Source organism: Rhinatrema bivittatum, chromosome 19 (genome assembly GCF_901001135.1).
Source record: "Rhinatrema bivittatum chromosome 19, aRhiBiv1.1, whole genome shotgun sequence".
In the NCBI taxonomy this organism is placed as follows: Eukaryota; Metazoa; Chordata; class Amphibia; order Gymnophiona; family Rhinatrematidae; genus Rhinatrema; species Rhinatrema bivittatum.
The window spans coordinates 20,469,771-20,530,428 of NC_042633.1; the positions used below are offsets into that span (position 1 = coordinate 20,469,771).

Genomic DNA, 60,658 nt, shown 5'->3' on the forward strand with positions numbered 1-60,658 from the left:
GGAAGAGCCTTGCTACCTACCAGGAACAGCCTACGAGCAGTCCAAGTGTTAAGAATCGACAGCACAAAAGGAACGCCAACCCCCAGGGCCAGAGTTAAGATTTTGGTACCCATAGGCAGAGGGCCACAGCAACACCCCTTTGGAAAGGATGTCAGCACGCGGCTCTAAAGCAAGCTCCTCTTTGGCCTGGATGTTTGGCACCACACCCTAGGCCGTTTCCGGGCCTGCTACCACCACAACGGCCCACGGCAGTTTCTCGGCCGTCCGGGGTATTCATTTCAAGGGCCCACGGCCCCCACAGCGAGTTGCTCCAACTCTCCCCACTGCCGGATTTGCTTTCCGCTCTCCACCCCTGTGCGCAGGACCCTGCAGCTGAGCCGCGGCACAGTAGTTTGTAACCTTTGGAGCCGCCAGGCCGCTGCTGACACAACCGCCCCCGCGCGAGCCTCGGCAGTTGACGTTTCTAACGCCGCAACGGAATAGTCTCCGCCCGCACCCGTTTAAGAAGCTTATCAGGGTATCAACACAGGAAGAGGTTGAAAAAGATAATGCAGCTTGGGCCGCAAAGGCCACCTTGAATGCCACAACGCGAGCCATGCAAGATAAGCTGCGGCGAGACCCAAACTTCAAGGTCCCAAAACAAGCTCCCAAGAGTTGGCGTGTAGGTTAAACCACGAAGACGCTGCCACTTTGCTCCGGTTTGGACACCTACATATTTTAAACCATCAGCCACCCAATGGAAGAGGAATGCGGCCTTCCAACGGACCGCCACGGGCAAAGGCAGGTTCTCATCGAGCAGCTCCGAGTTTCCCATATTAACTTTCAAAAACCTCTTCCATTCTCCTGCAACGCCCTCTCGAGAAGGGGGAATCTGTACAAAGGTGCTGCCCTCCATTACTATTGGAAACGCCCCCCCCTCCCCAAAACCAGCATTGGCTTGCTGGATGCTCGGTCCTGTAGGGAGGCCAGACCTAGCGCCAACGGGCAAGGTAACATCGGGGGTGAGGGAGAGGGAGAGCAGCCCAAGGAAGGGGCGAAGGGGAGGTGGCAGAGAGAAGTCAATGGAGAGAGGAAGTTACAGCAGCAGGGTAGAGAGAGGAAGAGAGCAGAGGGGAAGTGAAAAGGCCAAACTGGCCCAGTTGTATTGCTTCCAAGTTGGGGAGGGAGGGGGAGCAAGAGAGAGAGGAGAAGAGAATTTACATTGGAGGCAGCAAGAGGTGAAGTTACAATACAGAGAGGTGGGGGAGAAAAGGAAAGTTACAGTGGGAGTGGGGTAGGACAGAATCACTCTCACAGCCCTCCTCTTCCTCCGCTCACGAGTGCCCTCCACCTCCTGCCCAGGCACCAACTGGCTGCTCTCCTCCCCTCCTCTGGCAGCAGGGCAAGCTCCCTCTTTTCTCTCCTCCCCCCCCCCCCCCACAATCCAGATATATTGTTATCTTTAGCAAAGTACACTAGGTCCTTGGCCAAATTTACTCAGAGAGGAGGGAGCATCAAAGGCGGCCCTGACCTCGAGCGACGGGTGCCGCTCACTATCCCCTGTGAACCCCTGGCCAACTGGCATCAAATATCCACAGCACCTGAACGGGATGCGCTTCCCAGTGCCTGAAAGAGCGGACTCTAAATCATCAGCTAAATAAATAAATACAATCAAGCGAAGTGCCCACGTTAAAAAGGGGGAGATTCAGATAATTCAATTTATTGGTTACATTTTTTTTTTTTTTTTTAGCCTAGCTGCCAAGCTGGAATTATAAATATTCAAACACAAAACGACAGTATGTTAAAAGAGAGACCGCACGTGAATCAACATACACAGCAAAGTGGTCAGAGGGCAGGCCTGGATTGCTCGATAGGCACACTAGGCCTGTGCCCAGGGCGGCAACATTGTATGGGGGGGTGACGACAGCAGGCCGGCTGAAGATTGGCTGCCTCCCAGGTCTCCCAGTACAGAGAACAGGAAGGAATGAGAGAGACTGGAAGGGACAGGGCCCCTCCCCTCCGGGCCGGAGCAGAGACAAGTCACTCTGCACCTAATCCAGCCCCTCTCCTTCTGTCATTCAGGGACCTAAGGGGAAGTGGTGAACCTGCAGCAGATAAACAGAACAAAGAAGGCTGTGCCTTAGCTGCTCTGCTCTGTCCTCTCTCGTCTGGGGAGAAGGGGTTGGGGGGGGGGGGGGGGAACAGCACCAGCAGTGCTTAGGGGTGGCAAAATCCTAAATCCACTGGTAGAGGTCAAGGAGAACTCCCTAACTGGGAGGATATGGAGTAGACTGTCTGGCACTAGAAAATGTTAGATGCACATCTGGGATGTGCATCTAGGTTCAGCAGATTCTGCCTGAAGGCAGGGGAAGAACAAGATCACCAGCCCCATCTTTCTTTGATTCTCGATGGCCTCGCAAGGTCTCTTCTAGCTCCATCTTTCTTTTATTCGCAATGACCTCTTTGAGGTCTTCCAGCTCCATCTTTCTTTGATGCTCTACGGCCTCCTGAGGTCCTTTTCCAGCTCCATCTTTCTTGGATTCTCGATGGCCTCTCGAGGTCCTTCCCAGCCCCATCTTTTTCTGATTCTCAATAACTTCTTTAGGTCTCTTTCGGCTCCATCTTTCTTTGAAGTTTGATGGCTTTTTCAGCTCCATCTTTCTTTGATGCTCTACGGCCTCCTGAGGTCCTTTTCCAGCTCCATCTTTCTTGGATTCTCAATGGCCTCTCGAGGTCCCTCCCAGCCCCATCTTTTTCTGATTCTCAATAACTTCTTTAGATCTCTTTCGGCTCCATCTTTCTTTGATGCTTGATGGCCTCCTGAGGTCCCTTCCAGCTCCATCTTTCTTTGATTCTTGATGGCCTTTTGAGGTCCCTTCCAGCTCCATCTTTCTTTGATTCTTGATGGCCTTTTGATGTCCCTTCCAGCTCCATTTATATTTGATTGTCAATGGCCTCTTGAGGTCACTCCCAGCCCGATCTTTCTCTTATTCTAGATGTCCTCCTGATGTGCCTTCTCACCACGTCTATCTGCCAGTGTAAGATTTCAAGTTAGGGAATTGGTTGACGCAGCCTCGTAGGCAAACCCACTAGGCCCTTGCTGACAGCTGGTGGACTTGCTCTTACTGGGACTGGAGCTTCACCTATACCAGCCCCATTCCCCGCAGGTTGCGACCTTGAGATCCAGGGGATGGCAGGGTTTAGGTGAAAGCCCTGTAAGGAGCATTTAGATGGAGTCAAGATCGGGGCAGTGGTCAGGGCTGACAGCGAGTACACGATATCCGGGTCCAGGCCAAGGGTCAGGGCAGGCAGCATTCAGAAACAAGGTCAGAATCCAAGCAGAGGTCAGAACAAACAAGACAGACAAAACAAGACAAGGCAGGGCAAACTGGGCAAGACACCAAGAGACCAGGCAAGGCAGGAGTATGGCGAGGAGGCAAGGCACTGGAACAGCGACACAAGGCACAGGGGGTAGCAACGTGCACCTCAAGGCAGGAGGACCTGTTGCCGAGGCGTCTGCTTGGCGCGCAGCTGGGACTTAAGTACTCAGCTGCGTGACATCCTCAGTGTGTGCCGGCAGAGTGATTTCCCGCTATAGGAAGTGTGCGCGTGCGGGGGGAGGCTCGGTGCGACGGCATCGTCGCTGTAAGGGGAGTCTGGCGTTGTCCTGCGGGGTTCGGAGGGGAAGTGCGGCCGGCCGAAATGTTCCTGGGAGTTCTGAACCTGTTATTTACAAAAAACGTCATCTTTTCCCTTGAACTCTTCGGCATGAATTGGAGGAAAAAAGGGAGGGAGGATGAAGGGGGAGGGGAGGGAATAAGAATAACAGAGATAAAAAAAAGGCTTCAGAAGAAGGGGGGAGAGGGAGACAGTCCCCAGGGCCGAGCCAGAGAATACCCGTGAGTCACCCATGCAGCCCAAGCTAGGAAAAACGGGTTTTCTCTTGGGGAATGGCATTTAGCATGCTGGAAGCCTTCAGGAAATCTGGATCCTAAAACCACACCAGTACTACAAAATAACTGAGGAAAGGGACGGGAAGAGAAAGGCATCAAGGAGAGAGGGGCTAGAGAGACCCCGCCTGCCCTCAGGGCTTAGTCCAGGGAAACGCATCTTCCAGGCCTTTCAGCTTCTCCCGATACACCTGATCGAAGCGGTCGCTCTGAGCCTGGGAGAAATGGTTCTTCCAGTCCCCGGAGATCCCTGGAAGGCACAGAGGAAACTGCATTACTCACCATTCTCTTCGTGACCCGCGCCCTCCCAACTCTGACCCCTCATCCCACACCGTATATGCAACGCCATCCTTACCTCCCTCCCCTCCCGCCTCATGCAGGGCTCTCGGGGGCTTTCGACAGCTCATGCTCCTCCTGCCTTGCGGGTCCCGCTTCAAACATCCACCAAGAAGCAGGAGGGTCATTGGCCTGGCTCCAGAATGTCATGCCTGGCACTTTAAGGAACTCCTGCTCCTAAAGCATGCTGGGATATGGAGTCCTCATCTTCCTCGCAAGGCCTTACAAGACTACAAGATCCCAGAATGCAGCAGAGGACAGGGACAAATATCCCTCCCCCCCCCGTGTACGCCTTCCCTTCAGGGAGACCCTTTCGGAAACCCCCACCACACCACAGTCCACCCCTCCTCTGCTTTTGCCCCAACCTTTCCTGTAGAAGTTGCCCATCTTGGGATCCATGATCTCGCTAGGCACCAGGCTATAGTTGGTCATCTTGTTGTCCTTCATGGCTTTGAAGGTCGCGTTCTCCGCCACCGAGTCGAGGGCCGCCTCGTCCAGCTGCCTCCCCAGGAAGTCACAGATCCTCACCACGCTGCCCCGCAGGTCCTGGGGAGAGGATGGAGCTGGCGTCATGGACAGGGTTGGCACCACGGTTCCCCCGTGCACCAAGCCCAGAGACTTCAGTGGGAGGTTAAACGTCTTTGGGGTTAATGATTTCCAATTCCTGCCGAATAGCGTGGAGGAGTAGCCCAGTGGTTAGAGCAGTGGGCTACGAACTAGGGAATCTCAGGCTTCAAATCCCACCGCTGCTCCTCGTGACCTTGGGCAAATCACTTTACCCTCCATTGTCTCCGGTACAAACTTACAGACCAATACAGTACAGTTAACCTGCGGTTGGACGCGCGTTTTCAACGCGCTAGCTTTACCCCTTATTCAGTGAGGAGTAATAGCGCGTCGAAAATGCACGTCCAACCTCCCCGAAACAAATAGCGCCCGCAACATGCAAATGCATGCTGATGGCCCTATTGGGTATTCCCGCGCGATACAGAAAGCAAAATGTGCAGCCAAGCTGCACATTTTACTTTCAGAAATTAGCGCCTACCCAAAGGTAAGCGTTAATTTCTCTCTGCACTGGGAAAGTACACAGAGTGCACCCTCCGACTTAATATCATGGCGATATTAAGTCAGAGGTCCCAAAAGTAAAAAATAATTAAAAATAAAAAAAATTTAAAATTAGCTCGCGGGTTGAAAACCGGACGCTCAATTTTGCCGGCATCCGGTTTACGAACCCGTGGCTGTCAGTGGGCTCGAGAACCGACGCCGGCAAAATTGAGCGTCGGCTGTCAAACCCGCTGACAGCCGCCGCTGTCAAAAAGGAGGCGCTAGGGACGCGTTAGTGTCCCTAGCGCCTCCTTTCACCGCGGACCCTAATTAGCATATTTTTAATTTACTGGATCGCGTGCACCGGACACTGGCCTGGGTGCTCGCCCGCGTTTCTTTCTGTATCGGCCTGTGTGATTGTGAGCCCTCTGGAGACAGGGAAACACCTACAGCACCTGAATGTAATCCGCTCTGAAGGGCCTGAAAGAGAGGACTAGAAATCTATAAAATACATAAGAATCAGTGCCTACCTGTAGCAGCTCCTCGTATGTCAGGAAAAGGATGTTCACCTGGTCCCTGAACCCCAGCCAGGCCCGGACGTGATCAAACCAGGAGCCCATGAGAACTTAGGGAGAAAAAAAGACAGAGGGAGCAGTTATTCACCAGCAGAGCCCGGCCTGCGCTCACGGCGTGGGCTGCTCAGACCCATCCTCGCCCTTCTGACGGATGCTTTACCGTTGCCTTCTAGAAATGCAGAGAGAAACTCCTCAAAGTCCTCGTGGTCCTGTAGGAAGCAGGCCAAACGGTAATAGTGGTAGAGGGAGACGCAAACATCTTTGGGGTGGCGAGCTGTGTAGATCACCTGGGGGAGGAGTGGAGGGGGTCAGGGTAAGTGAGAAAGAGAGGGAGAGAGAGAGAGGACGGGTCAGGCAAGAGAAATACGCTGACAGAAATCTCCCCCCCCCCAATGGGACAGACTAATGGGGGGCACCCCAGGCCAGGCCCCTGACTCGGGAGCCGATGCCATAATGCGCAGCCAGGGCCTGGCGCACAGGTTTCCACGCGGTTGGATGTCCCGTTTTGGAGGCGTGAGTCTAGCATCCGAGGCAATAAAGGAGATCAGCGCGTTCAAAAAGCGCGCCCCAAACGAACACGCCGGCGCCCATCGCGTGCCAACTGGACGTAGATGAAGGCTTTTTAGCTCTTACCCCCTCGGTGCAGGAAGCCGCTGGGGCCGCCCCCCCCCAAGGCGCACTTTCTAACGCGGCAAAATTAACTCCGGCCCCCGGAGGTGGCGTTAAGTCAATCCGCGCGTCCAGGGCTCGTGAGAAGTTTAAAAAATGCGGTCCTCCGTGGTTCCTCCTCCTTAGGACCAACGCGACATTTACATTAACCGTTTGCGGTGTGGAAAAAAAAACAAAAAAAAGGTAACATTGGCTTGATTTCAAAAAGAAAGCTAAGTTCTTGGGGACGCATGGTTTAGACGCTCATAGCGCAGCAACCTCGGCCACAAAAACGGGATCGAGGGGGACGCCCGATGCATTTGAGCGCTAGGGATGCACAATTCTCCCCCAGCGCGGCCTTTTTTAAACGCAGCCCCTCATTTACATACTGCAGCGGCTGCGCAGGGGATGTGGCTGCGGGTGTGAGTTAGGAGAACAGACGCTCAACACGAGGGCCCATTTCCAACCCGAGTCTTATTGTCTGGGCCCCTCTAAGAGCAACCAATCCCGTGGAAATACTTCAGTAGAGAATTAATGGGGGGGGGGGAATGCCGTCCCTGTTGCCCCTCTACAGTGCAGCTGCCAGAAGCAGCCATTAAGCAATGAGTCCTACGTCGAGAGATCTCAGGAGATGAGCGTGGGTGGATCAGTTCTGGGGTAGGAGAAACCTCTGGAAAAGCACAGGAGCTGCAGGGAAGGGTTGGATACAGTAAACGGCACTCCCCCCCCCCCCCTCTGAGCCAGCACTGACCCAGCCTGGTGTTAGGGGTCACTCTCCCCTCTGAGCCAGCACTGACCCAGTGTCCCAGCCTGGTGTTAGGGGACGCTCTCCCCTCTGAGCCAGCACTGACCCAGTGTCCCAGCCTGGTGTTAGGGGTCGCTCTCCCCTCTGACCCAGCACTGACCCAGTGTCCCAGCATGGTGTTAGGGGACGCTCTCCCCTCTGAGCCAGCACTGACCCAGTGTCCCAGCCTGGTGTTAGGGGACGCTCTCCCCTCTGAGCCAGCACTGACCCAGTGTCCCAGCCTGGTGTTAGGGGACGCTCTCCCCTCTGAGCCAGCACTGACCCAGTGTCCCAGCCTGGTGTTAGGGGTCACTCTCCCCTCTGAGCCAGCACTGACCCAGTGTCCCAGCCTGGTGTTAGGGGTCACTCTCCCCTCTGAGCCAGCACTCACCCAGTGTCCCAGCCTGGTGTTAGGGGACACTCTCCCCTCTGACCCAGCACTCACCCAGTGTCCCAGCCTGGTGTTAGGGGACACTCTCCCCTCTGACCTAGCACTGACCCAGTGTCCCAGCCTGGTGTTAGGGGACACTCTCCCCTCTGACCTAGCACTGACCCAGTGTCCCAGCCTGGTGTTAGGGGTCACTGTCCTCCCCTCTGAGCCAGCACTCACCCAGTGTCCCAGCCTGGTGTTAGGGGACACTCTCCCCTCTGACCTAGCACTGACCCAGTGTCCCAGCCTGGTATTAGGGGACGCTCTCCCCTCTGAGCCAGCACTGACCCAGTGTCCCAGCCTGGTGTTAGGGGTCACTCTCCCCTCTGACCTAGCACTGACCCAGTGTCCCAGCCTGGTGTTAGGGGACACTCTCCCCTCTGACCTAGCACTGACCCAGTGTCCCAGCCTGGTGTTAGGGGACACTCTCCCCTCTAACCTAGCACTGACCCAGTGTCCCAGCCTGGTGTTAGGGGTCACTGTCCTCCCCTCTGAGCCAGCACTCACCCAGTGTCCCAGCCTGGTGTTAAGGGACACTCTCCCCTCTGACCTAGCACTCACCCAGTGTCCCAGCCTGGTGTTAGGGGACACTCCTCCCCTCTGAGCCAGCACTCACCCAGTGTCCCAGCCTGGTGTTAGGGGACACTCTCCCTCTGTACCTTAACTGACCCAATATCTTGGGCTGCTGTTAAATCCATGAGGAAGACTTACTTTTGCTTTTGATTGGAAGAAGGATTTTGGGAAGAGATGCACTGGCAGGTGGGACGTGAAGAGGCGAGGGGAGGAAAGTTTCTCCAGGTAAGCTGGTGCTGAGGTCTGCTCGATCCAGGGCACCCGCTCCCAGTTCGGCACAGAGTGGGAGAAGGTGGTGTCCCCATCACTGTAGATCAGCGTCAGGATCTCCTGCATCCAGGTGGTGCCTGCAGTCCAAAGAAGGATGCCAGCAAGTGAGTACTGGATTAATGCAGCCAGCTCAATGAAGAAAGCAGAAGGGAGGGATGAGGAAAAAAAAACGTCGGCGGAAATAGGAAGAGAGGATGTGGCAAAATGAAAACCAAGGAGCAGGCCACCTGCAAAGAACAAGTGAGCAAAGAGGAAGACGACGAAAGGCCGGGACAAAGAGAATTAGGGAAGGAAAAAAAAAGGTTTATCCAGGCCAGAGGGAGGACGAGGCGATGAGGACCCCGTACCGGATTTCGGGTAAGTGACGTTAAAGACGTCATCCTCCAGGACTTGGAACTCGTTTGTGGTGTACTTCAGGCGTTCCTCGCTGTGCACAATGGAGGGGAACTGAACCCCCCCATGCAGGAGATACTCCTGGGATGGCTTCGCCATCAGACAGTTGCAGCGAGAGCTGCGAGGATAAGCGTTTCTGCACTATTGCACCTGCAAAACGCAAACATAAACGTGATACACATGAGCAAAGATCCACTGTAGCATGAAAATCCCAGAGCCTTCCCACAGGAATACCCCGCTATAGTGCGCCAGACCCAGAGCCTTCCCACAGGAATACCTCACTATAGTGTGCCAGACCCAGAGCCTTCCCACAGGAATACCCCGCTATAGTGTGCCAGACCCAGAGCCTTCCCACAGGAATACCCCGCTATAGTGTGCCAGACCCAGAGCCTTCCCACAGGAATACCCCGCTATAGTGTGCCAGACCCAGAGCCTTCCCACAGGAATACCCCGCTATAGTGTGCCAGACCCAGAGCCTTCCCACAGGAATACCCCGCTATAGTGTGCCAGACCCAGAGCCTTCCCACAGGAATACCCCGCTATAGTGTGCCAGACCCAGAGCCTTCCCACAGGAATACCCCGCTATAGTGTGCCAGACCCAGAGCCTTCCCACAGGAATACCCCGCTATAGTGTGCCAGACCCAGAGCCTTCCCACAGGAATACCCCGCTATAGTGTGCCAGACCCAGAGCCTTCCCACAGGAATACCCCGCTATAGTGTGCCAGACCCAGAGCCTTCCCACAGGAATACCCCGCTATAGTGTGCCAGACCCAGAGCCTTCCCACAGGAATACCCCTCTATAGTGCGCCAGACCCAGAGCCTTCCCACAGAATACCCCTCTATAGTGCGCCAGACCCAGAGCCTTCCCACAGAATACCCCGCTATAGTGCGCCAGACCCAGAGCCTTCCCACAGGAATACCCCGCTATAGTGCGCCAGACCCAGAGCCTTCCCACAGGAATACCCCGCTATAGTGCGCCAGACCCAGAGCCTTCCCACAGGAATACCCCGCTATAGTGCGCCAGACCCAGAGCCTTCCCACAGGAATACCCCGCTATAGTGCGCCAGACCCAGAGCCTTCCCACAGGAATACCCCGCTATAGTGCGCCAGACCCAGAGCCTTCCCACAGGAATACCCCGCTATAGTGCGCCAGACCCAGAGCCTTCCCACAGGAATACCCCGCTATAGTGCGCCAGACCCAGAGCCTTCCCACAGGAATACCCCGCTATAGTGCGCCAGACCCAGAGCCTTCCCACAGGAATACCCCGCTATAGTGCGCCAGACCCAGAGCCTTCCCACAGGAATACCCCGCTATAGTGCGCCAGACCCAGAGCCTTCCCACAGGAATACCCCGCTATAGTGCGCCAGACCCAGAGCCTTCCCACAGGAATACCCCGCTATAGTGCGCCAGACCCAGAGCCTTCCCACAGGAATACCCCGCTATAGTGCGCCAGACCCAGAGCCTTCCCACAGGAATACCCCGCTATAGTGCGCCAGACCCAGAGCCTTCCCACAGGAATACCCCGCTATAGTGCGCCAGACCCAGAGCCTTCCCACAGGAATACCCCGCTATAGTGCGCCAGACCCAGAGCCTTCCCACAGGAATACCCCGCTATAGTGCGCCAGACCCAGAGCCTTCCCACAGGAATACCCCGCTATAGTGCGCCAGACCCAGAGCCTTCCCACAGGAATACCCCGCTATAGTGCGCCAGACCCAGAGCCTTCCCACAGGAATACCCCGCTATAGTGCGCCAGACCCAGAGCCTTCCCACAGGAATACCCCGCTATAGTGTGCCAGACCCAGAGCCTTCCCACAGGAATACCCCGCTATAGTGTGCCAGACCCAGAGCCTTCCCACAGGAATACCCCGCTATAGTGTGCCAGACCCAGAGCCTTCCCACAGGAATACCCCGCTATAGTGTGCCCGTGTGCCTGTCTCAGAATGAGCATTCCTTGTAATTTTCAGAGGAGTCTGTCCTGGTTTCTCTGGTAATATCTCTTTAAGACCCTGTAGTCTGCAGGCTGGTATTTCCTGTTTAAGAGGATGTAGGGAGAATGAAAGGATCGCCTTATTTGTCAGATCACATTGTGGAAGGTACAATACTCCTTGGCAGCTCCACAATGCGATACTTTGTTCAGTGTCCTATTACTGTGGCCGGGGAGACACTAGTAGCGCTCTGGAATATGCTTTACGAATGGGCAGCACAGCCAAGGGAGGGAGAGAACTCTCCTGGAGCTCCTGTTTAATCCTGTACAAGTTTATAATATTAAATTAACTAGACAAAACTTACTATCTCCTAGCCCCCACTAGAGCCCTATGTCTCCCTCTCTATATATTGTATGCCTGTCTCCTGCAGTGTGGCAATGGAGCAGGAGGCACAGGCTGTGTTCTGAAGCCAAGAGAAGGGGGGGGGGGGGAATGAAGTTACTGAGAGAGTGGTAAGATGCCATTAAGTCCTGGCGTCACCTGGAAAGGGTGTACCCTCTCCCCAATCCTGTTTTAATGATTTCCTTGTACCGCTTGGTTCTTTAGTGAATAAATTCAGAGTTGGATCTTACTGCGTTTATAAGGATAAGTCCCCCTTTCTCGTAGCTCCGAAGGATGTTCCTCCCTTCCCTCCTGAAACCCCTGCAGCAGTGTCTGACTTTTCAAGAAGGCTCATCACTCAGTAAAAATGTTGCTAGCAGTAAATATTTTATAAGTTATCAAAAAGCTTGGGGATAACTGCACAGAGCGGCAGTTACCGCCCTTACCAGAAACATGGGGGTAACCTGCACAGAGCGGCAGTTACCACCCTTAAGAGAAACATGGGGGTAACCTGCATGGAGCGGCAGTTACCACCCTTAAGAGAAACATGGGGGTAACCTGCATGGAGCGGCAGTTACCGCCTTTACCAGAAACATGGGGGTAACCTGCACGGAGCGGCAGTTACCACCCTTAAGAGAAACATGGGGGTAACCTGCACGGAGCGGCAGTTACCGCCCTTACCAGAAACATGGGGGTAACCTGCACGGAGCGGCAGTTACCGCCCTTACCAGAAACATGGGGGTAACCTGCACGGAGCGGCAGTTACTGCCCTTAACAGACACATGGGGGTAACCTGCACGGAGCAGCAGTTATTACCCTTACCAGAAACATGGGGGTAACCTGCACGGAGCGGCAGTTACTACCCTTAACAGAAACATGGGGGTAACCTGCACGGAGCGGCAGTTATTACCCTTACCAGAAACATGGGGGTAACCTGCACGGAGCGGCAGTTACTACCCTTAACAGAAACATGGGGGTAACCTGCACGGAGCGGCAGTTACTACCCTTAAGAGAAACATGGGGGTAACCTGCACGGAGCGGCAGTTACTACCCTTAACAGAAACATGGGGGTAACCTGCACGGAGCGGCAGTTACTACCCTTAACAGAAACATGGGGGTAACCTGCACGGAGCGGCAGTTACTACCCTTACCAGAAACATGGGGGTAACCTGCACGGAGCGGCAGTTATTACCCTTACCAGAAACATGGGGGTAACCTGCACGGAGCGGCAGTTACTACCCTTAACAGAAACATGGGGGTAACCTGCACGGAGCGGCAGTTACTACCCTTAACAGAAACATGGGGTAACCTGCACGGAGCGGCAGTTATTACCCTTACCAGAAACATGGGGGTAACCTGCACGGAGCGGCAGTTACTACCCTTAACAGAAACATGGGGGTAACCTGCACGGAGCGGCAGTTACTACCCTTAACAGAAACATGGGGGTAACCTGCACGGAGCGGCAGTTACTACCCTTAACAGAAACATGGGGGTAACCTGCACGGAGCGGCAGTTACTACCCTTACCAGAAACATGGGGGTAACCTGCACGGAGCGGCAGTTATTACCCTTACCAGAAACATGGGGGGTAACCTGCACGGAGCGGCAGATGCTATCATAAGAAACTCGCAGGGTTGACTGGGTGGACCATTTGGTCCATCGACTGCCTTTACTATGTTCCTGTGGTTATAATGGCATTCCCCTCCCCATGGCCCCTTTTTATAATAACAAGCCCCCTCCCCAGAGTCCCCTGTTATAAGGACATTCCCCCGCCTACGCTCCTAAGAATGTTCCCTTCCCCACCCCTCCTGAAACCCCTTGTTATAATGACGCTGCCCCCTCCCTGATGTTTTACCGTCAGAAGTCCTTTTGACCACCTGGCTCCAAAACATTAAAACCAACCACAGCCGAGATCCATTTCTGGACTGAACATCCACTGTTCATGAGCCGTCCAGTGTAAAATATTTTACACTGCCCAAACTGGCCAGTGGTGAAGCTGGAAGCCATAGCCTTCCTCTCCACCCAGGCTCTCTTGGACAGCCAGCCCTGGGACACTGAGACCAGCTCAGAGACCCCGTGGCCAGCCCTGGGACACTGAGACCAGCTCAGAGACCCCGTGGCCAGCCCTGGGACACAGAGACCAGCTCAGAGACCCCGTGGCCAGCCCTGGGACACTGAGACCAGCTCAGAGACCCCGTGGCCAGCCCTGGGACACTGAGACCAGCTCAGAGACCCCGTGGCCAGCCCTGGGACACTGAGACCAGCTCAGAGACCCCGTGGCCAGCCCTGGGACACTGAGACCAGCTCAGAGACCCCGTGGCCAGCCCTGGGACACTGAGACCAGCTCAGAGACCCCGTGGCCAGCCCTGGGACACTGAGACCAGCTCAGAGACCCCGTGGCCAGCCCTGGGACACTGAGACCAGCTCAGAGACCCCGTGGCCAGCCCTGGGACACTGAGACCAGCTCAGAGACCCCGTGGCCAGCCCTGGGACACTGAGACCAGCTCAGAGACCCCGTGGCCAGCCCTGGGACACTGAGACCAGCTCAGAGACCCCGTGGCCAGCCCTGGGACACTGAGACCAGCTCAGAGACCCCGTGGCCAGCCCTGGGACACTGAGACCAGCTCAGAGACCCCGTGGCCAGCCCTGGGACACAGAGATCAGCTCAGAGACCCCGTGGCTAGTCCTGGGACACTGAGAGCAGCTCAGAGACCCCGTGGCCAGCCCTGGGACACTGAGACCAGCTCAGAGACCCCGTGGCTAGTCCTGGGACACTGAGACCAGCTCAGAGACCCCGTGGCCAGCCCTGGGACACTGAGACCAGCTCAGAGACCCCGTGGCCAGCCCTGGGACACTGAGACCAGCTCAGAGACCCCGTGGCTAGTCCTGGGACACTGAGACCAGCTCAGAGACCCCGTGGCCAGCCCTGGGACACTGAGACCAGCTCAGAGACCCCGTGGCCAGCCCTGGGACACTGAGACCAGCTCAGAGACCCCGTGGCCAGCCCTGGGACACTGAGACCAGCTCAGAGACCCCGTGGCTAGTCCTGGGACACTGAGACCAGCTCAGAGACCCCGTGACTAGTCCTGGGACACTGAGACCAGCTCAGAGACCCCGTGGCCAGCCCTGGGACACTGAGACCAGCTCAGAGACCCCGTGGCTAGTCCTGGGACACTGAGACCAGCTCAGAGACCCCGTGGCCAGTCCTGGGGCACTGAGACCAGCTCAGAGACCCCGTGGCCAGTCCTGGGACACTGAGACCAGCTCAGAGACCCCGTGGCCAGCCCTGGGACACTGAGACCAGCTCAGAGACCCCGTGGCCAGCCCTGGGACACTGAGACCAGCTCAGAGACCCCGTGGCCAGCCCTGGGACACTGAGACCAGCTCAGAGACCCCGTGGCCAGCCCTGGGACACTGAGACCAGCTCAGAGACCCCGTGGCCAGCCCTGGGACACTGAGACCAGCTCAGAGACCCCGTGGCCAGCCCTGGGACACTGAGACCAGCTCAGAGACCCCGTGGCCAGCCCTGGGACACTGAGACCAGCTCAGAGACCCCGTGGCCAGCCCTGGGACACTGAGACCAGCTCAGAGACCCCGTGGCCAGCCCTGGGACACTGAGACCAGCTCAGAGACCCCGTGGCTAGTCCTGGGACACCCCAGCCAGCTCCCAGACCCTGCGGCCAACAATGGAACAACAAAACCAGCTCACGGATACAGCAGCCAGCCCTGGGACACTGAGAGCAGCTCCTGGACACTGCAGCCAGCCCTGGGACACTGAGAGCAGCTCCTGGACACTGCAGCCAGCCCTGGGACACTGAGAGCAGCTCCTGGACACTGGAGCCAGCCCTGGGACACTGAGAGCAGCTCCTGGACACTGGAGCCAGCCCTGGGACACTGAGAGCAGCTCCGGGACACTGGAGCCAGCCCTGGGACACTGAGAGCAGCTCCTGGACACTGGAGCCAGCCCTGGGACACTGAGAGCAGCTCCTGGACACTGGAGCCAGCCCTGGGACACTGAGAGCAGCTCCTGGACACTGGAGCCAGCCCTGGGACACTGAGAGCAGCTCCTGGACACTGGAGCCAGCCCTGGGACACTGAGAGCAGCTCCGGGACACTGGAGCCAGCCCTGGGACACTGAGAGCAGCTCCTGGACACTGCAGCCAGCCCTGGGACACTGAGAGCAGCTCCTGGACACTGGAGCCAGCCCTGGGACACTGAGAGCAGCTCCTGGACACTGCAGCCAGCCCTGGGACACTGAGAGCAGCTCCTGGACACTGGAGCCAGCCCTGGGACACTGAGAGCAGCTCCTGGACACTGCAGCCAGCCCTGGGACACTGAGAGCAGCTCCTGGACACTGCAGCCAGCCCTGGGACACTGAGAGCAGCTCCCGGACACTGGAGCCAGCCCTGGGACACTGAGAGCAGCTCCCCGTACCCTGTCGCAAGTCCTGGGACCTCACAGGCAGCTCCCAGACCCTGCGGCCAGCTCTGGGACACCTCTCGTTTCTGGCAGCGTTTATCACTTAAGGCACAGGCCCTGTCTCCTCTGTATCTGTGCAGAGCGCTGCGTGCATGGACAAATTAATAACAAGAACCACCCCATCAGTTCCATTCTTTTTTGCCTCTCTCTCTCTCCCTCTTGTTCTGCTGTGGAACATCTGGGGAGGGGGGGGGGGTGCATCTCTTGTGGTCCCGAGCCTTGCTCCCACCCTTCCCAGGACCCGCTGCAGGCCAGGGACCACCGGCCAAATGCCTGGCTCCCCGCAGCCGATGCTTGCAGCCCCTTTTGGACTTGAAGATGGCGGGAGGTTATGGGGAGGGGGCAGAATTTCCTGGAGAGCGGAATGGGTCACCAGGTAATTGCTGGAAAGTGGGAAGGGGCTGTTTCCTCTCCTGAGGGACAGTCTGGGCCAGGCTGCTGCCGCTTCCTCTTCCTCTGAGTCTAGCACTAGGCAGGACTGTTATTCGTTGCTATCCTCGTCCATTCCGGTGCCTTTCCTTGTAAATCAGTAATGAAAACCCTATTCTATATACGGACAGTCCAGGAACAGAAACAGGATGCTCTCTTTTCCTGAGGAGTCCCCCTCCCCAGAGCCCCTGTTAGAAGGCCCCCCCTCCCTCCCCCGCCATAAGCCTCGGGATGGCGCACCCACGGCGCGAGGTCCTTCAGGCCCCTGGGGGGGCCCCGAGGGGCCCGGACGCTTACCAGGCTGCCAAGACGGCTGCAAAGAGTCCTTCCCCGGGGCCGGCAGAGGCTGCAGAGAGGTTCCCGGGGGGGGGGGGGCTCTGGAGTAGAAGTAGGAGGGACCCCCCCCCCCTAGAGAAGGAGTCTGCAAAAAAAAAAAAAAGCCCAAGACACAAAAGGGTAGCCAGGAGCCTGCTGGGCCCAAGCCAAGCACCTCCCTGGCAAGCCTGGAGTCCGGAGAGGAGAGGAGAGCCACCGGCTCCAGCCCTGCCTCTCCCCCGCATCCCTCACACCTGCAGCGCGCCCCTCCTCCTCCTCTTTCTGTCCAGGTCTCTCCCCTGCCCCGACACTTCACCCCTCACTGGGCTGCTCTCCTTTCTACACCTGCCACCCCTTCTCACTAGTCCCCCTCTCTCAGTCTCGCTCCCCTAACCACCCTCACTTTCACCCCAGACATCAGCTCCCACGCTGTCCCTCCCCACCAATGGCCTTCTCTGTCTGTTTCACTCACACACCCACCCACCCTCATCATCCTCTCTTTCCCTCAGATCTCAGCCCTCCTCTGCCCTATCACCACTTCTGGCTCGCCCCCTGCCCACCTTCACCACTTCTTGCTATCTCTCCCACACGCCCTCCCTCACCACATCTGGCTTTCTTTCCAACGCCCCTCCCCCCCTCTCTCATGTCCCCTGGCTCTCTCCCACCCGCTTCCCGGCTCTTGTGTCCCTCAACTCTAACCTTTCACACATAATCCCTCCTCCTCCTCCTCCTCCAGGGTTTCCAGGTATCCCCTACCCTGGCTCTCTCTCACCTCCCCCAGTCCCCCTCATACCTGTTGCAGTACACGTGGCAGCTTGGCCCTCCGGGTGGAAACAGCATTCACCCTCTCCTCGGTCTGCCCCGGCATTCAACCACCTCTCACAGTGACTCTCCCCCCGCCCCAATACCCGGGCATTCACCTCCTCCCCCTCCCAGAGCCGGGGCTGTTTCTCCTCCGGGTTTTACCTTCCTCCCGTCCCTGCTGGCAGCAGAGCAGAGACTCCTCCTGCTCAGTCTCCTCCCCCTCCCATTGAGTTCTTTAACCCTCCGGGGTGGGGGGCTCCCCTACAACAGCTGGGCCTCACCTGTTCCTGAATGACATAACCCGGGCCCCCCCCCCCCAAACCCAATATAATGCCACTTTTATCGGAACCAACCCACGGTGGAAAACCAAGGGCACAGCTTTTCAGTAAACTCTAACCCAATAAATAAAGGACGGCCTAAGAATGTCTGCTGGTGCCCATTCCCCCTTCTCCACCGCCCCGCCCCCATTTGTTATGTCTTACTCCACCACTCGCTCCCCAGGCCCAGCCGGAGCCGGCCTGGGGGTCTTTTCATTCTGCTTTCCTGCTCCCCACCTACTCAACCATACCCCCCCCCCCCCCTCAGCAGCCTGTAATACGATGGGTTAAAAAAAGTGCTCTCAGAACAAACATTCTGCTGTCCTGTCACTTTTTAAGCTGGGGACTTGTTTTTTTGAAGCAAAAAGCTGTATCAGCAGGGCTTACACAAGTGGTGGGTGGGGGAGAGTCGCTTGTCTGTGCCTGGGACCTGATTCAACAGGAGGAGGAATGCCTGGCCAGCAGCCCTACGGAAAGGTTCCCAGACCCAGTGCTGGCTCATCTACGCACACACGGGCCGATACAGTAAAGTCCGCGGGAGAGCGGGCAATGTGCGCACGATTCTCTATTTAAATGAGTCCCGGCGGGAGAAACAGGCAAAAGGAGCGGCGGCTGTCAGCGGGTTGGACAGCAGACGCTCAATTTTGCCGGCATCGGTTCTCGAGCCCCACTGACAGCCACGGGCCGACTTCAAATTTCTTTTTTCTTTTACTTTTTTTACCCTTCGGGACATCCGACTTAATATCGCCATTTTATTAAGTCGGAGGGTGCACAGAAAAGCAGTTTTTACTGCTTTTCTCTGCACTTTCCCGGTGCCCGAAGAAATTAGCGCCTACCTTTGGGTAGGCGCTAATTTCTGAAAGTAAAATGTGCGGCTTGGCTGCACATTTTGCTTTCTGAATCTCGCGGTAATACCTAATAGAGCCATCAACAGGCATTTGCATGTTGCGGGCACTATTAGGTTCGGGGGATTGGACGCGCGTTTTTGGCCCCTTACTGAATAAGGGGTAACGCTAGCGCATCGAAAACGTACGTCCAATAGCGGGCGATACAAATACTGTACTGTATTGGCCCCACACACTTGTTTACAAAGCCCTATAAAAGTTCAGGATCCTCCAGTGGGAACTTGGAGCCTCACCTGTGCCCTGACGAGTGGCGCAGGATCGTTCCCGTTGAAGCTGCGTGCTCCTGTTTTTCGGTCGCACCGGGGTTCCCCGACCTGATGAGTGGCAGGATGCTGATTAGCTGCCTGCTCCTGTTTTTCGGTCGCACTGGGGTTCCCCGACCTGATGAGTGGCAGGATGCTGATTTGGTATGTATTATAGTCAACGGGAAATGAAGTATGTGTGCTGTAAATAAAGCTAGATTTTCATGACTGTATATCTCGTATCTTGTATCGTAGTGTGTGTGTGTGTTTAGTATTGTGCAGGTCTGCCTACCTCCCATTCGGGCATCTTGTTACATTTGGCGTCACTTGCAGGACGTCCTTGTTCAAAAGAGAACAAAAAGAAAGGCAGTAAAGAATCTGAAAGGGAGGAGGTGACAGCCCGAGCAGAAATTCCCGGCTGGGAAGATGTAACCTACTCACTGCTGGCCAATGAGAAGGGGTGTAATATGGGGTTATGTGAAAATTGGGATAGGAAACTCAGTGGGCATAGAACCCCACGAGATGGTGGATATTTTACAACGAGTTCCTATAGTCGCAGGGAAAGAGATGGCATGCATTGCCCGGCGTGAGTGGATACTTCTTACTGGGTATAGGAAAGCTCACTTAAGGGTTAATGAGTTGCAGTAGCAAATAGCAGCAGCCCAAGAAGAATTAGAGAGGTTAAAGCAGCATAGAGTGGTGTTGCAATGTCAGTTGCAGCTTTGTAAAGATAAAGCGGATGGACATATCTCAAGTGGTGGCAGAGGGGGCAGCCGTACGGGCGATACAAATACAGCGTGGTGCAGTGAGCCGGGCTACACAGAACGTGAAAGGAAATTAGTGTAGCGTAACATGTAAATAAGCAATATAAAATGTATATATCTTGTAAAAAAAACAAAAAAAAAGTGAAGCTGGATATCCTGGGATAGGAGAATAAACCATATAAAATGCTCTATGAAAACTGGGAATCTAAGGTGAACGTTTTATATGAGCCTTTAATTTGTGTCTGTGTATCCCTTGATCTTGTAGCGTGAAAGGCTGATTTGTTTATGTTGGGGCCGTCTAGCTTGCGTTAAGAATTTTTTCTTGTAATCTGCAGAAAGCAGGACAGTGCATAAGAAAACCTACTGAGTGCAGAATATTCTGTGTGTGTATTTAACTTTAGCATTACGTGGCAACAGAAGGTGTCATTTGTTAAGAATCACAGGGACACTAAACTAGAATTAAAAGCCGAAACAAAGAGAAAGCACCTTTTGGAGACTGCAGCAGCTTGTGGGAAGAACCCGTGGCATTCTAACGTCTTTTGATGCTGTCGAAAATAAGATTTCTGAGTATGTCCATGCCACAGTGCCCAAAAAATAAGAGGAAGCAGAGCACAGCCTTCATATGGCTACTGTTAAAAATTAGGAGTGCTTAGTCACAACGCCTTAAGATGTTGACAGATAAGTTGAGACAAGAAAACTGTAATTGGCTAAAACGGGAGAATTTCTTTTCTGCCCAGCTGGCAGAAGACAGACAAGGCTATGAGCAGTGTGGGACTGATTTAATTGAGAAGCTAAAAATTGCTAGTACTCAGAATGAAGCTTTAAAGTCTGAAATTACCTGTCTAAATAGTTACTTGAAGAAGAAGAATAGATTTTGTTTTGGGTTTGTTTTTTTTTTGAACAGATCTGATTTAAAAATTCCTGTTTTTGCTTAATTCTGGATCCAAAGATTTTTTGTTTTACTTTTAAAAGGCCTACTTTTTGAGTTCTAATGTTCGATAATTCGACACAGTGAACCATGATATTCTCTTAGATCGTCTAGCTGAGATTGGCATCAAAAACACCGCCCTCAGCTGGTTCTCATCCTTCCTCCAGAACAGGTTCTACAAAGTCAAGGTTAACAGCAAAGAGTCTCCTCCTTTCAGATCCACACTTGTTGTCCCGCAAGGATCCTCTTTATCTCCAACATTATTCAACATTTATCTTCTCCCCCTGTGTCAGCTCCTTTCCAAACTTAATCTAACACATTACATATATGCTGACGACGTCCAAATCCTCATACCAATTAAAGACTCATTGCAAAAAACCATGCTATTTTGGAATTCTTGTCTTCTATCCATCAACAACCTTCTAGCAAATCTCAACTTGATACTCAACTGCAACAAGACTGAGTTCCTTCTCATCACTCCAGACGGCAACTTCTCGTTATCTAACTCAAACACCGTAGCTCTTCCAGCCTTATCCCCACAGGTCAGAAATCTTGGGGGTCATCATGGATAATCGACTGAACTACAGAAGTTTCATCAATAACACCGTTAAAGAATGCTTCTTTAAACTCCAAGTCTTAAAGAGGCTAAGACCCCTCCTACACTTCCAGGATTTCAGATCTGTTTTACAAGTAATCATTTTCTCGAAAATAGATTACTGCAACTCATTGCTGCTTGGGCTACCAGCTAACACTTTGAAACCGTTACAAATGTTACAGAACGCCACAGCAAGGATTCTAACAAAATCCAACAAAAGGGACCACATAACACCCATTTTAAAGAACCTTCACTGGCTCCCAATCAAATATAGAATCCTTTACAAGGCCCTCTCAATCATCCACAACACCACCCCAATTGATCTCACGATCCCATTGCAGCCTCACACCACCTCCCGACCGATGAGACTAGGCCAGAGAGGCACTCTACAGGCCCATCCTGTCAAAACAACACTAAGTAGAAGAGCTCTTTCCACCGCTGGCCCTATACATTGGAATTCACTCCCACCAGACCTCAGGCTCGAACAATCGACACCCACCTTCAAAAAAAGACTTAAGACCTGGTTGTTCAACCAAGCATTCTCCTAACCCAATTATCCTAGTACAGATCCCTACGGAAGACCCTTCCCCTTGACATATCCACAATTTTCTTCCAACACTAATAAACCATTCATTTTAGCTCACTCTCCCAGTGAACGTCATGACAGTTGGCTTTAGGCCTTGCCAAGGCAGTCCCAGCGATTTTACACATTGTTCCTCCAAGTTCTTTGTATATAAATTGTATCCTCCCTGTTCATTGTAATTTATTATCCAAGTTGCACTCACCCTGTTCTATGTAAGACATTATACTTTATACTGTCATTGTAATTGTTGAAATGTGAACCGAAGTGATTAGTAACTCTGTTACCTGAACCGCGGTATATAAAACTGTTAAATAAATAAATAAATAAATAAATAAATAAATAAATAATTGCTTACTGTCTGTGGTTCTCTGACATTCTGTGTTCTGTTTGTCTGTCATTATGTGTTGTACATGTTACATTGTGTATAGTTTACTGGCTATAGAAAAGTGCAGTGAATAAACAACAGCTTCTGACCTCATTTGGCACCACCAGGGGGTGGGGGGGGGGGGAGTCTGTACTACACCTGAATTTAACTGTTCCAGATACCCAAAAGATAAGGAGATTAGCAGGCTGTATGCTGCCAGTGGGAGAGGCCGTTGAGCAAAGACCTAAGACAATACTTCATCGAGGGGTGGAGAGGCACCCAAATAACTGCACATGTGGACGCAGGCTATGCTGAGCGCAGTAAGCCTGATACTGGATAATCAGTGAACGTTGGCCTATATATATCCTGATGAGCTGGGGGTCCCCCAGAAGTCAGAGAGGCCAACCGCACACAACAAGCAGAATGGAGATCTCAATGTATGACAGAAGATACTGAGACCAATTGCTGTGGACGCTCCTGGTAGCCTGGAGATACACCTTGCTAAGATTTTAAAATTGGCCAGACCTCTGGATCAATTAAACTCCAGGTGCCATGAAGCTTAGATGGGGCTCAGGTATTCTTGATAAGGGTATTCTGAGCAATTGCACACAGGGAGCAATGAGTTAATGGATTTAGCTTTTCTTGCAAATATGGCAGTAGCCCTGGTCTTTTATATTTGTTAGTCCTAAGGGGACCAGTGTTTCATGCATGTATATATCCAACAAGTAATACACATTCTTGTGATTAACGCTGACCCAATAGAAATATAGATTAGGAAACGTTTCATCCAGCAGGTGTCTGTGTGAAAACTCTGAATCCAGGGGTGGAGTATGTTGGAGAGGCCGAATGGATTCAGAGTTTTCAGCCAGACACAAACTAGTTTGAAGGCCGCACAGCTGTTTCTGAAAACTGATAAGAACTTAGAGGGAGGGAAGCTGTTGTTTTCACAATCATTTGCAGTGTATTTTATTATTTATTTATTTAGCGAGTTTTATATACTGTCGTTCAGTTTCGCCATCACAACGGTTTACAAAGTTTCGATGTTTAGCAGAGTTTCCAAAAGGTTCCTGTGATTGTTAACATATATATATTGTAGGCTTTATAAATGTAGTTCGGATGTCAAACTATACAGTTTAGGCTATGTGTTATATTACGTGCTTGCATAGGCTCCACGTGTTTGCATAGGGTCAGTAGGAGGGACGTGATGTTTTAGAGTCATTGGGTGAGTTGGTAGGCTCTGGTAAACATCCGGGTTTTTAGTTCTTTTTTGAAGGTTTTTAAGTTTTGTATAGGTGACACAGCCAGAAAGAAGAGAGAGAGAGAGAGAGCAATAGACTGTGATTTTCTTCTTTAATTAAGGACTTTGTACATTGCAACATCATGTTAGCTTGATTAATGAGTCCACGTTGGCAACAAAGCTCAAGCCATTATTACTCGGGATAAGTTATCAAATTAGCAGCTAAAACTGAATCAGCCACTGCCCATAGTTGGTGGGATATTTTTACTGGCGCTTCACCAAAAGCTACTAAATTTTTGAATTGGGTAATGCACCCCATTTTAATAGTTTTAGTACTAATAAGTACTCTTTGTATGTATATGTTAACATGTATTCTGCTTTAGTAACACAAGCGTGGATTAGAAAGGTGCATTATGAAGAGACCATATGTAATTTGTCCTGAGAGCAATGGGTGGAATGTAATACGATGGGTTAAAAAAAGTGCTCTCAGAACAAACATTCTGCTGTCCTGTCACTTTTTAAGCTGGGGACTTGTTTTTTGAAGCAAAAAGCTGTATCAGCAGGGCTTACACAAGTGGTGGGTGGGGGAGAGTCGCTTGTCTGTGCCTGGGACCTGATTCAACAGGAGGAAGGGATGCCTGGCCAGCAGCCCCACAGAAAGGTTCCCAGACCCAGTGCTGGCTCATCTAACGCACACACACTTATTTACAAAGCCCTATAAAAGTTCAGGGTCCTCCGGTGGGAACTTGGAGCCTCACCTGTGCACTGACGAGTGGCGCAGGATCTTTCCCGTTGAAGCTGTGTGCTCCTGTTTTTCGGTCGCACCGGGGTTCCCCGACCTGATGAGTGGCAGGACGCTGATTTGGTATGTATTATAGTCAACGGGAAATGAAGTATGTGTGCTGTAAATAAAGCTAGATTTTCATGACTGTATATCTCGTATCTTGTATCGTAGTGTGTGTGTGTGTTTAGTATTGTGCAGGTCTGCCTACCTCCCATTCGGGCATCTTGTTACACCCTCCACTATCAATTGTCTGTGAAACAGATATTGAACAAAGAGGGCAGGGGAGCGCCCCACCAGTTTATGCCCCCCTCCCCCCCCCCCCCAAGCCAAGGGGTGGCGGCTGCATTCTGTACCCCTGACCACCAAGGGGGGGGGGGGGGCGTCTGTGGTCACTGAAGGGGAGGGGATGTCCCCAGCTCTCTCTCTGGGCTCCAGCCTCAACCCTGCCCCATCTTGTTCCTTAGCCTGCCTGACTAAAACGAAGGGGAAGCAGAGAGGAAGTGCTAGCGACAGGAGAACCTGAGCTGACACTTTGGGGGCCAGGAAACCTTTACTTATTCAAGTTCCGAGCCGTCTCGGCACACCTAAGTGCTGACTTCAGAGATGCCTCAGAGGGAAGGGCAAAGGAGGTACGATCTAACACCCACAGCCACAGGACGGCAATCATTAAGTGTGTAGTTTTTTTTATAATAGAGAGCGCATCAACAAAGGTTAAGTTACAAGTTTAAAGATAGTTTTATACTCAAAACTGAGAGAGACCTGGACGTGATTCATCACACGTAACAATTAACATGGATAACAAACTATGTTACCCAGCATTCTGGCACCTGTGCAAACGGACAGAGTTTAGAATCATTAGTTTTATGTGCCTTAATGTAAAACGACGGTATAGAAAAGATTTAAAAGAAAAAAAAATAATAAAGAAAACATACTACAAAGAAAAGAGCTCAAAATGCAGGACTAGGAGACGATTCATCGACTTTTCTCAATACAACTTATTGCACCTGCCTCGGAGGAGAGGACTGGAAGAGGACAGCACTGTACACACCTGAGAGGCAGGGAGCTTCTCCCTCACGCACCCACCATTCCCAGTATCAGAGCCCAGTGCAGCGTCTGCACACCTCAGAGGCAGGGAGCTTCTCCCTCACGCACCCACCATTCCCAGTATCAGAGCTCAGTGCAGCGTCTGCACACCTCAGAGGCAGGGAGCTTCTCTCTCACTCACACACCATTCCCAGTATCAGAGCTCAGTGCAGCATCTGCACACCTCAGAGGCAGGGAGCTTCTCCCTCACTCACACACCATTCCCAGTATCAGAGCCCAGGACACAGCATCTGCAGACCTCAGAGGCAGGGAGCTTCTCTCTCACTCACACACCATTCCCAGTATCAGAGCCCAGGACACAGCATCTGCAGACCTCAGAGGCAGGGAGCTTCTCTCTCACTCACACACCATTGACTCTGGGACTCGTGACTTCCTTTGTTCCCGGGCGCTCGCCCACCTGCAGTGCATAATGACCACTCAAAACGTATCTTTGGGTAAAACTGGCCGCAGCTTTTATTTAACCATAACAGCACACAATATAATCATAACAACCCACCACCCCGGGCCAATACATATAATTATCTATTTATTGCCACACGTTCTGCCGGGACCACGCCCACCCCACGTCGCCTGCCGCGCTCCAAGCAAGGCGACTTCCGTTCACCGGCCCCCCGCCGCGTAGTAAGCAGGGGGGCCCTGCCTCCGGGCGTGGTCCCCCTTTCCTTCCGGCAATCTGCTTGTCAGCCCGCGGCTGATCCCTTTACCCTAAGTCCTATTGGCCCGGGTACCTGCCCCCAGCTGCGACATTGCGTTACTCCCTTCTATCTCCGTCTCCCATCTCCATTACACCTTCCAACACATTACAGGGTGGGAGGGTGGGGAAACGGCTCTCCAGGGGAAAAAGGGCCGGCTGCCTCGAGGCACCGGCCCTTTAAACCCCGGCCGACGTCATCAGGCCGAGCCGGCCCCTTCTGATGACGCCGGCCGCAGGAACGCCCCCAAAGGGGCGGGATCCGGGCTTCGGCGTCATCGGGGCCGATGACGCCGGCCGCCGGAACGCCCCCACTGGGGCTGGCTCATGCCCCGACGTCATCAGGACGCGACGCGCTTCGCGGCGCGCCCCGATGACGTCACGCGATGCGCCCGGCAGTCCGGCCCTCCCCCAGGTAACCCATGGGCTCCGATTAAATATCGGGCCCACCTATTGACTCTGGGACTCGTGACTTCCTTTGTTCCCGGGCGCTCGCCCACCTGCAGTGCATAATGACCACTCAAAACGTATCTTTGGGTAAAACTGGCCGCAGCTTTTATTTAACCATAACAGCACACAATATAATCATAACAACCCACCACCCCGGGCCAATACATATAATTATCTATTTATTGCCACACGTTCTGCCGGGACCACGCCCACCCCACGTCGCCTGCCGCGCTCCAAGCAAGGCGACTTCCGTTCACCGGCCCCCCCGCCGCGTAGTAAGCAGGGGGGCCCTGCCTCCGGGCGTGGTCCCCCTTTCCTTCCGGCAATCTGCTTGTCAGCCCGCGGCTGATCCCTTTACCCTAAGTCCTATTGGCCCGGGTACCTGCCACCGGCGCCGAGCAGTGTCTACACTTGCTCGGGGCCCCCCCCAACAAGTAACATGGTTTTTTAGCTGCGGCCCCGGTGCTTCCCTACCTGCGCCTCAATTGCTTCAGTTATGTCGTTAATAAACAAGTCGTACCCAATGTCCGAAAGGTGTATCTTATCCGCCCGATAGAAGCCCTCACACTGCTCGTCTGCCCACTGATGACGCATCTGGCAGCCTCCCAGGCGCTCCAACCAGGCCCCCAACTGCCTGTTGAGCTTCTTGCGGCACCTTCCCCATAGCTTGGTCTTAGCGAATTTTATCCGGGGAATAATGTCTGACCAACATAATACTGCACCTGGGAACCATGTCTGCAACTCGCGCAAGTCCCTTCTTGCCTCTTGCAACAGCTGCCTGCAGGTCCATGTGCCCAAATCGTTGCCTCCCAGGTGCACTATTAACATGTCTGGGGCTGCCCGCTCTTCCCTCCTGACTCGAATCATAGGCAGTAGTTGCCGCCACCGCATCCCTCGCTTTCCCATCCATGTAACCTGCACTCCCCGCGGGGCCAAACCGAGGTGTACGCCGTGCTTGCGCTGTTGCGCCCTCTGCGCTGCCCAATGAACGAAGGAATGCCCCACGATCCAAACCGTTTGCGGCTTAGCGGACGAGTCTGTAAATGAGAACAATGCCAGTTAGATATCTACACCATGGGAGCCGACTCTGTCCAGTCTCACGTAAGCATTAACCGCTAGGGAGCGCCACCTCCCTATTTGCTGGATGGTCTCCGTACCCAAACCTGCCTGGGCTGCGCTCGTCGCTGCCCCTATCCGAAAGGAGTGGGTACCAAACTTCGCTGCGTCCCGCCCCACCTTGGATAGCGCGCACTTAAATACCGCCGAGAATTGATACCTTGTTAAGGGGACACCGTTGTTATGTACTAACAGGTGGTTCCCCTTATTGGGACGGACTGCCAAAAACGCTTCCAAATTAGCCAGCGGGCAGGTGACTTGGTTGTCTAACCTGGTCAATGTCACCGCAGCCCCTTTTCCCGATTGATCTGTCTTGGACCAAGGTATCAATATCCTGAGTGTGTTCCCCAATAGCTGTACATTCCGCAGTAACATCCCCGTATCGCCTGTATCCTCCTTACATGCTGCCACTAGTTCGCCTATGCGCAGCGCCCCAAAAAATGCCAGCGAAAATGCGAGCTGAAATAACCGTGTTTCCAATTGTGAGTCGCAAATCTCCTGAAGAGCATACCATAACTGAGCTAATAACTCGTGGGTAACTGGATGTCTCCCATCCTTCTTGTGCCCTAACTGCCGTCCCCAACCCTTCATTAATCTTTTAACCAGAAATCCTTTGGTGGGATCGCCCCATCCTTGCGCATTTGCAAAGAAGGCCAGCCCTGCCAGCTGCTTTATTACAATGCCTCTCGACAGTCCACACTCTTTGGCCCATGCGATGTAGTCCACTACTAAGGCCTCCGGCACTGGACCGTTCTCCCAACCGTGCTGGTTAAGGAAGGCTCGCACTTTTCTGTACCCTCTGGAATACGCGCCCCATGTAGCGGGCGCTACCGATCTCCGTAGTAAGTCTAGGGTGGTTGTAGTCCAATTGCCCATAAGTGTTCCGGCACCGGAGTCCCCTCCTTCTCTGCGTTGGGTACCTGTTTGCGAAAGAGAGACCATTTGGCACGTGATAACGCGTCCGCAATACCATTGCTAATTCCAGGTACATGCCGCGCCCGAATAGTAGTGTTTAAGCGCAGGCTGCTCAGTATTATTTGTCTCAATAGGTTCGCAACCCTTGGGCATTTCGCTGTCTGCCTGTTGATGACGTATACCACAGCTTGATTGTCAGACCAGAAAATTATGTGTTTGTTTTGCAGTCTGGGTCCCCATATGACCAGTGCAACCCAAATTGGGAATAGTTCCAGGAAAGTTATATTGCGTGTTGTACCTTCTTGTATCCATGCTATCGGCCATTGGGCAGCCGCCCACGCCCCTTGGCAATACACTCCAAATCCCCACCCCCCCGAGGCATCCGATTGTATGTCCAGGTCACGACTCGACATCGGGGGCTCTTGCCATATGGATATTCCATTGAAGTCCTGCAAGAAGCTTTTCCATATCGCTAAGTCGTCTTTGATTGCCTTTGTTATCCTTATGTAGTGATGTGGTTTCCGTACGGATGTAGTTGCGGCTGCTAGTCTCCTCAAGAAGACTCTGCCCATTGGGATCACCTTACAAGCAAAGTTAAAAGCGCCCATTATGGATTGTACCTCCCGCAGTGTTAATTTTTTTGCCAGCATTGCGGTTTCAATGAGGTTCCGCAAATTCTGTATCTTGTCCTCTGGAAGCCTGGATACCATTCTTTCTGAATCGAGTTCGATGCCCAAAAAACACAAGTTTGTCCCCGGCCCTTCGGTCTTGTCCATCGCCAAAGGGACACCAAAATCCTTCGCCACTCCTTGGAAAGTCCCCAGTAAGCGAGCCGCTGCGCCTGTCCCTTCCGGGCCGACGAACAAAAAGTCGTCGAGGTAATGTATGATGTTGTCCAAGCCAGCTTTCTCCGCCGTTACCCAGTGGAGAAATGTGCTGAGCAGCTCAAAGTAGGCACATGAAACTGAACACCCCATGGGCATGCACTTGTCGAAGTAGAATTGACCTTGGAACTTGAAACCCAGTAGCGGGAAGCTGTCTGGATGTACGGGCAAGAGGCGAAACGCCGATTCTATATCCGTTTTTGCCATTGCTGCTGACCTCCCACACCTCCGTAACAATGATATAGCACTGTCAAATGATGCATACTGCACCGTGCATGCCTCTCGAGGAATGTGGTCGTTCACGGATGCTCCTAGTGGGAAGGACAGGTTTTGGATGAGTCTGTATTTTCCCGGTTCCTTCTTTGGTACGACCGCTAGTGGGGAAATCATCATCTCCTGGAATGGGGGCATCTGGAAAGGGCCGGCAATTCTGCCCAGCTCAATCTCCTTGTCGAGTTTGTTTCGGATGATGTCAGGGTGGCGTGTTGTGGATGGCGCATTGCCTGCTGTGTGTATGTCGATGTTGCCTTGATAGGGGATCCTGAACCCTTCCTGGAAACCTGCTGAAATCTGCTTTGCTTCCTCTCTCCTCGGGTATTTGTCGAGCCAATGCATCATTCGGTCTAATCTTATTGGTGAGGCGGCTTTTTGGTAATGCTGGGCTTCATTTTTCCTTTTTAGGAGAACTCCCACTCCCCCCTTTTTTTGTGCACTTCGTCGCCGGGTGCGGTGCGGAACAAATCAGGCATATGTGCTTGAATTTACATTCTTTGAAATTGCATGAAGCCTTGTTGTATCTCCAACACGCGCTGTTAGATGCACCTCCGGTTCCTGGGTAGCCGAGTCCGGACGCTGATGACCTTGCAGCTGAACGAGTCCGTCCCCCGGCATCACTGGCTCTGTTGGTCATTTGCTGGAGCCAGAGGTCCACATCCGACCTTCCCCAGGATAGCTGCGTATTCTCTTCCATTCGATCGCGGAAACGCTCATCGTAATTCAACCAGGCCCATCCCTCGTACGCCCGGTATGCTCCAAGTATAGTGTCCCCGTAAGTTAGCATAGGTCCACATTGCAATGGATCGTCCTTTGTGATAACGCTCATCATGCGGAGATATGCGCGTGTCCAGTTCATGATGTTGCGCGCAATTTTTTCATTGCTGTCTGGGAGTGGGTCGCCAGTCTTCGCTCTCTTCCTGTCACGCTGGCCTCTCCTCCCTTCCATGAGTCGGAAGATGTCTATGTATTTCTTCTGCTTTATGCGCTTTCTTAACTTTCTGGGCACGCTTTCCCATAGTGGGATGCCCTGCGCCGCGGCCGCTGTTGCCTCCACTCCTGGCGGATTCTGTGTATTGTCATCCGCGCTGTCCGTATCCGTGGAGGAGCTGCTTTCGCTGGAGCTGGAGCTGTACCTCCTCCTACGCTTAGCTTTACCTTTCTTTTTACTCGCTTGCGCAGTTAAGGGTCCCTGTATAGGCTGTGCAGGGGACTCACCTCTACTTGTGTCCTGCGTTGCGTTTGGCCCCGTGTCGTCTTGGGAATGGTCTTCCCGCGCTGACGTCACTGTTGACCCGTTCTTGGGATGGGTGCCCAGGTCGCCGTTCGGTGGTGGTTCCTGGGTATTCTGCTGTGGAGCTGCCGCCTGGGTCGTCCGTAGGCTCGTAGTGCTGGTCAGAACATCCCGTGGGGGGATGGGTGTGGGAGTCTCTGCCGGGGTCGGTTGGACCGCTAGAGCTGGGGTGGGAGGGATCCCTGGTTGGCCGGGCCAGAGCCCCCACGGGTAGAACTGGTACGGGTAGGCTGGCGAGGTCCATTGTGGTTGGGCGTGTTGCCCGGTGGGCTGGCCTGGAGGGATCATGCCTGGGATGGGGTTAGAGGCTGGCATCCACGGGGGGATGCCCCATGGGAAGGGGAACCCCGGGAAGGTAGGGGTCACACTTGTTGGCTGGCCGGGCGTCGGGATTGCCGAGGTGTGAAGGTTGTAGGCTTGAGGAGTGCCCATGGGGGGGCCTTGTGGAGCCAGGGGGCTCAAGGCGGGGGGCTGGGGGGCCCAGTTCCCTCCTTCCATCTGTGGAGGTCCACTGCCGTTGGGCGAGGGGTTGGCAGCAGCAGCTGCGTCGACGACCGGAGGGTGGTGAGCATCTGGGACTATAGGGGGGGGGCTAAGAGGGCCCGCAGTCGTCGGAGTGGGGGGGGGCCGGCACCAGGAAGGGGGATACCCCCGTCCCCCCCGTTGGCTTGAAGGTGGTTCCCCTTGATCTTTGTTTCGTTCGTCCCCCGGGTCGTGGGTTTGCTCCCTTTCCCATCGTGAGTCGGGCTGGGTTACTCACGGTTTCTCGTTCCGGCAGCAGGGTGTCCTGGGAACCCGGGGGCTGGCCCAGGGGGGGTCCTCCTGGAATGTGGGGCCCGAGGCCTGTGCAGGAGCCAGAAGGTCCTGGGGTGGGCCCAGGAGGGGTCCTCTGCTGGGTTCGGCTCATTCCGGTTCCGCTGCTTGTAGCGCTGGTCCTGGTCCTGGTCCTGGGGCAGCACAGCTGCCTGAATGGTGCTGAGCCCTGGTCCTGGGGCTGAGGTGAAGCTGGGGTTTTGTTTTTTTTTTTGTTTTTTTTTTTTTGCAGCAAAGCCCACCGCTCGGTTTTTGCTTTTTTTTTTTTTTTTTTTAATTATTATGTCTGCCGGCTATCGTGGCGGCAGGCCGCGTGGTCCAGGTGGTTTCCGATCGGGGGCCGCGTGGTCCGGGCGAGACTGGCCGCAGCCGAAACGGCTCTCCGAAACGGCTCTCCAGGGGAAAAAGGGCCGGCTGCCTCGAGGCACCGGCCCTTTAAACCCCGGCCGACGTCATCAGGCCGAGCCGGCCCCTTCTGATGACGCCGGCCGCAGGAACGCCCCCAAAGGGGCGGGATCCGGGCTTCGGCGTCATCGGGGCCGATGACGCCGGCCGCCGGAACGCCCCCACTGGGGCTGGCTCATGCCCCGACGTCATCAGGACGCGACGCGCTTCGCGGCGCGCCCCGATGACGTCACGCGATGCGCCCGGCAGTCCGGCCCTCCCCCAGGTAACCCGTGGGCTCCGATTAAATATCGGGCCCACCTATTCCCAGTATCAGAGCCCAGTGCAGCGTCTGCACACCTCAGAGGCAGGGAGCTTCTCTCTCACTCACACACCATTCCCAGTATCAGAGCCCAGTGCAGCGTCTGCACACCTCAGAGGCAGGGAGCTTCTCTCTCACTCACACACCATTCCCTGTATCAGAGCCCAGTGCAGCGTCTGCATACCTCAGAGGCAGGGAGCTTCTCTCTCACTCACACACCATTCCCAGTATCAGAGCTCAGGACACAGCATCTGCACACCTCAGAGGCAGGGACCTTCTCCTTCACTCACACACCATTCCCAGTATCAGAGACCAGGACACAGTGTCTGCACACCTCAGAGGCAGGGAGCTTCTCCCTCACTCACACACCATTCCCAGTATCAGAGACCAGTGCAGCGTCTGCACACCTCAGAGGCAGGGAGCTTCTCTCTCACTCACACACCATTCCCAGTATCAGAGCTCAGTGCAGCATCTGCACACCTCAGAGGCAGGGAGCTTCTCCCTCACTCACACACCATTCCCAGTATCAGAGCCCAGGACACAGCATCTGCAGACCTCAGAGGCAGGGAGCTTCTCTCTCACTCACACACCATTCCCAGTATCAGAGCCCAGTGCAGCGTCTGCACACCTCAGAGGCAGGGAGCTTCTCTCTCACTCACACACCATTCCCAGCATCAGAGCCCAGTGCAGCGTCTGCACACCTCAGAGGCAGGGAGCTTCTCTCTCACTCACACACCATTCCCAGTATCAGAGCTCAGTGCAGCATCTGCACACCTCAGAGACAGGGAGCTTCTCTCTCACTCACACACCATTCCCTGTATCAGAGCCCAGTGCAGCGTCTGCATACCTCAGAGGCAGGGAGCTTCTCTCTCACTCACACACCATTCCCAGTATCAGAGCTCAGTGCAGCGTCTGCACACCTCAGAGGCAGGGAGCTTCTCCCTCACTCACACACCATTCCCAGTATCAGAGCTCAGTGCAGCGTCTGCACACCTCAGAGGCAGGGAGCTTCTCTCTCACTCACACACCATTCCCAGCATCAGAGCCCAGTGCAGCGTCTGCACACCTCAGAGGCAGGGAGCTTCTCTCTCACTCACACACCATTCCCAGTATCAGAGCTCAGTGCAGCATCTGCACACCTCAGAGACAGGGAGCTTCTCTCTCACTCACACACCATTCCCTGTATCAGAGCCCAGTGCAGCGTCTGCATACCTCAGAGGCAGGGAGCTTCTCTCTCACTCACACACCATTCCCAGTATCAGAGCTCAGTGCAGCGTCTGCACACCTCAGAGGCAGGGAGCTTCTCCCTCACTCACACACCATTCCCAGTATCAGAGCTCAGTGCAGCATCTGCACACCTCAGAGGCAGGGAGCTTCTCCCTCACTCACACACCATTCCCTGTATCAGAGACCAGTGCAGCGTCTGCACACCTCAGAGGCAGGGAGCTTCTCCCTCACGCACACCCCATTCCCAGTATCAGAGCTCAGTGCAGCGTCTGCACACCTCAGAGGCAGGGAGCTTCTCCCTCACGCACACCCCATTCCCAGTATCAGAGCTCAGTGCAGCGTCTGCACACCTCAGAGGCAGGGAGCTTCTCTCTCACTCACACACCATTCCCTGTATCAGAGCCCAGTGCAGCGTCTGCACACCTCAGAGGCAGGGAGCTTCTCCCTCACGCACACCCCATTCCCAGTATCAGAGCTCAGTGCAGCGTCTGCACACCTCAGAGGCAGGGAGCTTCTCCCTCACGCACACCCCATTCCCAGTATCAGAGCTCAGTGCAGCGTCTGCACACCTCAGAGGCAGGGAGCTTCTCTCTCACTCACACACCATTCCCAGTATCAGAGCTCAGTGCAGCGTCTGCACACCTCAGAGGCAGGGAGCTTCTCTCTCACTCACACACCATTCCCAGTATCAGAGCTCAGTGCAGCGTCTGCACACCTCAGAGGCAGGGAGCTTCTCCCTCACGCACACCCCATTCCCAGTATCAGAGCTCAGTGCAGCGTCTGCACACCTCAGAGGCAGGGAGCTTCTCTCTCACTCACACACCATTCCCAGTATCAGAGCTCAGTGCAGCGTCTGCACACCTCAGAGGCAGGGAGCTTCTCTCTCACTCACACACCATTCCCTGTATCAGAGCTCAGTGCAGCGTCTGCACACCTCAGAGGCAGGGAGCTTCTCTCTCACTCACACACCATTCCCTGTATCAGAGCCCAGTGCAGCGTCTGCACACCTCAGAGGCAGGGAGCTTCTCCCTCACGCACACCCCATTCCCAGTATCAGAGCTCAGTGCAGCGTCTGCACACCTCAGAGGCAGGGAGCTTCTCCCTCACGCACACCCCATTCCCAGTATCAGAGCTCAGTGCAGCGTCTGCACACCTCAGAGGCAGGGAGCTTCTCTCTCACTCACACCCCATTCCCAGTATCAGAGCTCAGTGCAGCATCTGCACACCTCAGAGGCAGGGAGCTTCTCTCTCACTCACACACCATTCCCTGTATCAGAGCCCAGTGCAGCGTCTGCACACCTCAGAGGCAGGGAGCTTCTCCCTCACGCACACCCCATTCCCAGTATCAGAGCTCAGTGCAGCGTCTGCACACCTCAGAGGCAGGGAGCTTCTCCCTCACGCACACCCCATTCCCAGTATCAGAGCTCAGTGCAGCGTCTGCACACCTCAGAGGCAGGGAGCTTCTCTCTCACTCACACACCATTCCCTGTATCAGAGCCCAGTGCAGCGTCTGCACACCTCAGAGGCAGGGAGCTTCTCTCTCACTCACACACCATTCCCAGTATCAGAGCTCAGTGCAGCGTCTGCACACCTCAGAGGCAGGGAGCTTCTCCCTCACGCACACCCCATTCCCAGTATCAGAGCTCAGTGCAGCGTCTGCACACCTCAGAGGCAGGGAGCTTCTCTCTCACTCACACACCATTCCCAGTATCAGAGCTCAGTGCAGCGTCTGCACACCTCAGAGGCAGGGAGCTTCTCTCTCACTCACACACCATTCCCAGTATCAGAGCTCAGTGCAGCGTCTGCACACCTCAGAGGCAGGGAGCTTCTCTCTCACTCACACACCATTCCCAGTATCAGAGCTCAGTGCAGCGTCTGCACACCTCAGAGGCAGGGAGCTTCTCTCTCACTCACACACCACTCCCTGTATCAGAGCCCAGTGCAGCGTCTGCACACCTCAGAGGCAGGGAGCTTCTCCCTCACTCACACACCATTCCCAGTATCAGAGCTCAGTGCAGCATCTGCACACCTCAGAGGCAGGGAGCTTCTCCCTCATGCACACCCCATTCCCAGTATCAGAGCTCAGTGCAGCGTCTGCACACCTCAGAGGCAGGGAGCTTCTCTCTCACTCACACACCATTCCCAGTATCAGAGCTCAGTGCAGCGTCTGCACACCTCAGAGGCAGGGAGCTTCTCTCTCACTCACACCCCATTCCCAGTATCAGAGCCCAGTGCAGCGTCTGCACACCTCAGAGGCAGGGAGTTTCTCCCTCACGCACACCCCATTCCCAGTATCAGAGCTCAGTGCAGCGTCTGCACACCTCAGAGGCAGGGAGCTTCTCCCTCACGCACACCCCATTCCCAGTATCAGAGCTCAGTGCAGCGTCTGCACACCTCAGAGGCAGGGAGCTTCTCTGTCACTCACACACCATTCCCTGTATTAGAGCTCAGTGCAGCGTCTGCACACCTCAGAGGCAGGGAGCTTCTCCCTCACTCACACACCATACCCAGTATCAGAGCCCAGTGCAGCATCTGCACACCTCAGAGGCAGGGAGCTTCTCCCTCACTCACACACCATTCCCAGTATCAGAGCCCAGTGCAGCATCTGCACACCTCAGAGGCAGGGAGCTTCTCTCTCACTCACACACCATTCCCAGGATCAGAGCCCAGGACACAGCATCTGCAGACCTCAGAGGCAGGGAGCTTCTCTCTCACTCACACACCATTCCCAGTATCAGAGCCCAGTGCAGCGTCTGCACACCTCAGAGGCAGGGAGCTTCTCCCTCACGCACACACCATTCCCAGGATCAGAGCCCAGGACACAGCATCTGCAGACCTCAGAGGCAGGGAGCTTCTCTCTCACTCACACACCATTCCCAGTATCAGAGCCCAGTGCAGCGTCTGCACACCTCAGAGGCAGGGAGCTTCTCTCTCACTCACACACCATTCCCAGTATCAGAGCTCAGTGCAGCGTCTGCACACCTCAGAGGCAGGGAGCTTCTCTCTCACTCACACACCATTCCCAGTATCAGAGACCAGGACACAGTGTCTGCACACCTCAGAGGCAGGGAGCTTCTCTCTCACTCACACACCATTCCCAGTATCAGAGCCCAGTGCAGCGTCTGCACACCTCAGAGGCAGGGAGCTTCTCTCTCACTCACACACCATTCCCAGTATCAGAGCTCAGGACACAGCATCTGCACACCTCAAAGGCAGGGAGCTTCTCTCTCACTCACACACCATTCCCAGTATCAGAGCTCAGGACACAGCATCTGCACACCTCAGAGGCAGGGAGCTTCTCTCTCACTCACACACCATTCCCAGTATCAGAGACCAGGACACAGCGTCTGCACACCTCAGAGGCAGGGAGCTTCTCCCTCACGCACACACCATTCCCAGGATCAGAGCCCAGGACACAGCATCTGCAGACCTCAGAGGCAGGGAGCTTCTCTCTCACTCACACACCATTCCCAGTATCAGAGCCCAGTGCAGCGTCTGCACACCTCAGAGGCAGGGAGCTTCTCCCTCACGCACACACCATTCCCAGGATCAGAGCCCAGGACACAGCATCTGCAGACCTCAGAGGCAGGGAGCTTCTCTCTCACTCACACACCATTCCCAGTATCAGAGCCCAGTGCAGCGTCTGCACACCTCAGAGGCAGGGAGCTTCTCCCTCACGCACACACCATTCCCAGGATCAGAGCCCAGGACACAGCATCTGCAGACCTCAGAGGCAGGGAGCTTCTCTCTCACTCACACACCATTCCCAGTATCAGAGCCCAGTGCAGCGTCTGCACACCTCAGAGGCAGGGAGCTTCTCTCTCACTCACACACCATTCCCAGTATCAGAGCTCAGTGCAGTGTCTGCACACCTCAGAGGCAGGGAGCTTCTCTCTCACTCACACACCATTCCCAGTATCAGAGCTCAGGACACAGCATCTGCACACCTCAGAGGCAGGGAGCTTCTCTCTCACTCACACACCATTCCCAGTATCAGAGCTCAGGACACAGCATCTGCACACCTCAGAGGCAGGGAGCTTCTCTCTCACTCACACACCATTCCCAGTATCAGAGACCAGGACACAGTGTCTGCACACCTCAGAGGCAGGGAGCTTCTCCCTCACTCACACACCATTCCCAGTATCAGAGCCCAGTGCAGCGTCTGCACACCTCAGGGGCAGGGAGCTTCTCCCTCACTCACACAGCATTCCCAGTATAGGAGGCAGGGAGCTTCTCCCTCACTCACACAGCATTCCCAGTATCAGAGACTGGGAGAGTTTCTGCACACCTCAGAGGTAGGGAGCTTCTCTGTCACTCACACACCATTCCCAGTATAGGAGCCCAGTGCAGCGTCTGCACACCTCAGGGGCAGGGAGCTTCTCCCTCACTCATACACCATTCCCAGTATCAGAGGCAGGCAGCTTCTCCCTCACTCGCACAGCATTCCCAGTATAGGAGGCAGGGAGCTTCTCCCTCACTCACACACCATTCCCAGTATAAGAGCCCAGGACACAGCGTCTGCACACCTCAGAGGCAGGGAGCTTCTCTCTCACTCACACACCATTCCCAGTATAGGAGCCCAGTGCAGCATCTGCACACCTCAGGGGCAGGGAGCTTCTCTCTCACTCACACACCATTCCCAGTATCAGAGCCCAGGTCACAGCGTCTGCACACCTCAGAGGAAGGGAGCTTCTCTCTCACTCACACACCATTCCCAGTATAAGAGCCCAGTGCAGCGTCTGCACACCTCAGAGGCAGGGAGCTTCTCCCTCACTCACACACCATTCCCAGTATCAGAGCCCAGGTCACAGCGTCTGCACACCTCAGAGGCAGGGAGCTTCTCTCTCACTCACACACCATTCCCAGTATAAGAGCCCAGTGCAGCGTCTGCACACCTCAGAGGAAGGGGGAGCTTCTCCCTCACTCACACACCATTCCCAGTATCAGAGCCCAGGTCACAGCGTCTGCATACCTCAGAGGCAGGGAGCTTCTCTCTCACTCACACACCATTCCCAGTATAAGAGCCCAGTGCAGCATCTGCACACCTCAGAGGCAGGGAGCTTCTCTCTCACTCACACACCATTCCCAGTATAGGAGCCCACTGCAGTGTCCCTCCACTACTCAAAGGCAGAGAGCTTCTCCCTCTCTCACACACCATTCCCAGTATCAGAGCCCAGGACACAGTGTCTGCACACATCAGAGGCAGGGAGCTTCTCTCTCACTCACACACCATTCCCAGTATCAGAGCCCAGGACACAGTGTCTGCACACATCAGAGGCAGGGAGCTTCTCTCTCACTCACACACCATTCCCAGTATTAGTGCAGCATCTGCACACCTCAGAGGCAGGGAGGGTTTCCCTAGTGTTAGATCAAAGAAACCCCTACTGAGTCAGGAAGTTCAGGTTGGAGACAATTTTACTCCTGAAAAATTCAGAGCCTTTCAGTCACCCTTTCCAGATCTCCTTCCTCCTCACCCCCCACCCCCCCTGTTGTGGAAGTCACGGCTGGCACTGTCAGACCAGGAACAGAGGGAAGAACACAGTCAGCGCTTCAGAAGACAGCTTCCCTGTGCAGTGCACTGAGGCGATAAGTACTGGACCAAGTGACAGAGCTTGTGCGGGGGACGCTTCAGTGAAAGTTTCACTAACGCTGAGTGATTCCGTCCTCTTGGCACGAGTCCCACATAAACTTCACTTTTATGTCTTTCATTGCTTCTTTATAAGCTGCCTCGAAGGATTCCCTCATGGAGGGGGTGAAATGATTTTTCCAATCCCCAGAAATACCTGGAAAAGATCACAAAAACCAAATGAGCTGAAATCAGAGAGGGAGATCCTAAAGAGCGCAAGACCCCTCCCTAGATAACACTCCTGGCATTATTGCCCGACTGCAAGAGCTGTGACTCCCCCACACCCAGCGCTCCTGCACCATTCCCTACAGCACCTCCTGCTGAGAGAGGCTGGAACTGCAGGAGCTGTGACTCCCCCCACACCCAGCGCTCCTGCACCATTCCCTACAGCACCTCCTGCAGGGAGAGGCTGGGACTGCAGAAGCTGTGACTCCCCCACACCCAGCGCTCCTGAACCATTCCCTACAGCACCTCCTGCTGGGAGAGGCTGGAACTGCAGGAGCTGTGACTCCCCCACACCCAGCGCTCCTGCACCATTCCCTACAGCACCTCCTGCTGGGAGAGGCTGGGACTGCAGGAGCTGTGACTCCCCCACACCCAGCGCTCCTGCACCATTCCCTACAGCACCTCCTGCTGGGAGAGGCTGGAACTGCAGGAGCTGTGACTCCCCCACACCCAGCGCTCCTGCACCATTCCCTACAGCACCTCCTGCTGGGAGAGGCTGGGACTGCAGGAGCTGTGACTTCCCACCCACACCCAGTGCTCCTGCACCATTCCCTACAGCGCCTCCTGCTGGTTTCTTACCACCTCTTTTCTTACCTTTTCTGAGGAATGCACTTTTCTGTACATCCATGAACTCCTTGGGCACCAGGCTGTAGTTGGCCATCTTGTTGTCCTTCATGGTTTTGAAGGTCGCGTTCTCCACCACCGAGTCAATGGCCGCCTCATCCAGCTGCCTCCCCAGGAAGTCGCAGATCCTCACCACGCTGCCCCGCAGGTCCTGAAGAGGATGGAGCCAGAGTCACAGAAACCACTGGCACCAAGGCGCCCCCACCCCTTCTCTGCTCCAGGCTGTGGAGTTCCCCTCTTCAAATATCCATGGGGAGATGGAAGCTCCGGGGCCCACTGATTGCCAAGGACTCTCACTTACCTGCAGCAGTTCCTCGTAGGAAAGGAGAAGGAGGTTGAGGTGATCCTTCACTTCCAGCCACCCTTTGATGTGATCAAACCAGGATCCGTAAATTACTGCCAGGAGACAAGCAAGGAAGAGGCGGTGAGAGGCGGAAAGCAGGGTGTGTGGTCACTTTTGGGGGCTTTGGACAGGAGGATTGAGGGGGCTGGAGGTGGGGGGGGGAGGGGGTTCAGTTCACCCTTTCCTCGCAGGAACTTGGACAGCAGCTGATCCAGATCCTCATCTTTGTCCAGGAAGCCCGTCATGCCGGAGAAGAAGTGGAGAGACACTAGGATGTCGCGGGGGTTCCGGACGGTGTAAATTGCCTGTAAGAGAAGGGCAGTGTGAATACAGCACAGACAGATGAAGAGCAGGTTTTCATCAGAGTCCCACGTAGGCGACCCGCTGACACACGTAAAGCATGAATACAGCACAGACAGCTGAAGAGCAGATCTTCATCAGTGCCCCATGCAGGAGTCACACTGATACACATAAAGCATGAATACAGCACAGACAGATGAAGAGCGGATCTTCATCAGAGCCTCATGCAGGAGTCACACTGATACACATAAAGCATGAATACAGCACAGACAGATGAAGAGCGGATCTTCATCAGAGCCTCATGCAGGAGTCACACTGATACACATAAAGCATGAATACAGCACAGACAGCTGAAGAGCAGATCTTCATCAGAGCCCCATGCAGGAGTCACACTGATACACATAAAGCATGAATACAGCACAGACAGCTGAAGAGCGGATCTTCATCAGAGCCTCATGCAGGAGTCACACTGATACACATAAAGCATGAATACAGTACAGAGAGATGAAGAGCAGATCTTCATCAGAGCCCCATGCAGGAGTCACACTGATACACATAAAGCATGAATACAGCACAGACAGATGAAGAGCGGATCTTCATCAGAGCCTCATGCAGGAGTCACACTGATACACATAAAGCATGAATACAGCACAGACAGATGAAGAGCAGATCTTCATCAGAGCCCCATGCAGGAGTCACACTGATACACATAAAGCATGAATACAGCACAGACAGATGAAGAGCGGATCTTCATCAGAGCCTCATGCAGGAGTCACACTGATACACATAAAGCATGAATACAGCACAGACAGATGAAGAGCGGATCTTCATCAGAGCCCATGCAGGTGTCACATTGATACACGTAAAGCATGAATACAGCACAGACAGATGAAGAGCAGATCTTCATCAGAGCACCCCCTTTCAGGTGCCCGCCTTGGATGTCCTGAGAGGTCCTCACCTTTGCCTTGGATGTGAAAAAGGATTTTGGGAATAGCTGGGCAGGGAGGTGGGAGGAGATGAGGCGCGGTGACGGCCGATGCTCCAGGTAGCCGCGACCCGAGGTGTGCTCGATCCAGGGCACCCGTTCCCAGCTGGGCACAGAGTGGGAGAGGGCTGGGTCCCCATTGCTGTGAATGAGAGTCAGGATCTCCTGCATCCATGTGGTCCCTGAAATCACAGGAGGATGGTGGAGGTGAGCAGGTGAAAGATATGGGCTGCTGGGAGAATACTGGGAGGAGAGGAAGACCATGGCCAACTCCTCCTCCAGACATACTCTTCCCTGTCTCCCCCTCCCTAGTTGTATTCTCTCTCTCCTTCCCTCTCTCCTTTCTTCTCCCTCCATCCGTTCTCTCCCTCCCTCTACATTCCACACAGATATTGTCACCTTTCTGCCCCCATCTCCATCCATCGACTCCCCTCCCCCTCCATCTAGGTGTTCCCCCCCTCTTTCCCCCTCCCCTTCCAATATTTCTCCCTTTTCTTCAGGATCCCTTCTTCCCCTTCCCTCCAGGCATTCTCTCCCCCTTCTCACGCACACCTTCTCTTCCCCCCACTCTACAAGTGTCCCATCTACCAGTTTATTATTTCACAAACATTACATAACAAAATCAGACCAAGTTCTAATCCTATGGAATTCAGATAAACTTCCCAACTAGGATTTTGTAATGATCTATAAATGGACATATGCAATTATCCCGTCACAGGAGAACTTCAGTGTATATAATATACAAATTCTGGAGTCACCACAGTAATAGCAACACGAACGCTCCACTTCCAGGCATTACACTCAACAACAATAACAAAATAACATTCTAAACCTATATAACAAACCTGCCAGACGAAAACAGCACTAACTGCCAGGAAAAACAGCAACAACTCTACCTAGGAAAAGGCAGCACTGGGCCCTAGAACCCCAATACATCTCCCGCTGGAAAACAGAACCAGCCGGACTGCAACAGACGCCTGCACAGAAACTCCACGCTAGCAGCTTCCCTCACCTGGCTGGGTGTGACTCCCCCACACCCAGCACTCTTGCACCATTCCCTACAGCGCCTCCTGCTGGGAGAGGCTGGGACTGCAGGAGCTGTGACTGCCCCACACCCAGCACTCTTGCACCATTTCCTACAGCGCCTCCTGCTGGGAGAGGCTGGGACTGCAGGAGCTGTGACTCCCCCACACCCAGCACTCTTGCACCATTCCCTACAGCGCCTCCTGCTGGGAGAGGCTGTAGGGAATGGTAGGGGCTGGGTGTGGGGGGGCTGTAGAGAATGGGTGTGGAGGTTGGGTGGGGGGGCTGTAGGGAATGTAGGGGCTGGGTGTGGGGGAGTCCTGGCCGATACAGTAAAAGTTGCGGGAGAGCAGGCGAACGCCCGCTCTCCTGTGTGCACGATTCTGTATTCAAATGGTGACTCCAGAATTTGGACAGGAGCGGCGGCTATCAGCAGGTTTGACAGCCGACGCTCAATTTTGCCGGCGTCGATTCTTAAACCCGCTGACAACCACAGGTTCATAAACTGGATGCCGGCAAAATTGAGCGTCCGGTTTTCAACCCGCGAGCCGCTGGCCGATTTCAAATGTTTTTTTTTAACTTTTTTTTAACTTTCGGGACCTCCGACTTAATATCGCCATGATATTAAGTCGGAGGGTGCACAGAAAAGCAGTTTTTACTGCTTTTCTGTGCATTTTCCCGGTGCCCGGAGAAATTAACGCCTGCCTTTGGGTAGGCGCTAATTTCTGAAAGTAAAATGTGCGGCTTGGCTGCACATTTTGCTTTTTGAATCGCGCGGGAATACCTAATAGGGCCATCAACATGCATTTGCATGTTGTGGGTGCTATTAGGTTCAGGGGGGTTGGATGTGCGTTTTCGACGCGCTTTTACCCCTTACTGAATAAGGGGTAAAGCTAGCAAGTCGAAAATGCACGTCCAATCGTGGGTTAACAGTGCGCTCACCCAACACAGAATAAGAAAGAGAAAGGTGTAGACAGAAAGTGAGCAGGAAACCCCCAGAAGCCCAACTCTACCTGCAGTGCAGCCCCAGAGAAAGGGAAGTGGAAATGCATTTCCTCCTGCGCTGAGCATATTTCCCAGAGCTGACATATTCCAGTCACTAACGTGAAAATAAAATGTGTTGTACCTTTGCTGTCTGGGTATTTTAGGGTTTCTAATCTGGCTGGCCCTGGTCCTTTTTTTTCCTGCTTCATGTCCCTTTTCCAGGGTCTCCCTTCCATTTTCTCTTCCTTCTCTCTGCTTCTCGCTGTCCCTGGCAGCTCATTTCTCTGCCTCTCTGTTCACTCATAGCCAGACTCCTTTTCCCCCTCTATTCCTCGCTGCCTCCGCATTTCACCCACCTTTCATCTCCATCTCACCAAACTCCTTTCTGACGCTCACTGCCCGCCACCCTCAAGCTCTCTCTCTAACCAACCCCTCTTTCAAGCTCTCCCAACCCCATCTCTTTACCTCCCTCTCACTTCTCTCTCTGTGACCCTCTTTGTCCCTCCTATTCCCATCTCTTGCCTCCCTATTGCAAATCTCACTCCCCTTCCTCTCTCACTCCCTGATTTTCAATCCTTCCCCCTCTGTCTTTCACCCACGTCCTTGTGTCCCATCTCCACCCACTGCACTCATCTCCTCCCCAGTCCTTAGCTACTTTCTTCTGCCTCTCCTCCCCTCCCCAGCTCTCTCCACCCCCCAGTCCTCCCTCCCTCCTCCGCCTCGTGTGCCCCATATGTGGTTCTCTCTCACCCCTGATCCCCTGCATTCTCTCTCTTGCCTCCACCCAAAGTGAGGTCCTCTCCCCCTCTCTCTCCCACCAACCCATCCCAAGTCCTTTCCCCTCTCCAGCTCTGTTACCTGTGGTCCTCTCCCTCCCTCCCTCGCATCCTGGATGCTAAATTCTCCTCTTTCCCTCTCCTTGCCCTCCTCACTATCTCATATAAGTCTCCCTCTCTCTGCCCCATTACCACCATCTCATGCAGGTCTCCCTCTCCCTTTCCTTCCTCCCCATCCCATGTAGGTTTCTCTTCTCCTTGTCGTGTCCCCCCCCCCCGATATATATTTTCCCCTCTCACACCCCCACCCCATGTATATATCTCCCATTCCCTTCCCCCCAATTCCTGTAGATCCCCCTCTCCCTCCTCCCACCCTGCTCACCTTACCCTAAGTTCAACCTTGAGGAAGACAAAAAGAGAGAGGGAAATACTCAAATAGCATAAATTATGGCAAAAACAAAGGAGAACTAGGAAGAAGACACCACCAAAAATAAACCAAAGATTCAAGAAACAGCAGTTTTATACAGAAGCCCACCTTATACAGAGGCAGTGAGAAGCTTCAGGATCCTAAGGTGCCCTCACCCCCACAGCTTCCCCGCCTTCACCCTGCCCTGTCTCACCAGATTTGGGGTAGGTGATGTTGAAAACATCGGTATCCCGGACTTCAAACTCCTTCCAGGCATAGTCCAGGCTGGCTGTATCGTACTTCACAGATGGAAAGAGACAGCCCTGGTACTCCCAGACGGAAGTGGAGGACATCTGGAGACACAACCCAGGCGAAACACAAAGATAACACACACTGACCCTGTCCTGAGATACACAGGGGGGCTTCACTCCCTCCCCCTCCCCAATACTGACCCTGTCCTGGGAATACACAGGGGGGCTTCAGTCCCTCCCCCTCCCCAGCGCTGCCCCTGTCCTGGGGATACACAGGGGGGCTTCACTCCCTCCCCCTCCCCAGCGCTGACCCTGTCCTGGGGATACACAGGGGGGCTTCACTCCCTCCCCCTCCCCAGCGCTGACCCTGTCCTGGGGATACACAGGGGGGCTTCACTCCCTCCCCCTCCCCAGCACTACCCCTGTCCTGGGGATACACAGGGGGGCTTCAGTCCCTCCCCCTCCCCAATGCTGACCCTGTCCTGGGCATACACAGGGGGGCTTCAGTCCCTCCCCCTCCCCAGCACTGCCCCTGTCCTGGGGATACACAGGGGGGCTTCACTCCCTCCCCCCTCCCCAATGCTGCCCCTGTCCTGGGGATACACAGGGGGGCTTCACTCCCTCCCCCTCCCCAATGCTGCCCCTGTCCTGGGGATACACAGGGGGGCTTCACTCCCTCCCCCTCCCCAGCACTGCCCCTGTCCTGGGGATACACAGGGGGCTTCACTCCCTCCCCCCTCCCCAATGCTGCCCCTGTCCTGGGGATACACAGGGGGGCTTCACTCCCTCCCCCCTCCCCAATGCTGCCCCTGTCCTGGGGATACACAGGGGGGCTTCACTCCCTCCCCCTCCCCAGCGCTGCCCCTGTCCTGGGGATACACAGGGGGGGCTTCACTCCCTCCCCCTCCCCAGCACTGCCCCTGTCCTGGGGATACCCAGAGGGGCTTCAGTCTCTCCCCCCTCCCCAGTGCTGCCCCTGTCCTGGGCATACACAGGGGGCTTCAGTCCCTCCCCCTCCCCAGCACTGCCCCTGTCCTGGGGATACACAGGGGGCTTCAGTCCCTCCCCCTCCCCAGCGCTGCCCCTGTCCTGGGGATACACAGGGGGGCTTCACTCCCTCCCCCTCCCCAGCGCTGACCCTGTCCTGGGGATACACAGGGGGGCTTCACTCCCTCCCCCTCCCCAGCGCTGACCCTGTCCTGGGGATACACAGGGGGGCTTCAGTCCCTCCCCCCTCCCCAGCACTGCCCCTGTCCTGGGGATACACAGGGGGGCTTCACTCCCTCCCCCTCCCCAGCGCTGCCCCTGTCCTGGGGATACACAGGGGGGCTTCACTCCCTCCCCCTCCCCAGCACTGACCCTGTCCTGGGGATACACAGGGGGCTTCACTCCCTCCCCCCTCCCCAGCACTGCCCCAGAGATTTTTACCTTTGCAGGTAGCAGGAAACAGGGTCACTGCAAGCATTGACTCAGGAGAGACAATTTTTGACCTAACACCACACAGGCACTCCCAAAGTCTGGGTGGGACTTTCCTTATCTGTAACTGAACATGTCAAGGACAAGGTTATATTGTATCAATCCAGTCTCTGCCTGCGTGGAGCTCTCTGGTTTGTTCCTTTCCAGGAATATTTGATGTGACTGTGTAAAAAGGCTGTTTATTGTCCTTGCGTAACCCCTGCCCCTCGCCCTCTCTGTTATAACACTAGTGTGGATAGTTCCCATGAAAGAACAGTCTCACTCCCAATGCTAAGCACAGAGTCAGTGACAGAGCCAGGGATTAGAGCTGAGGCACAGGGAGATAAAGTGACTCCCCCCAGGGTCACACACAGAGAGTCAGTGACAGAGCCAGGGATTAGAGCTGAGGCACAGGGAGATAAAGTGACTCCCCCCAGGGTCACACACAGAGAGTCAGTGACAGAGCCGGGGATTAGAGCTGAGGCACAGGGAGATAAAGTGACTCCCCCCAGGGTCACACACAGAGAGTCAGTGTCAGAGCTGGGGATTAGAGCTGAGGCACAGGGAGATAAAGTGACTCCCCCAGGGTCACACACAGAGAGTCAGGGACAGAGCCGGGGATTAGAGCTGAGGCACAGGGAGATAAAGTGACTCCCCCCAGGGTCACACACAGAGAGTCAGTGACAGAGCCAGGGATTAGAGCTGAGGCACAGGGAGATAAAGTGACTCCCCCCAGGGTCACACACAGAGAGTCAGTGACAGAGCAGGGGATTAGAGCTGAGGCACAGGGAGATAAAGTGACTCCCCCCAGGGTCACACACAGAGAGTCAGTGACAGAGCAGGGGATTAGAGCTGAGGCACAGGGAGATAAAGTGACTCCCCCCAGGGTCACACACAGAGAGTCAGTGACAGAGCCAGGGATTAGAGCTGAGGCACAGGGAGATAAAGTGACTCCCCCCAGGGTCACACACAGAGAGTCAGTGACAGAGCCAGGGATTAGAGCTGAGGCACAGGGAGATAAAGTGACTCCCCCCAGGGTCACACACACAGAGACTCAGTGACAGAGCTGGGGATTAGAGCTGTGGCACAGGGAGATAAAGTGACTCCCCCAGGGTCACACAGTCAGTGACAGAGCTGGGGATTAGAGCTGAGGCACAGGGAGATAAAGTGACTCCCCCCAGGGTCACACACACAGAGACTCAGTGACAGAGCTGGGGATTAGATCTGAGGCACAGGGAGATAAAGTGACTCCCCCCAGGGTCACACAGAGAGTCAGTGACAAAGCCGGGGATTAGAGCTGAGGCACAGGGAGATAAAGTGACTCCCCCCAGGGTCACACACACAGAGACTCAGTGACAGAGCTGGGGATTAGAGCTGAGGCACAGGGAGATAAAGTGACTCCCCCCAGGGTCACACACACAGAGACTCAGTGACAGAGCTGGGGATTAGAGCTGTGGCACAGGGAGATAAAGTGACTCCCCCAGGGTCACACAGTCAGTGACAGAGCTGGGGATTAGAGCTGAGGCACAGGGAGATAAAGTGACTCCCCCAGGGTCACACACACAGAGACTCAGTGACAGAGCTGGGGATTAGAGCTGAGGCACAGGGAGATAAAGTGACTCCCCCCAGGGTCACACACACAGAGACTCAGTGACAGAGCTGGGGATTAGAGCTGAGGCACAGGGAGATAAAGTGACTCCCCCCAGGGTCACACACACAGAGACTCAGTGACAGAGTTGGGGATTAGAGCTGTGGCACAGGGAGATAAAGTGACTCCCCCAGGGTCACACACAGAGAGTCAGTGACAGAGCTGGGGATTAGAGCTGAGGCACAGGGAGATAAAGTGACTCCCCCCAGGGTCACACACACAGAGACTCAGTGACAGAGCTGGGGATTAGAGCTGTGGCACAGGGAGATAAAGTGACTCCCCCAGGGTCACACAGTCAGTGACAGAGCTGGGGATTAGAGCTGAGGCACAGGGAGATAAAGTGACTCCCCCAGGGTCACACACACAGAGACTCAGTGACAGAGCTGGGGATTAGAGCTGAGGCACAGGGAGATAAAGTGACTCCCCCCAGGGTCACACAGAGAGTCAGTGACAAAGCCGGGGATTAGAGATGAGGCACAGGGAGATAAAGTGACTCCCCCAGGGTCATATACATAGTCAGTGACAGAGCTGGGGATTAGAGCTGAGGCACAGGGAGATAAAGTGACTCCCCCCAGGGTCACATACAGAGTCAGTGACAGCCGGGGATTAGAGCTGAGGCACAGGGAGATAGTTACTCTCACCCAAAGGTCTCTGTGAGCCTAGGAAAGAGCTGGGGATTAGAACTCATGCCTGTAACCTATCTGCTTTTATTCTTCCCAATCTTGTCCTCATTGGTATGGCATCTTTTCAATCTTGACTGGATAGTAAGCTCCAGAGAGCAGGGACCCCATCTCACGCCTCATATTATCACTTTGTCAGCCTAGTTAAAAATGTCCTTGCAGCCAGGGAATGTGAAGCTGGGGTACTAGGGCTAGGAGAAGCAGTAATAATAATAATAATAATAATAATAATAATACTACTGTGGTAGGGGTCTGGGTTGCAGGGGTCTGGATAGGAAAACCTGTAATTACAGAAGGGAGCCTGAGGCTCCTGTACCCTTAATTTATTGAGGGCGTGGGCGGGCCTTCTCTAGATGAGGAACCAATCAGGGCCTTAGGAGGGGGAGGGCCTCCGGGCTCTAAAGGTGGAATTTATCACCGTCTGCTTTCCTCCTTCCTGTTCCCCCTCCCCTCCCCTACTCCCAGTAAGGGAGGGGTGGATTTCTCGTACAGATCCAGATGTATGTAAAGTTTTGGGGTTTTTTCTGTATGTAAGGGGGAAGCTCAGCACATCTGGCCCATAGAGAGGGAGAGATTGTAGGGGGGGCTTTATAAGCAAACTCCGACGATCCGGGAGGAAGAGGCATCGGGAGAGGCAGGAAGGATTGCAGTGGTTTGTGGCAAGAGATGTATAATCCTCCTTAATGCACCCCTGTAATGCAAGGGGGGGGGGGTGGCTTTTCTGATTTCCTTTCTCGGATCCCTCCTGGGGAGCGTAGGGTGGGGGGACAGCGATGGTGCAGATTTTTTATCCATTTCATCCCCCTTTTTCCTGTCACGAGAGGGCAAGGGTGGGGAGAGGTATAAAGGAAGCGGCGTGCGTTTTGGGGGAGGAGAGGGGGGAGTGGATGCCTGAAAGAAGGGGTACAGAGAGAGAGAGAGAGACAGCAGGCGGATGGACAGAGAGAGAAGGGGAATCGTAAATCAAAGGAGAGAGAGAGAGAGAGAGACTAAACCACAGACAGCGACGTAGAGAGGGTGAGGAGGGAAGAAACAGAGAGGAAGTGGAGGGGACAGCGGTGTGGATCTGAGGAAATTAAAGGGGGGAGGGTATATATATATATACTGCCTCTCTCCATCCCATTGGAGAGGGCTCAGCGGCAGTCTCTTTCTTTTCCTGGAGGGGGTATCTCTACCGGTGAGGCTGAGCACTTGGGGCATGAGGCAGATGCCGGGGCAAGATGGCAGGATTCACCTGCAGCCTGTTGGTCCTCCTGCAGATGGGCACAGCAGTCGGGCACGCCGCAGGTGAGTGCCCCCATCTGGGCTTTGGGTACCACGGTGGGTGGGGGGCATGCTGCGGAATAGTTTGGGGTAGGAGAGCCAGGGGGGCTTTTTGGTGTGTGACCGAAGAGGGTAGGAGAGTGCACAGGGGCTCCCTGGGGATGGCAGTGAGGAGAAGGTCTCCATGAAAAACATGACTACCCAGCAAACTCAACTCGCTTAAGGTGCTGGGAGGGATGTCTCTTATTGTGCATATCAGGTGCTGGGAGGGATGTGTTTTACAATGGATAACGGGTGCTGGGAGGGATATCTCTTATTGTGCATATTAGGTGCTGGGAGAGATGGCTCTTACAGTGCATGTCAGGTGCTGGGAGGGGATGTCTCTTACAGAGGATAACAGGTTCCTGGAGAGAGATCTCTTACAGTGCATGTCAGGTGCTGGGAGGGATCTCTCTATGTCTCTTACAGTGGATAACAGGTGCTGGGAGGGATGTCTCTTACAGTGGATAACAGGTGCTGGGAGGGATGTCTCTTACAGTGCATATGAGGTGCTGGGAGAGATGGCTCTCATAGTGAATAACAGATACTGGAGATATCTCTTACAGTGCATATCAGGTGCTGAGAGGGATGTCTCTTACAGTGCATGTCAGGTGCTGGGAGGAATGTCTCTTACAGTGGATAACAGGTGCTGGGAGGGATGTCTCTTACAGTGCATATGAGGTGCTGGGAGGGATGTCTCTTACAGTGGATAACAGGTGCTGGGAGGGATGTCTCTTACAGTGCATGTCAGGTGGTGGGAGGAATGTCTCTTACAGTGCATGTCAGGTGTTGGGAGGGATATTTCTATGTCTCTTACAGTGGATAACAGGTGCGGGAGAGATGTCTCTTACTGTGCATGTCAGGTGCTGGGAGGGATATCTCTATGTCTCTTACAGTGGATAACAGGTGCGGGAGAGATGTCTCTTACAGTGCATGTCAGGTGCTGGGAGGGATATCTCTATGTCTCTTACAGTGGATAACAGGTGCGGAAGAGATGTCTCTTACAGTGCATGTCAGGTGCTGGGAGGGATATCTCTATGTCTCTTACAGTGGATAACAGGTGCGGGAGAGATGTCTCTTACAGTGGATAACAGGTGCTGGGAGGGATGTCTCTTACAGTGGATAACAGGTGCTGGGAGGGATGTCTCTTACAGTGCATATGAGGTGCTGGGAGGGATGTCTCTTACAATGCATGTCAGGTTCTGGGAGGGATGTCTCTTACAATGGATAACAGGTGCTGGGAAGGATGTCTCTTATAGTGGATAGCAGGTACTGGAGAGATGTCAATTACAGTGAATATCAGGTGCTGGGAGGGATGTCTCTTACAGTCGATAACAGGTGCTGGGAGAGATGTCTGAGTACATAACAGGTGCTGGGAGAGATGTCTTTGAGTACATAACAGGTGCTGGGAGGGATGTCTCTTACAGTGCATGTCAGCTGCTGGGAGGGATGTTTCTTACAGTGCATGTCAGGTGCTGGGAGGGATGTCTCTTACAGTGCATGTCAGCTGCTGGGAGGGATGTTTCTTACAGTGCATGTCAGGTGCTGGGAGGGATGTCTCTTACAGTGCATGTCAGCTGCTGGGAGGGATGTTTCTTACAGTGCATGTCAGGTGCTGGGAGGGATGTTACTTACAGTGCATGTCAGGTGCTGGGAGGGATGTCTCTTACAGTGGATAACAGGTGCTGGGAGAGATGTCTTTGAGTACATAACAGGTGCTGGGAGGGATGTCTCTTACAGTGCATGTCAGGTGCTGGAGGGATGTCTCTTACAGTGCATGTCAGGTGCTGGGAGGGATGTTTCTTATGATGCATAATGAGTAGTCAGGAATGTATCATATGGTGTACAACAGATGCTGTGAGGGATGTCTCTTCCAATGCAAAATATGCACTGTGAGTGTTGTCTCTTGTGGCATATAACAGGTGCCATGAGGGATGTCTCTTATGATATATAAAGTTGCTGTATGTCTCTCAGGGTGTATATTATAAGTTAATAGGTGCTATGAGTGGTCTCTTAAATATAGTATGCAATACTGTGAGTGGGATCTCTTACAGTGTGTAGTAGGTACTATGGAGGATGTCTCTTATAATAGGTGCTGTGAGTATTACAGCATGTAAAAAGCACTGTGAGGGATGTCTCTTAGACACTGTGAAGGATATCTCTTATGAAGTATCATAAGTGCTGAAAATGGATGTCTCTCATGATGTGTCACAGGCGCTGGGACAGAAGTCTCATCGAGTGCAGGGGTTCTGGACCCTCTGCCAGTCAAGAGCTCCACAATGAATATGCATGGGAAAGACTGGCATGCAGATTCACTCTGGATAGCCTGAAACCCTGGACTGGGTTCCTGACTGCTGCTCTGTAGGATGGACAGGGCTGGCGGTTGTGTGGCACAGCCTGTAATGGTGACCCTCCTACATCTCACAGCTATCACCATGCTAATGCTGGGAGCCCGGTGGTAAACTCTGGAGTGGGTGGCTGGGTGTTGGATTAATATGGGAGAGCCAAAAATGTGTCTTTTTGGATAAGGAGCAGTCTCCTGCAAGCAGTCAAGATTCCACGGCTGGCTGCTGGGAGGATATATGATCCCACCGCTGCCACCACAACTCCCGGAAAGTTTGTGAAATGGTGAAGGAACAGCAGTAGTTAAAGGAAAGTAGAGGGAAATTTAAAGTGTGTGGGGGAGATGGAGCAGGATCTGAGCTCCTCTCCCAGGAGCACTGGTTCAACGCTCTAACCAGCAGAGCGCACTGCCTCCCTTGTGGCCAGAGTGGCTAAATAATGCAAGGCAGCCCGGGCAGCAGCCTTGCGTCGGCATTTCAAACAGTGCCGCAGTGATTAAAATCGTCGAGACGTGTTAACTTCTCCCCCCTACCCTTCCTCCCACCACTGGGATGCTTTATTAATAAGCAGACTCCAGGAGAGCTCTTATGGATTGCATCAATCATCTGGCTGCTGCCTTCCACAAGCCGTGGAGAGGAGTCTGCTGGAATCCAGCAGTAGAGGGCACAAGCTGTGTGAGCATGCCTCCAAAGAGACCCTTCCTCCATCCAGCGGACCTCTCTAAAGCAGAGACCTCTGCCAGGAGGCAGCAGGGACTGTGCAGAGGGACTGAGTGTCCCTCTGACACGTCCTGCCGTGAGGCAGCAGGGACTGGGCAGGAGGACTGAGTGTCCCTGTGACACATCCTGCTGTGAGGCAGCAGGGACTGTGCAGAGGGACTGAGTGTCTCTGTGACACATCCTGCCGTGAGGCAGCAGGGACTGGGCAGGAGGACTGAGTGTCCCTGTGACACATCCTGCCGTGAGGCAGCAGGGACTGTGCAGAGGGACTGAGTATCTCTGTGACACATCCTGCCATGAGGCAGCAGAGACTGGGCAGGAGGACTGAGTGTCCCTGTGACACGTCCTGCCGTGAGGTAGCAGGGACTGTGCAGAAGGACTGAGTGTCCCTCTGACACATCCTGCCGTGAGGCAGCAGGGACTTTGCAGAAGGACTGAGTGTCCCTGTGACACATCCTGCCGTGAGGCAGCAGGGACTGTGCAGAAGGACTGAGTGTCCCTGTGACACGTCCTGCCGTGAGGCAGCAGGGACTGTGCAGAAGGACTGAGTGTCCCTCTGACACGTCCTGCCGTGAGGCAGCAGGGACTGGGCAGGAGGACTGAGTGTCCCTCTGACACGTCCTGCCGTGAGGCAGCAGGGACTGTGCAGAGGGACTGAGTGTCCCTCTGACACGTCCTGCCGTGAGGCAGCAGGGACTGTGCAGAGGGACTGAGTGTCCCTCTGACACGTCCTGCCGTGAGGCAGCAGGGACTGTGCAGAGGGACTGAGCAGCCCTGTGACACATCCTGCCGTGAGGCAGCAGGGACTGTGCAGGAGGACTGAGCGTGCTCAGAAACAGCAGAATTTGCCCCATGCAGTAAAAGAATGCTTTCTCACTAGGGCAGGCAGGGCTGAGTCCCTGCAGCGCTGCTGTCTGCTGCGTGGGCTGTGTGTGCCTGGGAGGGAAATGTATTTCTTGCATTTTCTGTAACTGCAGTCTTCTTTTATTCCCACCTCAGCACCCGTCAGCCTAGCGAAGTCGTACGAGGACTGGTGGGCTTACAAGGAATCCATCCAGGGCATTTTTGTACCAGGTATGGCTCTCACACTTCCCTCCTCCTGCCCAGAGAGAGATCTGCGCTGGCTGTCTGTCTGTCTGTCTGAGACAGGGTTTAGATATACGGCTCTGGCTTTCCAGCATGTGCACCCTCCCCTTCCCCATTTCCCACCAGCTCCCAGGACAGTTTCTCATCAGAATTTTACGTTTTCAGGCTGTGAGTGGGGGATCCCTATAAATACTTCAGGGAAAGGGACGGAATGCAGTCAGACCTCACTATAACACCCCCGCACTTAATTTTACAAATAAATCAAGTGCAGCTGTAGGTGAGGGTTTCTGTATTGGAATAGCAGGAGGTGCTGCAGGGCAGGAGTGAGGCACATTGGCAGAGCTGTGTGTGAGGGTCTCAGTACTGGAATAGCAGGGGGTGCTGCAGGGCAGGAGTGATGTGCATTGGCAGAGCTGTGTGTGAGGGTCTCAGTACTGGAATAGCAGGAGGTGCTGCAGGGCAGGAGTGAGGTGCATTGGCAGAGCTGTGTGTGAGGGTCTCAGTACTAGAATAGCAGGGAGGTGCTGCAGGGCAGGAGTGAGGTGCATTGGCAGAGCTGTGTGTGAGGGTCTCAGTGCTGGAATAGCAGGAGGTGCTGCAGGGCAGGAGTGAGGAGCATTGGCAGAGCTGTGTGTGAGGGTCTCAGTACTGGAATAGCAGGGGGTGCTGCAGGGCAGGAGTGAGGTGCATTGGCAGAGCTGTGTGTGAGGGTCTCAGTACTGGAATAGCAGGAGGTGCTGCAGGGCAGGAGTGAGGTGCATTGGCAGAGCTGTGTGTGTGAGGGACTCAGTACTGGAATAGCAGGAGGTGCTGCAGGGCAGGAGTGAGGTGCACTGGCAGAGCTGTGTGTGAGGGTCTCAGTACTGGAATAGCAGGAGGTGCTGCAGGGCAGGAGTGAGGTGCATTGGCAGAGCTGTGTGTGAGGGTCTCAGTACTGGAATAGCAGGGGGTGCTGCAGGGCAGGAGTGAGGTGCATTGGCAGAGCTGTGTGTGAGGGTCTCAGTACTGGAATAGCAGGAGGTGCTGCAGGGCAGGAGTGAGGTGCATTGGCAGAGCTGTGTGTGAGGGTCTCAGTACTGGAATAGCAGGAGGTGCTGCAGGGCAGGAATGAGGTGCATTGGCAGAGCTGTGTGTGAGGGTCTCAGTACTGAAATAGCAGGGGGTGCTGCAGGGCAGGAGTGAGGTGCATTGGCAGAGCTGTGTGTGTGAGGGTCTCAGTACTGGAATAGCAGGGGGTGCTGCACGGCTGGTGTGAGGTGCATTGGCAGAGCTCTGTGTGAGGGTCTCAGTACTGGAATAGTAGGGGGTGCTGCAGGGCAGGAGTGAGGTGCATTGGCAGAGCTGTGTGTGGGGGTCTCAGTACTGGAATAGCAGGAGGTGCTGCAGGGCAGGAGTGAGGTGCATTGGCAGAGCTCTGTGTGAGGGTCTCAGTACTGGAATAGCAGGGGGTGCTGCAGGGCAGGAGTGAGGTGCAGTGGCAGAGCTGTGTGTGAGGGTCTCAGTACTGGAATAGCAGGTGGTGCTGCAGGGCAGGAGTGAGGTGCATTGGCAGAGCTCTGTGTGAGTGTCTCAGTACTGGAATAGCAGGGGGTGCTGCAGAGCAGGAGTGAGGAGCATTGGCAGAGCTGTGTGTGAGGGTCTCAGTACTGGAATAGCAGGAGGTGCTGCAGGGCAGGAGTGAGGTGCATTGGCAGAGCTGTGTGTGAGGGTCTCAGTACTGGAATAGCAGGAGGTGCTGCAGGGCAGGAGTGAGGTGCATTGGCAGAGCTGTGTGTGAGGGTCTCAGTACTGGAATAGCAGGGGGTGCTGCAGGGCAGGAGTGAGGTGCATTGGCAGAGCTGTGTGTGTGAGGGTCTCAGTACTGGAATAGCAGGAGGTGCTGCAGGGCAGGAGTGAGGTGCATTGGCAGAGCTGTGTGTGAGGGTCTCAGTACTGGAATAGCAGGGGGTGCTGCAGGGCAGGAGTGAGGTGCATTGGCAGAGCTCTGTGTGAGGGTCTCAGTACTGGAATAGCAGGGGGTGCTGCAGGGCAGGAGTGAGGTGCATTGGCAGAGCTGTGTGTGAGGGTCTCAGTACTGGAATAGCAGGGGGTGCTGCAGGGCAGGAGTGAGGTGCGTTGGCAGCGCTGTGTGAGTGTGTGGACAGAATGATGCTCTTCTCACTGCTTCCCTCCCTTCCCCCACCCCCACCCCCCCCCCCCCCCAGCTGGAAGGAGCAGGTTTTCTCTCAGTCTGGCTGTTGGATGTTGTCTCTGGCGCTCCCCCCATGCAGCCTGAGGTACTTGAGCTGTCTCAGCAGTGTATGCACGCACTGCTCCCCTCCCCCACCAGCCTTCGCTCCCTCACAGATACAGACAAATTCATGGGGGCTGCAGGATCCCAGGGAAATTATTCCAGACATCTGCACGCACTCCTCCCTCCCAGGATCATACACAGTCCCTTTATCTCTCTGTTCCTGATCTCTAATCCCCAGCCCTGTCACCTAATCCCTGTCTATCACCCTGGGGGAGTCACTTTATCTCCCTGTGCCTCAGCTCTAATCCCTGGCTCTGTCACTGACTCTCTGTGTGTGACCCTGGGGGGAGTCACTTTATCTCCCTGTGCCTCAGCTCTAATCCCCGGCTCAGTCACTGACTCTCTGTGTGTGACCCTGGGGGAGTCACTTTATCTCCCTGTGCCTCAGCTCTAATCCCCAACTCTGTCACTGACTCTCTGTGTGTGACCCTGGGGCTGATCACTTTATCTCCCTGTGAATCAGCTCTAATCCCCGGCTCTGTCACTGACTCTCTGTGTGTGACCCTGGGAGCAGTCACTTTATCTCCTTGTGCCTCAGCTCTAATCCCCGGCTCTATCACTGACTCTCTGTGTATGACCCCGGGGAAGCCACTTTATCTCCATGTGCCTCAGCTCTAATCCCCGGCTCTGTCACTGACTCTCTGTGTGACCCTGGGTGAGTCACTTTATCCCCTGTGCCTACATAAGAACATAAGAAATTGCCATGCTGGGTCAGACCAAGGGTCCATCAAGCCCAGCATCCTGTTTCCAACAGAGGCCAAACCAGGCCACAAGAACCTGGCAAGTACCCAAAAACTAAGAAGATCCCATGCTACACTAACTGCACTAACCACATCCTCTGTTACCAGAAGATGTGGTTAGTGCAGTTAGTATAGCTGTGTTTAAAAAAGGATTGGATAAGTTCTTGGAGGAGAAGTCCATTACCTGCTATTAATTAAGTTAACTTAGATAATAACCACCCCTATTACTAGCAACGGTAACATGGAATAGACTTAGTTTTTGGGTACTTGCCTGCTTCTTATGGCCTGGATTGGGCACTGTTGGACACAGGATGCTGGGCTTGATGGACCCTTGGTCTGACCCAGCATGGCATGTTCTTATGTTCTTTAAATTCCAGAGCTTAATTGTGCGTTGAGTGAAAAAGAATTTTCTCCAATTAGTCTTAAATGTGCTACTTGCTAACTTCATGGAATGTCCCCTAGTCCTTCTATTATTTGAAAGTGTAAATAACCGATTCACATCTACTCGTTCAAGACCTCTCATGATCTTAAAGACCTCTATCATATCCCCCCTCAGCCGTCTCTTCTCCAAGCTGAACAGCCCTAACCTGTTCAGCCTTTCCTCATAGGGGAGCTGTTCCATTCCCTTTATCATTTTGGTCGCCCTTCTCTGTACCTTCTCTATTGCAACTATATCTTTTTTGAGATGCGGCAACCAGAATTGTACACAGTATTCAAGGTGCGGTCTCACCATGGAGCGATACAGAGGCATTATGACATTTTCCGTTTTATTCACCATTCCCTTTCTAATAATTCCCAACATTCTGTTTGCTTTTTTGACTGCCGCAGCACACTGAGCCGACGATTTCAATGTGTTATCCACTATGATGCCTAGATCTCTTTCTTGGGTTGTAGCTCCTAATATGGAACCTAACATCGTGTAACTACAGCAAGGGTTATTTTTCCCTATATGCAACACCTTGCACTTGTCCACATTAAATTTCATCTGCCATTTGGATGCCCAATCTTCCAGTCTCACAAGGTCCTCCTGTAATGTATCACAATCCGCTTGTGATTTAACTACTCTGAATAATATTGTATCATCCACAAATTTGATAACCTCACTCGTCGTATTCCTTTCCAGATCATTTATAAATATATTGAAAAGCACAGGTCCAAGTACAGATCCCTGAGGCACTCCACTGTTTACCCTTTTCCACTGAGAAAATTGACCATTTAATCCTACTCTCTGTTTCCTGTCTTTTTTACCAGCTTGTAATCCATGAAAGGACATCGCCACCTATCCCATGACTTTTTAGTTTTCTTAGAAGCCTCTCATGAGGGACTTTGTCAAACGCCTTCTGAAAATCCAAATACACTACATCTACCTGTTCACCTTTATGCACATGTTTATTAACCCCTTCAAAAAAATGAAGCAGATTTGTTCAGCAAATCTTCCCTTGGGTAAATCCGTGTTGACTGTGTCCCATTAAACCATGTCTTTCTATATGCTCTACGATTTTGATCTTGAGAATAGTTTCCACTATTTTTCCCGGCACTGAAGTCAGGCTCACTGGTCTATAGTTACCCAGATCGCCTCAGCTCTAATCCCCGGCTCTCTCAATGACTCTCTGTGTGTGACCCTGGGGGGAGTCACTTTATCTCCCTGTGCCTCAGCTCTAATCCCTGGCTCTGTCACTGACTCTCTGTGTGTGACCCTGGGGGGAGTCACTTTATCTCCCTGTGCCTCAGCTCTAATCCCCGGCTCTGTCACTGACTCTCTGTGTGTGACCCTGGGGGAGTCACTTTCTTTCCCTGTGCCTCAGCTCTAATCCCCGGCTCTGTCACTGACTCTCTGTGTGTGACCCTGGGGGGAGTCACTTTATCACCCTGTGCCTCAGCTCTAATCCCCGGCTCTGTCACTGACTCTCTGTGTGTGACTCTGGGGGGAGTCACTTTCTTTCCCTGTGCCTCAGCTCTAATCCCCGGCTCTGTCACTGACTCTCTGTGTGACCCTGGGGGGAGTCACTTTATCACCCTGTGCCTCAGCTCTAATCCCCGGCTCTGTCACTGACTCTCTGTGTGTGACTCTGGGGGGAGTCACTTTCTTTCCCTGTGCCTCAGCTCTAATCCCCGGCTCTGTCACTGACTCTCTGTGTGACCCTGGGGGGAGTCACTTTATCACCCTGTGCCTCAGCTCTAATCCCCGGCTCTGTCCCTGACTCTCTGTGTGTGACCCTGGGGGGAGTCACTTTCTTTCCCTGTGCCTCAGCTCTAATCCCCGGCTCTGTCACTGACTCTCTGTGTGTGACCCTGGCAAATTCACTTTCTCTCCCGTTGCCTCAGATCTAATCCCCGGTTTTGTCCCCGACCCTCTCTTTGTGGCTCTGGGCCTCAGTTTAACCAGTCACAGTTTGGGATAATAACAAAATTCACATTATTAATTTCTTCCTGCTTTGGAAGGTGCCATGTGCTCTGCTCCCTGCACCCCAGGGGTGCAGTCTACACGTTTGCAAAGCTCTACAATAGGAAGATGCTTTAGGGATGGGTCTGGCTGAGAGGTTCAGCCAGATGATTATTCATATTATGAGGTCGCAGCCCTCTCTGCCTGTGGCCCTTTGCACCGGGGTCAGCCCCTGCTTTAATAACAGGGATGGAGGTGGGAGTTTCGTCCTGGTGACGATGGGACCTTTGATGCCTGTGTATGGGTGTTTCTTTTCAGAGCCCCGGCTCATGTTTGTCTTGCTTTTCTGGTAAAAGACAAAAAAAAATTTTTTTTTCCTGCAGAGTAGCAGTAGCAGAGGAAGCTCAGCATGTGTTCTGTGTCACAAGTAAAGCTTTTCCCTCCCGGGATAAATGTGCCTGCCATATAGTGGGTTGCTGGTGGGAGTAATTTGCACGTCCACTCTGTCACTCCTCTCTGTGTTTCTTTTGGTTCAGGCCCGGCGTTCTGGGGTCTGGTGAACGCTGCCTGGAATCTCTGTGCTGTTGGCAAGAGGCAGTCTCCCATTGACATCAACACCAGCCAGGTGGTCTTTGACCCCTTCCTGCCCCCACTGCGGCTCAGCCTGGGAAGCAAGACGGTACGTGTGTCCGAGGTGGGGTGAGGTAAGGGACGGTGTGTCCCCTCACACTCCTCCTTCAGGTTAGCAGGACCCTATGTAACCCAGGTGACCTCCCCCCCCCCCCCCCCAGGTCAGCGGGACGCTGTGCAACACGGGCCGGCACGTCGTCTTCCTGCCCGAGAGCCAGCGGGCAGTGAACATGTCGGGGGGGCCCCTTCTGTACACTCACCGGCTGGAGGAGGTGCGGCTGCACTTCGGCGGAGAGGACGGAGCGGGGTCCGAGCACCTCCTGAACAAGAA

At 54.1% G+C, this 60,658-nt stretch overlaps 3 protein-coding genes across 7 annotated transcripts in view; 1 reads left to right on the plus strand and 2 right to left on the minus strand.

The window, feature by feature from the left end:
• Positions 1-1,663: 1,663 nt before the first annotated feature.
• On the minus strand, positions 1,664-26,880 carry LOC115080548 (sulfotransferase family cytosolic 2B member 1-like). 5 transcript variants are annotated; one of them, XM_029584766.1, is made up of 8 exons: positions 17,303-17,444; positions 16,492-16,615; positions 8,934-9,129; positions 8,455-8,663; positions 6,042-6,168; positions 5,837-5,931; positions 4,631-4,811; positions 1,664-4,179 (listed from the first exon to the last, which is right to left on the minus strand). In XM_029584766.1, the coding sequence occupies exons 3-8, from the start codon at positions 9,076-9,078 to the stop codon at positions 4,064-4,066; spliced, it is 873 nt and encodes a 290-aa protein (XP_029440626.1). In that variant the 5' UTR covers positions 9,079-9,129; positions 16,492-16,615; positions 17,303-17,444; the 3' UTR covers positions 1,664-4,063. The 5 variants fall into 5 exon arrangements, with proteins under 5 accessions (XP_029440626.1, XP_029440628.1, XP_029440624.1 ...); XM_029584768.1 differs by lacking the exons at positions 16,492-16,615; positions 17,303-17,444 and adding an exon at positions 26,798-26,880; XM_029584764.1 differs by lacking the exons at positions 16,492-16,615; positions 17,303-17,444 and adding an exon at positions 18,769-19,140.
• Positions 26,881-38,902: 12,022 nt separating this feature from the next.
• Positions 38,903-46,588, minus strand: LOC115080547 (sulfotransferase family cytosolic 2B member 1-like). Its single transcript, XM_029584763.1, has 7 exons — positions 46,477-46,588; positions 45,012-45,150; positions 41,582-41,790; positions 40,502-40,628; positions 40,282-40,376; positions 39,951-40,131; positions 38,903-39,288 (listed from the first exon to the last, which is right to left on the minus strand). Exons 2-7 carry the CDS (start codon positions 45,148-45,150, stop codon positions 39,149-39,151), a joined length of 891 nt encoding a protein of 296 aa, XP_029440623.1. The 5' UTR covers positions 46,477-46,588; the 3' UTR covers positions 38,903-39,148.
• A 2,664-nt stretch (positions 46,589-49,252) lies between these two features.
• The window catches only part of CA11 (carbonic anhydrase 11), a 23,730-nt gene continuing 12,324 nt past the window's right edge, over positions 49,253-60,658 (plus strand). The window contains exons 1-4 of the mRNA XM_029584438.1: positions 49,253-50,118; positions 54,195-54,269; positions 60,234-60,376; positions 60,489-60,656. Coding sequence (XP_029440298.1) covers positions 50,052-50,118; positions 54,195-54,269; positions 60,234-60,376; positions 60,489-60,656 — 453 coding nt within the window. The 5' untranslated portion in view covers positions 49,253-50,051. The remainder of the gene's footprint in view (positions 50,119-54,194; positions 54,270-60,233; positions 60,377-60,488; positions 60,657-60,658) is intronic.

What these genes read in the sequence shown, in the direction of transcription:
- LOC115080547 (XM_029584763.1), bottom strand. Translation starts at nt 45,150, where the DNA reads ATGTCCTCCACTTCCGTCTGGGAGTACCAGGGCTGTCTCTTTCCATCT. An exon ending in TTTTCACATCCAAGGCAAAG is followed by an intron (nt 40,629 to 41,581) that starts GTGAGGACCTCT and finishes CTTCTCTTACAG; the next exon opens with GCAATTTACACCGTCCGGAA. An exon ending in CCTACGAGGAACTGCTGCAG is followed by an intron (nt 40,132 to 40,281) that starts GTAAGTGAGAGT and finishes CATCCTCTTCAG; the next exon opens with GACCTGCGGGGCAGCGTGGT.
- LOC115080548 (XM_029584768.1), bottom strand. Translation starts at nt 9,078, where the DNA reads ATGGCGAAGCCATCCCAGGAGTATCTCCTGCATGGGGGGGTTCAGTTC. An exon ending in CGTCACTTACCCGAAATCCG is followed by an intron (nt 8,664 to 8,933) that starts GTACGGGGTCCT and finishes TTTGGACTGCAG; the next exon opens with GCACCACCTGGATGCAGGAG. An exon ending in CATACGAGGAGCTGCTACAG is followed by an intron (nt 4,812 to 5,836) that starts GTAGGCACTGAT and finishes TCCTCTCCCCAG; the next exon opens with GACCTGCGGGGCAGCGTGGT.